At 40.7% G+C, this 64902-nt stretch overlaps 1 protein-coding gene across 9 annotated transcripts; it reads left to right on the top strand.

Moving 5' to 3' along the window:
- The first annotated feature begins 8602 nt into the window (after positions 1 to 8602).
- On the top strand, positions 8603 to 48029 carry Zkscan1 (zinc finger with KRAB and SCAN domains 1). Of its 9 annotated transcripts, none has more exons than XM_023565166.2 (8): positions 8603 to 8756; positions 18878 to 19394; positions 19672 to 19825; positions 22454 to 22545; positions 22829 to 22955; positions 42586 to 43019; positions 43282 to 43474; positions 46794 to 48029. In XM_023565166.2, the coding sequence occupies exons 2-8, from the start codon at positions 18972 to 18974 to the stop codon at positions 47633 to 47635; spliced, it is 2265 nt and encodes a 754-aa protein (XP_023420934.1). In that variant the 5' UTR covers positions 8603 to 8756; positions 18878 to 18971; the 3' UTR covers positions 47636 to 48029. The 9 variants fall into 9 exon arrangements, 8 of the variants coding, with proteins under 8 accessions (XP_023420934.1, XP_023420935.1, XP_063090260.1 ...); XM_023565167.2 differs by having other exon boundaries at positions 22457 to 22545; XR_001201311.3 differs by lacking the exons at positions 42586 to 43019; positions 43282 to 43474; positions 46794 to 48029 and adding exons at positions 25260 to 27573; positions 27671 to 32544.
- The last annotated feature ends 16873 nt before the right edge of the window (positions 48030 to 64902 follow it).

Here is a 64902-nt window from a genome sequence, read left to right on the forward strand (position 1 = left end):
GGTACCGATAAAAAGGAAAAAGAGAAAATAACTTCATCCAAAGCAACAACTCAGGCCACACCTGCTTTTACTTTAACTAGCACACTGTGAGTGATTTTGAGTTGACTTTTGGATGTCGTAGGAAATTTTGGATGTGTTATAAGGTTTGGGTTTTTTTGTTTTGGGGGGGGGTTAGATTTGAGTTTTTTGCATGTGAATGTCCAGTTGCTTCCATTTATTTATTGGAAGTACAATCCTTTCTCCATTTAACTGCTTTTGCATCTTTGCCAGAAATTGATTGTCTGTTATGTGGATATCTGTTTCGGGCCTTCATATTGGTACTTTGGTACTTCGGTGCCTGTCTTGGTATCAACGCCGTTTTGTCATGAGTGGTGTAACTTTGAAATAAGTCGTGGGATCGGGGAGGGTTGGAGCTCTAATTTTGTTCCTTTATCAAAGTTGTTTAGACTATTCTGAATCTTTTGTATTTCTACAGAAATGTAAGAATCAAAATGTTAATCTTCATGAAAAATGATGTTGGCATTTTGATAAGGGATTGTATTTTCTGATATTTATTATTTTCTTCTATTTGTTTTTAGTTTTATTCTGTCTTTTAATTTATAAGGAAAGGTATGGGGATATTTCATAACTTTCTCCTTTTCTAATAAATGTACTTGGTGTTAAAAAAGACCAAAAAAACCAAAACACTTGACACCAAGTTAATTTATAAAGAATAGGTGTTTGTCTTTCCATTCTGGAAGTACACCAACATCTGTTCAGCATGTAGGACCTTGTGCTACATCACAAGATGGTAAATGCATGCAGCAAGCAAACTTACCATGTTCTACGTAAAGCAGTATCTCCAGATATTTGTCCTTTGTACTGTGCTTAGGCTTCTTCATTCTAATGTTGTAAAATGTAATGATTAAGCCTGTTTTACTCCAGTCACATCATCTATAATTTATCAGACTTGGAAGTATTAGATACGTACTCCCTTGGACTTCTGTTTTTGCCTATGGCAGATAGAGAATGAGAGAGAAATTTTCCCAGTATAGGACAGTGGAAAAACAATGGGATCCATGCAAATGGTATCTTTCTGTAATTGATGAGTGAGCTGATGGGAAGGTAAGGGAATTCACATGCCAGTAATGATGAGAAATTCAGGGGGATAAGCATACCTAAGAGCCCTTTACTCTGGTTTTCCATCTCTGGCATCTGGTATCTGGATTTATGAGGGGTATAGAACACAAAGCCAGGAACCTGCATTGAGCTCTTTCCCTAAATACAGAAACTAGAAAGGTAAATAATCTTCAGGTGAATTAAAATAAAACCTATCCTGAAGAGAAAGAAGATGAGCATATATAGCTGTCTGGACCTTCCTGAGCCACAGTGCCACCCTTACAAAGGTTTGATTCCTGAAATCACATGATCTGTATATCTCAAAAGACATATAGCTAAATTTATTTCATAATGACCCTGATATGCATATCCCTGGGTGCATGATAGACTCAAATAAATTCTCTATGTGAGTCCCCACAGAGAGGACCCTAGGAAGCTCATGAGAGAAGTCACTTGATACATGAGGAAACAGGCCTCACAACTGCAGCCTCCCAGAGTACTGGGATTACAGGCCTGCACTCCCACACTTGGCTTGTCCACCAGCTGTTGCAAAATGAAGAAAAAGCTAAGAGCTCAGTGGGCAGGATGTCTTTTAGGAGCTTGAATTTGTTCAGGCAACTTTCCAGGGTTTAAGCACTGTATTTGTCTGTAATCATAAATCATTATGTTTTATGATTCTTTCAACACTTTTACCTTTGAGCTCTTTCAAAACTCTTGGATGGATGCCACCTGACCTCATTAGCTAAACTTGTTTGCCAACAGGTCTAGAACCTTGGGGTTACAACACTATCCCTTGTAATGACTCTTTGTGAGACCTGCCACCACATTTCTTCCAATCTACCCTGAGGAAACGGTCAGAAATGTCTAAGAATTATGTATAGACATGTTGCCTTTCTCATAGTACTGTTATGAAATTGTCTGATTTCATTACATATAGGATTATCCTGTTTTTCCTCATATGGATATAAACTCATTTCCTCTTCTAATTAATACAATGACAAAAATAGCAATAATGATCACATGATAGGCCATATGAGTGTTTACCATAAGCCAAGTGCTTTGCTATGTGCTTTATACACTAACTTATTTGACTCTCAAAAGGCCTTATGAGGCTGGTTTACTGATCACTATTAAAGATAATTGTCAATTATTAATCATCATGAATGTGCAGATGTATAAGAGGGAAGAGGGAATTAAAAGGCTTCCAGATGCATAACTAGTTAGTGGTAGAGCAGAGACTAGAATTCAGCTCCTTTTTTTTTTTTTGTACCAGAGATCGAACTCACAACTGCGTGCTTGCAAAGCAGGCACTTATGCCACTGAGCTAAATCCCCAGCCCTCGATTCTGACTTTTATGTTCTAAATAAGTGCACTATGTCTGCTATATAGTGAAGTTTACGGGAATCCAAGATAGTCCCTTAAATCATTCAAGGAATAGATAGTATCTCTGAGAAGAGATCCTAAATACTTACCTTGTGTGGCAGATATGTTGGTTAATCTACTTAAATTGATGCCTCTAGCATGACTGATCTCAGCTTTATGACTTTCTCCTACTGGCAGAGCCCTGATTCTGTGTAGGTTACCACTTTGTATATACAGGTACCCAATCCCAGGCATTCAGTTTTCATAAACCTCAGCCAATCGTGATTAATCTCATCCCCCTCTGTGGACTGAAGGCTCTTGACATGGTTATGTAATGCCATTCTAGCTGAAGAGATGGAGAACTCTACTACAGACAGGTGGTCAGCAGGGAATCACAAGATTTTTCTTTGCTCTTAAAAGGGAAACAAAGTCGGGTGTGGTAGCACACACTTGTAATCCCAGCACTTGGAAGGCTGAAGCAGGAGGATCATCATGAGTTTGAGGCCGCCTGGGCTACATAGTGAGTTCAAGGCCAGCCTGAGCTTCATAGCAAGACCCTGTCTCAAAAGACAAAAATGAAGTGTGTGTGGTGGGGGGACAAGAGGAAAGAGAGCTGAATCCTCTTATACTCCTAGGTATGACTGTATGAGGAGCAGCTGACTGGAACTACGGCAGCCTTCTTGGGATCATGAGAGTAGACAGCTAAAAAACATTTCTCATGTGAGTTGCACATTTTCCTCACCTGTCTTGCAATTTTATAATTTAATTTTTTTTTATTTTTTGTCTTTTTCATTTTTTATCGGTACCAGGGATGGAACTCACAACCGCCTGCTAGCAAGGAAGGTGCTTATGCCGCTGCACTAAATCCCCAGCCCCTATAATTTAATTCTTATATGTGGTACTTTTTCTTTCTTAAAATTGGTTTTAGAGGAATTTTAACTTTAATACCTCCTATTTTATGGCTTTTGTTTCTGGTATTGCTTGAACTGTAATTTTGTGTTCTGACAGAAACTGAACAAAATCAGGCAAAAATGAAAACTTTTAAATAATACAACCAAGAAGGAGAAGGATATCAAGTAAAGTTTTAGGAAGTGAAGATTAGACACCTCTGTGTTTCTCAACTTTCTTTCCTCTCCTTGTCACTTTTTTTTTTTTTTTAAATTGTTGACAGGATCTTGCTAGGTAGCTCAGATTGGCCTTGAAGTCACTATGTAGCCCCGACTGGCCTTGAACTCACAATGTACATCCTGCCTCAGCCTCCCATGTGCTGAGATCATGTCCCCGCCAGCGAGTAATTCCACCAAGACCCAAGAGGGGGAGTGGGGATGAAAGGGGACAAGAGACGCAAAGAATAGAGACAAGACAGAAGTCCAATCAAGTCTCATTTATTCAAGGAAAAAGTATCAAATATATAGGGTATTGGGGAGGAGGGAGTTGGGTTCTGAGATGTCAGCAGGTAACTTAGCAACAGTGGCAAGACTGAGGGTTATAGGTTAAATCAAATTTTCAAATTTCCCACATGTGGGCTCATAAGCATAATCCCTGAATGGGCCAAACAAGCTAGGCAAAGTGCTGCTTAACTACCAAACTTAACTCCTAAAGGGAGTTAATTACATGGCTTCCCACAGGATCACAGATGTGTGCTACCATGCCCGGCTCAGTCTTTGTCAGCCTTATTTTCTCACTGTGTCTATATCTAAAAGCAGGGTCAGAACACCCATATCTTCAGTTTCATGAACTTAAGAATCCAGGCACCTCAGACTGGTGACAAGAGGAGTGGTTAGCACATCTTGGATGAAAAATTCACCTCTAGGCCAGCCACTGTGGCCATGGGGCAGACTTACATGAGAAGACACCTGTTCAAGCCACATGTACATGATAGGAAGGGAGAGACAATCCTCAAGAGAATTTTTTCTGTACTAGGGACTGAACCCAAGGCCTTTGTACCAAGCTGCACTCCCCAACCCTTTTTATTTTGTACTTTAAGTCAGGGTCTTCCTAAGTCATTAAGTTGCCCTGGATGGGTTCAAACTTATGATCCTCCTACCTCATTCTCCCAGAATTCTGGGACTGCAGGTATGTGCCACTATGCCCAGGTAAAGAGGAGAATTTTAACTTAAAAATCTACCTAGCTGCTGTGCAGAGAAGTCAATGAATTCCCTCTTCAGGTATCATGTTTAAACACTCACACCATACCCCAATATATATAACTAGATATATACATACTAGATATAACAATGTATATCACATCTCTTCCTATTGCATGTTTTTAAAAATTTTTTTTTTATTTTAAAAGCAATATCACCAAACCAAACCAAACAAAACGATGCAAGTGACACATGACTTCAAAACAAGATAATAGGAAATTAACAATGGCTACTATAATGCCTCTTGTTATCTTCAAAATTGTTGTCTGGACCTACTCAAGTGGTTTTGCTTTACACACAGAAATGTTAATCTACCTGGAGTTTATTTCAGTGTAAGTATAAAGCATGCTTCTAGTTTTTTTGTCTTGTCAATTTGCAGCCAAGACAGAAATAAGACCTGAAGTATCATACATATTTTTGTCCTCATTTGTAGTATATACTTATATACTTCTTTGTGTTCACTAACAATTCCTTGTTCCTCTCTCTGTTTTCTCTATTATTTTATAGAAGAAATGCTGTTGACTTTACATCAGGAGCAGTTATTTTACAATTCAGGTTGCAACTGTAGGTGAGCCTGGAACCTGCCGAGGAGAGAATTAACAACATTCCATGGTAGACACAAGACTAAGGGGGACTTTCTGGAAAAGCACCAGTCACTTCGTCTCATATGGGGAACATCTGCAGCATCAGAAGGGAAAACGATAATAGTTTATGTCAGTCTCCAAACTAAAACACAGCCCAGCTAGGAGATGCAGATGTTATTCACATCTGTGGGAGCATGGCATTCAGCAGGAAGCTGGAGGCTTCCCCACACAGCTCAACTTGCAGAAAGAAGATTCCACCAAAACCCCCGAAGAGACATGCTATACTTGCCATCACTTGCTGTATCCAACACTGCCTTATCTATCACCTACCCCTAGATCCCTTACTCAGAGACCCAAAATTTTGCAACCTCCTCAGCAATGCCCCCTCCCCTACTTAAACTCCCCTATAAAACATGCTCTTGCCTTTTACTCAGATCCAGTGGTCTTTTTGTCCTTGGCCTGGCCACACTCAGTCTGCAATAACGCGTCAGATGTTGCTTAAATTCTGCCTGTCTCAGTGGTCTCAACTGTGCCTCCATTCACTCTAGTAGTTTAGATCTAAAATGTTCCCCAAGCATCTCATGTGTTCAGAGGCAGGGCTTTTGGAAGGTGATTGGATCATGTGGGTATTCTTGTCATTAGTGGATTCATCCGTTGATGAGTTCATAGCTGAATGTGCTGTTAAAAGGTGGGGCTTGGCTGAGGAGATGGGTCACTGGGGGTGTGATCTCAAAGAGTGTATTTTTGTCCTTGGCTCTTCACTTTTTTCTTTTTGTTCCTGGTTCCTATGAGGTAAGCAGCTGCCCATTGCTATGCCCTTCCACCAGGCCATTTCTACCCTGGAGCCAGTCAACCATGAACTGAACCCACTGAATCTGAGAGGCAAATAAATCTCTATACTGTTAAATTATAGGTGTAAGGTACTGTGTCTCAGTGATAACTGCAGATAACTAATACAGAAAGTATAATGCTGTGTTATTACTATGTGAAACATATGTGATGAAGGGTGAGAACGGATGCTGAGACGTTGGTGATAGGGATTGTTGGTCATTTGTCTGCTTTGGGCTCTCAGCTCACCTTCCTCTCTTTGAATTGGTTCTGTGTTGAACAAGTCTGAGACATTACACATTATACTTTCTGGACTTCTTCGCCAATGAGATGCTTGTGTCACTTACTGAGCAGGGGTGAGAGTTGGTGGCAAACCAGTGGTTGTGGTTGCAGCAGCAGTAACAGCAGCTCAGTGTTGCAAGTTTACAGGTGCCTGGGATCTGGGAACTGGACATGCAATGTACTGGCATGGATTTAAACTCTGGCAGTAGGAAGTAGCCCCATAAAGATATCTATGTCCTAATCCTGAATTTTTTGAATATGTTGATTCTCCTAGTTAAAATAAAAATTGCAGATTTGGTCAAAGATCTTAAGACAGAGGGATAATCTTGCATCATCTATATAAGCTCAATGTAATCACAAGGTTCCTCATTAGAAGGAAGCAGGAGATTTAGTCCCTGAGTAGATGCTGTGTGATTTTGTTCAAGGCCCACAAAAATTGTTGGGAGATTTTTTTCGAATTTAAAATGTAATGCTAAGAATTAAGAACAATCACCAACATCTGTCAATATCCTTCCCTGAGGACCTAGTGAGCTCACCTCTAGGTTACACAGAGAATTTCTTCATGCAATGTGAAGAAAGTTTTTTCTGGGAAAGAGAAGGAATTCTGGTCAACACACACCTTGCAGGCAACAATAGCTCGAAAATGACTGCCTGCCTCAGCCTGGGCTCTGCTCACCATATGAGCAGCTCACCAAAGCATCACTCACCCCTCGGGTAACAATTGAATTTATCCATTGGCTGGCTGGTCCCTATGGGCATTTAGGGAATGAGGTGGGGAGGACCGACAAATTTAAAAAGAGATTAACATTTAGCAGAATAAAAGCTCCAAAAGATTGTTAGGATGTAAGAAAGGGAGGAAGCCGGGCATAGTGGCTCAAGCCTGTAATCCCAGAACTCAGGAGGCTGAGGTGGGAAGATAGTTGCGAGTTCGAGACCAGCCTGGGCTACAAAGTGAGTACAAGGCCAGCCTAAACTGCATAGCAAGATCCCTCTCAAAAAAGACATTAAAAAAAAAAAAAAGGAGGAAGCAGAGGGCTGCAGGGGGAGGGGATGAGGGAATAAGCATTATATAGCTGTCTAGGAATATATTTCCTACGGTGGAGCTGAAAATAGCTGAAAATTTTGTAGATGTTGAATATTCACTTTGGGGTTGAATTGTTTTGTACCATTATAATATTCCTCATTCATTCAGAAAGCAAGGATAAAATCTAATGTGCACAACAAACTTCTATTAATGGATCTTTTGCTAAACTGAAAAAGTGGCTGTTTGAAGCCAGAGGAGACAAAGAAAATAGCAGAAGGCAACAGTATAAGCACCTCTATCACCCTAAACCTCTCAGGTTTTGAACAATGTTGTAAAATTACAAAAATACATAGGAAAAGGACAAATTTAAGCCATTGTAGTTGTGTTACAGGGAAGAAATTACAGGTGATTATGTGCCTTCATTTTGCAAATCTCCTTTAATGGTACTGTATTGGGTTTTAGTTTTGCAGTACTTTTTATAAAGTCCCCCCCTCCCCCCCAGGTATGGCAGCCACACAACCAAGTTATTCAGTTCAATCTCTCCCACAAATTGTCTTGGAAAAAGGGGACAGTCATAACCATTGAGGCCTGCTGTCACCCATGCACAAGGTGGAGCTTTATTCCTACTTTGTCTTAGAAGGTAAAAATGACGTCTATGACAATTGTAGGTTGGGAAAGCATCTTGAAGGCAAAAGTATCTGTGATCACTCTGAAAACTCCTTTTTAGATTGCTATAATAGCATATGCCACAGAGCAAAGCACAGAACCTTACAATTAGCTTGTTTGTGGAAAGATGTCCTTTGTCCACAGCCAACTATTTGAAAATACCACCCACTCAATTGGCATCTCTCTCTGCAGGACCTCGGGAGAAGCTCCCCAGGGCAGGTTTGAGAAACCAGCCACCCATAGTTTCACTCTGATCTTGGTCTACATCCTCGCTTAGGTTCCTCTGCCAGAGACATGTAATTCTAAGTATCACTGCTTGATAATAACTATAATTACTAAATAGTCGGCCCGCAACGGAAAAGAAAAAAGAAATCGAACTCTCACATGGACTGGTATCTTGAGTTGGAGAATCTGTTTGGGTCAGTCAGGAAAAGCCTGAATTCCCCTATCGTCTGTCCCCAAATTAATTTGGAGCGAACAAGCCAAGAACAGCTGGTCAAAGATTGAGCACCCTAAGGCAAAGGCTAAATCTAGATTCGGTAACCGAGATGCAAAGTCCTCCCGCGCTCCTAGAGAGTACACGGAAGCGCAGCGCAGTCCCGGAAGGCGAAATGGTGACATACTTCCGGCCTTTGTGACTCATTGTGTCTGTGTCGAGGCGTCGGGAGGGCCTAAGTCCGTTTTCGGTGCCCTTCGGCCGGCTTGAGCCCTACAGTCAGTTCTCTTTTCTCACCCAGCACCCCGAGGCCGCTCCAGGGGCTCACGGTGAGACTCGGGGCTGGCCTCAGGGGAGGGCAGGCGGGCGAGCTGGCTGACCGCAGGGCTGTGTGGGTGAGTGTGGGCTCCGCCGCTGCGGCCCCGGGGACCCCGCTGCAGGTGGCCCCGTTTGAGTGCAAAGAGAGTCCCTGCCTTTCTCTCCTCCCAAGGCCGGCAGAAGGAAACGCCGTCTCGCGGGGGAGAACTCTCCTCATCCTCACTCCCATGCCCGGGTCCAGGCGGGGAGCTGGGGAGGGTCTCAAAGGACACCCAGCGCTCCGAGACGTGGGGAGAAACTGTTTGCTGTCTCTTCGGCTTCATCATCTATAATGTTGTCATTATCAGTTAATGTTGCTGAGATGGAGTAGCTAGCAAACTGACCTTTGTCTCCTTTTTCTGCTCTCCCGTCGTCGCCATTTGCTTTGATTTCGGTGAGAGGTGTTTTTTATCCGCTTACCCCCTCCGGGTCTTTGAGAAGCTCGAGATACTAAAAAAAAAAAATGCGGAAGGCGAGAGATGGACACGTTTTGAGTTGCCTCCGCATGGTTCCAGATCTCTAGCTTTTCCTCTCCCCAATGTCGATCTGTGATTAAAGGAGTATTTGAAGCCTTGACATTAATGCCTACAGATGTGGTAGAGTTTCTAAACACTTAGTATCTTTTAGCTTTATGGAGTGTTTCGAAAGCTTTTTTAAAATGAGCGGTCCGTGAGATTAGATGGATTTTTTTGAGTTCATCCCACTTGACTTGGGAGTGGGTGAGAAGTGAACGAAGTTTGTAGAAATTGCAATGGGCCATTAAGACAGATATTAGCAAAGTGACCTTGGATAAGACACCAACTCTGAATTTCGTCATCTACAAAAGTAACGACACTTTTCTCAAAAGGTCCTCTCAAATTCTAAATGATTAGATTTGGTCAACATAATAGAAAAAACTAAGCTACAGTTTATCCTGACACTACCCCCTCCCTTTCCTGCAGTGCCTCTAAGTACACAAAAAGATACTTTCATTATAGAGAGTAGCTGTTACATGGCCTGGGACCAAAGAAAGCATTTATTGTACAAGGCCAGTGCTAGGCAGATTGAAGGCGGTCAATAAATACTTGTTGAATTGTGGAAAATTCATTGCAACTACATCAACAAAGCACCGTTACTAGATATGCTGACCAAATGTGGAGAAATAATTTTATTAGATAAGGAACCATAAAATTTGCCCCGGAATGTTTCTCCAGATTTGTAGCCTTTCTGAATTACTAGGTAAAATTCTTTTTATTATTTCAGGAATTTTTTTTTAACCGATCTTAAAATATGAACAGAGCAGCCAGCTACTTAATGTCATCATCATTTGGCGATTCTCTACTTGATTGAAGCATTTATATTTTTTTTCAGTGTTGTTATATTGGGTCGAAATACAAATAGATTAATAATGAGAAATCACACGTTTTTATTCTGTAGTAGTATCAATGGTCTTTTGGTAGCTAACTGTTTTAAGTGTAGCTTTTTTTTTTTTGGTACCTGGGATCGAACTCACAGCCTTGTGCTTGCCAGGCAGGCATTTAGGCCAAATGAGCTAAATCCCTGGCGGTGTAGCTTTTTCATACTTCTTAAAACGTGAGGGTGGAACAGCAATTTACTTAAACTGTCAAGAGTGGTCCTTGATACAGGGTCATCAAGAAAACAGCCCTTGAAATAAACTGAGCTTGTAATGTCAAAAAAAACCCAAAAAACCAATGTTTATTTTCATCCTTAGTGATGACTGTTCACTGGGGGTAATCTAAAATGGATGGTATGTTAAAATATTTTTCATCTTAGACTGCAACGGTAGTTTTTTGTTTGTTTTTCCACCCTTGCTCTTCCTGTATTTGATAAAAGATCCTAAATGACAGACAAGTTAAATAATTCACCCAGAAATGTGTAACTTCTTTGTGGGAGACTGCATTTCACTGACCCACCCTTTGCTGCATTTGCTGTAACACGATTTCTCCCATTGTTAATCTTTGAAGTGAACTGAAAGTTAGAATATACAGTTAGAGCTCATTTGTATTAACAGAAACTTGCCCAGTACCTGCTAGGTGGCACTCTTTTAAGTTCTTTATATATGTTAATTTATTTAATCCTTAAAACAACTCTGTGGGGTCAAAGACTGTTTCTGCATTTCTCTTATACAAATGAAACTGATAGCATAGAGAAATTAACTTGCCTAAGATCACCAGCTAGTGGATGGTGGAACAGCTTTAATGCTAAAGAAGACTATTGCAAGAATCTTTTAGAACAAATTTGAGGGCAAGATGGGATGCAAAATAAATGGGAAACAAAAGTAACATTGTAAATCTAACGAAGTACTTTTTAGGAAAAAAACCAATGAATGTTTGTAAGGAATCTTGGTAAGTGGCCTAAGTATGCTGAACCATACTCTTAACAATAGTCTAGTTGAGGGGGAAGACAGAGAAAAAAATTACAGAGAAAGCAACAGCTTAAAAAATTGTATGGCAGGGCTGGGGATTTAGCTCAGCGGCATAAGTGCCTCTGCCTTGCAAGCAGGCGGTCGTGAGTTTGATCCCCGGTACTGATTTAAAAAAAAAAAAAAATTGTATGGCAAATGTTTGGTACAGAATTAGGACTTTTTGAGACAAAAGAGAAGATTGTATATATAGATCATCTGGGGACCGTGAGATAAAACCTATCCTTTCTACTGTTCAGGCTGTTTGGCCCAGTGTAGGAGCATGGAAATGTTAGGACAGGGAAGGGGAATGTGTATATTCCCTTGTCTCTGTTCTTTTGATTCTCATTTCTTCCTCAAAACCTTCTTCGTGTTGATTCCCACTTAAGGAGTGTCCTATCTCATACCTGGTAGAATGTAAAACTTGCACCAAAGATTTCTGACGACTAGGGGCCCACAACACTAGTTCTGCTCAGTTATGCAGTTTGAACGTTCCACCTGGTAAGTTGTAGACAGCTGGGTCTCCTGTTGTGACACCCTTTCCCTGGAAGGGCTTTGGTCACTCAGTGCCTTGGATGAACATAGTAGTAGATGCTAGATGAGATCCATTCCTGAGTGATCATTGTTAGTCACCTTCCTTTTAGGAAGAATCTCTACCTGAAAGCCCTGCTTTACCTCATCTATATAAGAGTCACAGACTTAATTTCAAATCCTGACTACCATTTACTTGCTCAGTGGCCTCAGGTAGTCAGTTAATGGTAGTAAGCCTCAATGTTATCATTATGAAGTGAACTGGTAATTGTAGCTATCATCTAAGATTGTCATATGGTCAAGCAAAGTCCTTAATACAAGCCTAGTACCTAGAAATTGCTGAACAAATGTTGGCTCTGTTACACCTATTAAAGTGTTCTTGAACATGGATTTAGGGCAAATGTATTTAGCTTAGCTTTGAAAGTTAAGTAGGATTTGAAAAGACACGGGACTGGGGAGAAAATCTCAGCACTGAGTATGATTTGAAAAAAGGATGGGTATCAAAAATACAAAGCATCTTTGGGAAATACTGATTAGACTTTGGCTTGATAGAGTTCATGGAGTGAGATGAGTGGGAAGTGAAGGTTGAGGGAAACTTGGCAACACGTTCTGGAGCATACTGAGGCTGTGGGGTTTTAGGGAAAGTAAGGTAGCAGATGAATTGTAGGAAGGCATCAAAGGGGAAGCTGAACTGATGAGATCAGACCAAATAATAGGTAGGAATGAAGAATTATTTCTCCCTGGTACTTGGAGACTGAATACACTAAGAAGGAATCCAAGAAGGTAAGCTGTTCAGCATGAACAATTAAGAGATTCGTGGAATATCTGTAATATATACTGCCACACTAAAAGCAGAGAATGGAGCAGAACCTGGTAGTTCTTTCCATCTGTGCATATTAACAGTTAACCAAGTTCTCTGGTAGATAAGTACAAAGAAATATGAGTATCTGTCCTTGGGAGGTTGGAAGACAGAAACTGTGGCCCAAATATTAAAAATACGTTAAGTGCCATGAAATAGCACTAAGGCATGTTCAAAGGAAGAAAATACCTTCTTTAATTTGGGACTTTAGGAGTTCTTTATCCTTAAGGGTGAGTAAAAACTTAACCAGGGGAGTTGATACAGGGAGAGATGCCTCCTGCAAAGGAGTGAAGGTAAAAGGTCACTCTCCGTGTTTGGTAACATTGATGGGCTGGTAGACTGAAAAACAGGAGGGGTAAGATTAAAGAAGAGTAAGTATGTTGTGATGGTAAAACCTCTTGAACATTGAATTAGTTTATATCAGGCATTTGTTTATAGTAATTGAGGAGAAAGAGGAAATGACCACAAGCAAATAGGCAATACTACACTGACCTTGATATGTTTTATATGTTAGTGTGGAGAAATTGCAGCTGGAAAAATTATGTGGGGTTCAGACTCTTAATGCTGGTAAGAAGTGGGGAACCAGTTAAGGTTGTACAAAGTAATTGTGCCAGGTACAAGAAAAATAAGATACATAGTTTCTGATTTTCCCAATGAATTGAGGAAGAAACTAAGACTTCTTAGGAAAAAGCTAAGCTAGCTGAAGGTGTGATCTTGGGCTATTCCAGTCCCTGCTTGGTCATAGGAAGGCCTGTCCTGTATGCCGCAGCCCTCCTTGGTCATCCACGAGTCACTTCTCAAGGTTCTTCTAGCACTTGTGTTGAAACCTTCTTGGAATATTCTGCTTTGTACTGTTAATTATTTGCATAAAAGTCCAGTTCATGTTTAGCACCATTTTAATCCTGTCAGACTCACAGAACATCTTGCAGATCGAAGATACATTAAAAATGCTTAGAAAATGGAATGAGTAATTGTAGTTTTAAGAACATTAGAAATAAAACTGATCTAAAGTTGAAACCCAACTGTATTTACCCCAGCAAGAAAGGTGGGAGATGGAACAAGTCTGAAAGAATCTATGGGAATTTTTATTAGTACAGTTTATATATATAATGATTACATTCATTGTGGGAGTTGGTAGATGTACAGATACATCTTAATTCTCACAAATTTTTTTACCCCTCTTTTCTACCTCTCTTGGTCCCCTTCCCATTTGCAAAAGTTCTCTTGTTTCCTGCTTTTATTTTGTGCTTGCTTTATAGCTTGACTTTCTCATATAAGAAAAACCATACAATATTTAACCTTGTGTCTGATTTATTTCACTTAATATTACGGTCTCAAGGTACATCCATTTGCCTTCATAGATGTGGTTTACGGTAAAACATTTACCACTTTGAAATCAGGAAAGGAACAATTTAATTACAAGGTTTCCTTTATGAGGAAAGCTCTTTTTTATTGTACTGTTCATTATTTTTATTATAGAGCATTATTTTTAATAGGAATTTCTATTTTTCATTAAGGATACAAAAACAAACTAGAAACAGTAATCCTGCAATAAATTTTGGATTAAAATAATAATTTTTGTGATTAAAACCATACATACAGTGTCCCTCCTCTCTTCCCCTCATGCTCAGAGAATCTGTTTCAGGACATTCCAAAGATGCCTGAAACCACAGATAGAACTATGCCCTGTATTTTTTTTCCTTCGTTACATATACATAATATATGATAAAATTCAATTTGAGTATTAGGTACAGTAAGAAATTAACAATAACAAAATAAAATAGAAGTTATACTGTAATAAACATTTAAAACTTAGTAAGAAGTTGAGTGAGGTGGTACATGCATTAATCCCAGCACTCTGATAGCTGAGACAGAAGGATTGTGTTTGAAGTCATGCTGGGCTACATACTGAATTCAAGGCCAGCCTGGACTACATAGCAAGATCCTATCTCAAAAAAACAAGCAACAAGCTTAACGAATTATTTCTGGAATTTTCCATTTAGTATTTTCAGACTACACTTGACTGCAGGTATCCCGAACCACAGAAAATGAAACAACAGATAAAGAATCCTACTGTACATTCCTATTAGTAAAAAACAACTTTTCATAAATATTACAAGCATACTATTCTAATATTTGTACAATAAAAAATACAGTATTATACTACTGAATTTTGTATTGTTTAATTTACAAGATCCATTTTCCATTAAGTTACTAATTTTTTAAAAGGGAAACCATGTAATTAAAAATACTTTGCTTGAAAAAAAAATTTTGCTAGAGGACAGGGATGTCATTCAATAACAGAGTGCTGGCCTAGCAGGTTCAAAGCCTTGGGTTTGAGCCATAGCACTAGGGAAAAAAAAAGTAAAAAATACTTTGCTAGTCTAAAACTGCAATACAGGAATTGGATGGTTTGTTTCTAAAACATCAACTTGAGACTTAAAAGCTGTAAAGGTAAAACGAATGCATCACAAAGATTTAAAAATTCACATGGAATAATTGTGTTGTCAGTTCAATTCAGGAACTCGTGAGCCGCTTGCACGTGCAATATTTGTGACTGAAACTTTTATTTTTCCTGAATTTGAATCACCAGCTCTGACAAACAAACAAGACAGTTAATTTTTTTGTCTTGTTTTTAAACAGGCTTAAAATTCTTCATTTGGGTTTTTTTGTTTTTTGTTTTTTGTTTTGAGAGGAAAAAAATACAGAAAAAAAGCAATCAAACAAACATAACAAAAGCCAAACAGTGAGGACAACAGCAACAAAACAGTGGTACAGGATTTCAAAATAAGATGGTAGGAATTTAACAATTGTTATTATATTACATACTGTTATCTTCAGAACAGTTGTCCATGTTACCAGATACAAGCATGCAAAATTGGTGAAACTATGATTTCCCTTTGAGCAATTCCCTTTCACTGTATCTATTGTAACTTTTGTTTTGCCTTTTTGAGACAGGGTTTCACTGCACTTCTCCCTGGCCTTGAACTCACTTCTAGTCCAGGCAGGCCTCAGACTCTTGCAACAGTTCTGTCTTAGCCTCCTGAGTGCTGGGATTATGTGTGCTACCAGGCCCAGCTTCTGTTGTAACTTTTGGATCGATCTTACTTTCAGTCTCTTACTGCAGCAAGACAAAACTGTTGTGAGTCTGATTTAATTTTACTTATGAGATGATCTGTAGTTGTATCCATTTACTTACAAAAGCCTTGAGTTTATCCTTCTTTTGTAGGTGAGTAGTACCCCATTGTATAAAAACACCATATCTCTTTTATCCATCCCACAGTTGATGGGCATTTGTGTTCCAAGATTTAGCTATTATAAATTATGCTGATGGGGCTGGGGATTTAGCTCAGCGGCATAAGTACCTGCCTTGCAAGCAGGCAGTCGTGAGTTCGATCCCCAGTACCAATAAAAATGAAAAAGACAAAAAAAAAAAAAACCCCATAAATCATGCTGCTATAAACATGGGTGCACATATCTCACTGTGATAGGATGTTTTCAATTCTGAAAAAATAACCCAGAAGGGGAATGGCTGGGTGGAATGGAGCCTCTAATTCTAGTTTTTAAAGGAATCTCCAGTGATTTCCACAGTGGTTATACCAGTCAACACTCCCACCAACAATGGAGAACGGTTCCTTTTTTCCCCCACAGCCCCTCCAGTGTTTCTTATTCGTTGATTTCTTGATGATAACCATTCTTTCTGGACTGAAATGGTGTCTCAGTGTTTTAATTTGCATTTCTTGAATGACCAGTGATGTGGAACATTTTTGACAAATTTATTTGCCATTTATGTTTCTTCATCTGAGAATTGTGTATTCATCTCAGATGCCCGTTTTTGGATTGAGTCTTAGAATTGCGGGGGTGGGGGTAAGTTCTTCATACATTGTAGAAAGAAATCCTTTATCAGAGTGACAGTTGGCTAAAGTCTTTTCCCAATCTGTGAGTTTTCACTCTGTTGGTGATTTCTTTGGATGTGCAAAAACTTTTTAATAAGGTGAGAACCCATTTGTTTCTCATTTGGAAAATTTTTAATTGCTAGAAAACAGTTCCTGTTTAAAGACTGTACATATAAGGGTTTTTCTAAGGGAAATATTACAGTCCCTTTTTGGCAGTAAGAACTACATAATGATGAAAACTCTTGTATCATTTGTAATTGCTATTTCCTCACTATTTTTTAAGCCAGCAGCTTGCTCACTCTTTGGTGTCTTTTTTTTTTTTTGTCTTTTTCGTTTTTATCGGTACCAGGGATCCAACTCACGACCGCACACTTGCAAGGAAGGCGCTTATGCCACTGAGCTAAATCCCCAGCCCCTCTTTGGTGTCTTTTTGTTTGTTTTTTGAAGTGAAAAACACAGTGACACAGAATTTCATAACAATATAATAGGGAATTAACAGTGGTTAATATATTGCATATTGTTATCTTCAAAGTAGTTGCTCAGATTATGAGTTACAGGCAGACAAAATTGATCAAACGATATAAGCACAAAACATTCTCTGCACTGAACTAAAAAAAAAAAATCTAGTAGTATAATTATCTTAGCTATCTTTCCCTTCATTTCTCCTTTCTCCCATCCTACTAGTTCTTTCCTTTTGAGCAGTTTCTTTCTCTTACACGGTGTTCATTGTACAGTTTGGATCGATCTTACTCTGACTTTCTAACACTAGGGACACAATACATGCGACTCTGATTTATTTCACTTGTGAGTATGGTCTCAAGCTGCATCCATTTATCTATAAAAGCCTCAATTTTTAATCCTCCTTTATAGCTGAGTAGTACTCTGTTGTATAGCTGAGTAGTACTCTTTATAGCTGAGCAGTATCACACCATGGGGCCGAGAGTATAGCTCAGCAGCTCAGCACTTGCCTGGCAAGCATGAGATCCTGAGTTCAGTTCCCAGTTCTAGAAAAAAAGAAATACCGGGGCTGAAGATTTAGCTCAGCGGCATAAGTGCCTGCCTTGCAAGCAGGCAGTCATGAGTTAATCCCCGGTACCAATAAAAAGACAAAAAAAAAAAAAGAGAAAGAAATACCACATCATGTTTATCCTTCTTTGGTTGACGGGCATTTGGGTTGTTTCTAGGATAAATTATACTGCTACAAACATGGGTGTGCATATTGCCATAGGATTGATATTGTAGTTATTTTTGGAAAACACCCAGAAGGGGACTACCTGGGTCGAGTGGAACCTCTAATCATAGTTTCTGAGGAATCTTCACACTGATTGCACCAGTCTACACTCTAACCAGCAGTGGAGAAGTGTTCCCTTTTCCCCACAGCACCGCCAGCATTTGTTTCTGATTTCTTGATAGCCGTTCTTTCTGGGGTGCGATGGAATCTCAGTGTTGTTTTAATTTCTCAGATGACCTCTATGGCGACTTTGTAGAGGGACATTGGTTTTCACCTCCTAACCTGGCTAAGACCTTGTTCTCAAGAGAAACTCCTGCTCTGCCTTTTCATTGTTGTCTACTCATGTGCGTCATCTGTATTTCCTCTGATTATCTCTGCAAGAATCTTTTAGCTGCTGGCCTTGTTTATGAAGGCCGAGATTAGATAAAGCTAGGTAGAATAATCCACTATTTAACTTATCTGGGCACAGCTAAACCAGGGTACATCTCTGTCTGGAAGTGAATGTGGGGCATGCTTGCACTCTTCCCCCTGATAATAGCTGATATGACCTTACAGTTCAAGACACAGACCAGGTGAGGACTTAATTTCTTTCACTTTTAAAACACATTCAGCTGTATTGTTTCATTATCCCTGGAGCACTGCCTTGCACTTTGGAAACCACATCTTTAGACTGCCCAAGACACCCTAAAAATAAGAAAAGTAGGTAAATGACACATTAGCAAGTCCTTCAAATTTTGCTTGAGTGTTGGCTTCTACGGTAGTCATCTGCTCCTGAATGAATTGCTTAAGCCATCCATGGCTCACTTACATCATCTCTAATGTGGCACTAGCAGCTCTTCCCACTCACTAGGGTGGTTGTAGGAAAAAGAATGTACATGTACTGCACTCAGCCTGGTGCTTAATGCCCAGCAGATGAAGCTCTTACTAGGCTGAGCACTAAACACCATACACCATCTTGTAACCCTGCTGTACACCTGGAGGCAAGTTGCTGTGGCTCCAGCTAACACCCTGCGGCTGGAGGTTACCTGTTTGAGGTTTCTTTTAGCACATGAAGTGACGGGGAGACACTAGAGCACTGATTTTTATTCCAAGGCATTCTTGCTTCCTTGATGTGTAGCACTAGCACCACAAGTCACTTTTTGTAAAGCCACTAATAATTTTTTTTAATACTTCAGGAACAGTACAGAAACAGATCTAAAACCTCTAGCCAGAGAGGCCAGCACAGACCCAGACCCCATTTGGATCACGTCAGTTCCCTTAGCCTGAACGATGACTGCTGAGTCAAGGGAAGCCACGGGTCTGTCCCCGCAGGCTGCACAGGAGAAGGATGGCATCGTCATTGTGAAGGTAGAAGAGGAAGATGAGGAAGACCACATGTGGGGTCAGGATTCCACCCTGCAGGAGACGCCACCTCCCGACCCAGAGATTTTCCGCCAGCGTTTTAGGCGCTTCTGTTACCAGAACACTTTTGGGCCTCGAGAGGCACTGAGTCGACTGAAGGAACTCTGTCATCAGTGGCTACGACCAGAAATAAACACCAAGGAGCAGATCCTGGAGCTGCTGGTGCTGGAGCAGTTCCTTTCCATTCTGCCCAAACAGCTCCAAGTCTGGCTACAGGAGTACCGGCCCGATAGCGGAGAGGAGGCTGTGACTCTCCTGGAAGACTTAGAGCTTGATCTGTCAGGACAGCAGGTAAAAAGAGGCAAAGTTCATGTGTGAGAAGCCACAGACTTTGGGGATAGGAGAAAGGCACTGATTTAGAGCTAGTGTTAGGAATCCTTGTGGTACTCTCTTCTTCTGGGGGTGGGGGTAGCTCAGTATAGAGTGTGGACTTAGCATTTACAAGGCCTCAGGCTCAAGGTACTCCCCCCAAGTGTTCTGACTGCCTCCATCCACTGGCATATCTTTTAATATTTTAATTCCTGTTTTAAAAATGATTTATCTACAAGCCCAGCCTGATTGTCCTCAGGTCCCAGGTCAAGTTCATGGGCCTGAGATGCTTGCCAGGGGGATGGTACCTCTGGATCCAGTACAAGAGTCTTCAAGCTTTGACCTTCACCATGAGGCCACCCAGTCACATTTCAAGCATTCATCTCAGAAACCCCGCCTCTTGCAATCCCGAGGTAAGAAGTAGGTTTCATGTGGGAAAAAGAAGTGAAATACCCAGGATGGGAATGCCCTGTCCATGTTGCTCAATGCCTGAGATTTAAAGGCATGCTTATTTTTATTTTTCATAATGATCGTTGTTACTAATATTACCCAAATACAATTTAGTTCAGTCGCAGGAGTTAAATAATAATACTAAGAAGGTAAGTGTACTGTGAGTAATGAATTTGGTAAACATTATTGAACTATTAGTGTTTCAGATGTTTAGTAGACTTCTGACAGGAGAGTATAGGGAGCAGATGATATATTATTTCCAGCCTGTGTTTTAAAAGAGTATAATATGTCAGAATTATCTTTCAAAGGACCATAAATGTTTTTAAAGATTAATTTTATTTAAAATGTATAAAAAATACCATTTAACATTGCTGTTTTCTAAGTTACTGTCAAAAATATTAGAAGAAAGGAATGCAAAAATAGTGTTTGTTTTGAGGGGGCCATTTTTGAGGAAATGAGAAATGTATCAATGTAGGGGTATATAAATAAATATCCATTTCATTGGGTTTTTTCCCCTTGGGGGAAATATATATATTTTTGTGAGAATAAGTGGATAGAATATCAGTAAAAACCATGAAATGTCAAAAATACAGTTGTTCAGCTGAGTGTGGTGATACAAGCCTATAATCCCAGCAGTTGGAAGACTGAGGCAGGAGGATTGCCACAAGTTTGAGGCCAGCCTAGACTACATAGCAAGACACTATTTCAAAAAAAAAGAAATTATAGCTCAAGAAAAGTTGATCAAGGCAGGTTCCTTTACCAGGGTGTTTATTTGTGGTAACTTTTGTTAGGAATATTAGATCATAGCACCTATGGGAGCATTTTCATGAATTTTGGAGGACATCCTGGAGGTAGATGCCAGAGACATGCAGGGAAACCTACAGATGGTGATATTTAACCCCACCATGGTTGTTGTCCTTTGAAGGCTTACAAGGTCTCTCCATGCTGCACAAGCAGAAATCAGAGAGGATGGCATTAAGAAATAGGATATTTATGGTCTGTGCACCAGATTAGTGCTTTGGCTTGCCAGAGAAATAGTTTTAGAGACCCTATGTATGCATAGAGTTGTTCTCAATTTATTTGTTGTCCCCTTCATCCTCTAGTGTTGCCTCTCAGGTTTAAGGGCTAGCTACTTGATCTTTTTCTGCATTTTATTTTAGCCCATCTATTTGTTTTTGTTTTTCTTGGCTTGTTTGTTTGTTTTAACAGTAGCAAAATTTCACATTTGTTAAGGGTAGGGGAAAACAAAACCAGTGGACTTGCACAGTGAGCTTGGGCCAAGTAAAAAGGAGAGAAAAAGTGGTACCCTAAAGTAGTGGTGGCAAACTTATGGCACATGTGTTGTTTTTCTTTTAAGATGAAACATGTTAATGTATGAGCTACGTTTTCTAAACTAAAGTCTCAGTGTTGAGGTTTAACTGCAGTGTGGGCACTTTGCAGTGAATAAGTGGGTTTTGGGTTGCAGTTTGGGCACTTGTGTCTACAAGGTTTGCCATCGTGGCTCTAAAGCATAGAGTGGGCTGTCATGAAGGGACACGAGAATAACTGAGCTTATTGTACAGGTGGAGATAGCTACAAGTTTTGTAATTCAGTTTCAGAATCATTTCTCTAACACCATTGCGCTTTTATACCATTCTATACCATCATCTGTTTACCGTAACACTTCCACTCTAATAATCTTGGCAAGGGAAGAAAGTACTACTGTTAATTTTGCGGGTTAAAATTTTTCCAGTTCTTACATGCTACAATTGATGTGATCATATGATGTATTATGGAGGTCTTATATGTCTGTTCATATCTCTATATATTTGTAAATGTTTCATCAGTATTTCAATCATGTATACATTTTATCAAAAATGTTTACTGTAGCCAAGTAAGGGTGAAAAGTAGAGGAACAAAAATGGCAAAAACTAGCCCAGGTGTGTTATTCTAGCTCTCTGGGAGACTGAGGCAAGAGGTTTGCAAGTTTGAGCCCAGCCTGGGTAATTTACCAAGACCTGGTCTCAAAATGAAAAAGGATCAGGGTTGAAGCTCAGTGATAAAGCCCTGCGTTCAATCCTCAGTAACACCCCCCGCCCCCCGCCCTGCCATGGCAGATACTTATTTACAGGTAAAAAGATATCCTTCCTATCCAACTTTCTGATTTAGAACTGTGTGACATTTTTCACAGGTATAAGTGCAAATGCTTGACCTGGAGAACATAGGAGCCAGAAGTACAGGCTAATTTGCCCATTCTGTTGCTGAAAATAGGAACCTGGGTTCTAGACCTGGCTCTGCCATTTCTGAATGACATTAGACAAATCTTTTAGCTTCTCAGGGTTATAAGGTCCCTTTTTATGAAGTGAAGGGGTTGGACCCCTTGATTTTAAAGACCATTTTGTGGTTCCTTGGGGCTTTTGCTTATGAGTAGAGATTGTAGGGAAAGCGTGGAGGTCCTGCTATCTCCTCTGTGTCCTCTATAGCTCTCTCTCTCCAGTAGTTAAACATAGAACAGTGAATGAGCTGGTGCAGCAAGGAGAGTACCCCCGGCCCTTCTTTGAGGGAAGCTCAGAGCAGAGTGATTTACTCACAGCTCCTTTCTCCTCCATCAGCAGTCCCTGCCACCCACATTCCTGCCCCTCCTCATGATGGGAGTCCCAGAGACCAGGCGATGGCATCTGCCCTACTGACCGCAGATTCTCAGGTGAGCTGTGCACCCTGTGCCCTCCTGAGTGCCCATGTTTGTCCCCTCTGGAACTCCTGTCAAAGCCTCCACCAGGCCACTCACTTTCTGTGCCCCACTCCCAGAGGCCCATTTCCTCTCCCATAGATCTTCCTACCACAGACCTCTCCATTTACCAGATTCTGTCACATCATCCTCAGCATCCTGTGGCTGTGCAGCAACACTGTCCCTGACTCCAGGTTTGGATGAGGGACTGTCCCTGGGTCTAGGGGAACTAAGTGTGGGAACTCTCCTGTTATTTCAGGCAATGGTGAAGATCGAGGACATGGCTGTGTCCCTCATCCTGGAGGAATGGGGATGTCAGAACCTGGCTCGAAGGAATCTCAGCAGGGACAGCAGGCAGGAGAATTATGGGAACGTTTTTTCACAGGGTAAGAGAGATGCGGGATTGTGCAGTGGGACCTCTGATGTATTCAGTTGATAAGTATTAAAAGGCTACCATACCCCTTTCTTCAAAACAGAGGAAGAACATTTGTGTTCACTGAACTGTGACTCCTTGATTCTGTTTTTATTTTTTATTTTTTGATCCCGGGATTAAACTCACAATCTCATGCTTGCCAGGCAGGTACTTAGGCCACTGAGCTAAATCCCCAGCCCCCATGACTCCTTGATTCTTGATGGGGGTTTTTGTTACCACTGTGGATTGTTTTGTTTTGTTCTTATTTACTTTTAGGTAAAGGTAGTTTTTACCTTTGAAATCAGAAGTAAATTAGTGTGCTCTGAGAGTCACCTCTTCAGTTGCTTAGTTACCTGGGAGGACTCAGCTTCATTCCCCTTAGCATGTTCCACTGTGGATGCTGCAGTCAGGAGAAAATTCTTTTATTAGTAGAGATTTCCAGGAACTGACCATCAGTCTAATCCCACCCTGTTGTCCTGGCACCACATTCTCGAGCCTGCTCAGCATCATTTCTCGGAAGTCTGACTTCTCCCAGCTGCTGTCAACACTGCCCCGAGACTGCTTTGTGTGACCCCGTGAACTTGCATCTTGACCTCCCTTAGGATCAGGTTCCCAGTTCACAAAACGCACAATGATCTTCACAAAGAACTCTGGGACTTGATTGTATAGTAAAAACAAAGACATGCAAGAGACAGCAGCCAGATAAGACAAGGTGCCCCAGCTGGCAGCCATTTGCATGGGTCTGTGTTAGAGCTTACCCTCTAGGAGACAGTGCTGCCAAGAGGTCCACAGATATGTACAGTGCCAGGGAGTCCACAGGAAGACTGCATGTGGTGAGGGGAATGGTAGGTGTGCACAGAGTATTACCTAAGAAATTCAGGTTTATTTAGAACCAGATGTATAAGCCAATGTGGTGACACACTTGGGGGACTGAGGCAGGAGGATTGCACAGGTTCAAAGCCAGCCGGGGCTACATAGTGAGTTCAAAGCTAGCCTGAACTACATAGCAGGACCCTTTCTTGGGGGGGGGGGACCCATAGGTATAAATACAGCATGCAGTTTATAGATACTACTGCTAGAATCAATTAGGTCAAATAGCTAATCTTTATGAACTGATAATAGGAAAAAAACTGGAAACTGTACAGATAGTCAAGAGTCTTGAATTAGAATTCAAAACAAGTGAATCAGTTTTCCTTACAACTGATCAATATTTATGGTGATTTCATCACTAATAGAGGGTTGGATATTTTTCAGCTTTTAGGTCATTACATCCAGGAACCAGTTGGGATCACACAGACCTTCTTGGAAAGGTGTCTTCAGGCCAAGAAAATAAAGAACAGAGTAGAGATACTTCAGGTCTTTTTCATAGTCAAATGCAAATTGTGTACCTCAAGCAATTTTCAGTCCCACTTTAAAGTGACACACAGAATATAGCAATGTATAATAAAAACTAAACTCATGTATTTTACTATGTTGCTAAATCAAGGGATTAGCTCTCTATTTGCAGTCACTGTTCTCCTGTCTTTTGTGGACTGTCTCCAGAGTGGTTTAAGTTTCTCTTCTGTTATCTTCTGAGAATTCTCTTCTTGGTTAGTAGGCTTCATTCTGTGGCTAGTGAATTGCCCCACGGGCACCTTCACCCCATCTCTGTTACTTGAACACAGTTTCATGCTGCTCGCCCTGGTGGCGGGAAATTGTTTCCTGTGTCTGAAGGTCTCCCTAACTTACCACATTCAGAGCTGCTTGTTTCACCTGTTAATCATCACCTTGTTGAAAAAACACTAACAGAACTGGAGGAGTGTTTATCTTTCTGAAACTGCATTCCTGTTTTTCTAATACCACTATTTTCTAGCAAGGACCTGTCTGTTGCCTGTTCTCTTCTTTAAAAGTATTTAAATACTTGATGAAAATAGAACATGTCTTTTAAAATATATAATCTTTTAATGATCAAATAACAGAATTATGACCTCTGACATCCTTTTAAATCCCGTCCTTAACTAGTGTTTTCCCTCCTGATTTCCCACCATGCCCGATTATTCATACTTTCTCTCCACACATCCTCTGTTGTTCCTTCCTCTTTCCCACTCTACCCAATCTCTCTCACATTCCAACTCTGTTCCTTGTTTTTTCAGTTTTTCCTTTGTCTACTCCTCTTTTATTTTCAGTTAATACTGTGAGGATATTTTGCAAGCATAGCAAATCCCTGGAAAAATAATATCACTTGATTAACCCATATTTGCAAAAGGAAAAGGGTGCTATTTGTATTCTCTTATGTCAGGTCGTGAAAATAAGAGTGAGAACGAGGAGTCAACCTCAAAGGCTAAAGACACAGAGGACTCAGCATCCCATGGGAAAACAGCAGGAAGATTCCAGAAAGATTTAGGAGAGAAACGTGAACAGCCAGGCAGAAGAGTAGAAAGGCAACAAAGAAACCCTGAAGAGAAAACTGGAAAGGAGAAGAGAGAGTCAGGGCCAGCTACAGCCAAGGAGAAAAAAACCACCCCAGGAGAGAGAGCTCCAAGAGAGAAGGGCAAAGGCTTGGGAAGAAGCTTCAGTCTGAGTTCAAACTTTAATAATACCCCTGAAGAGGTTCCACCAGGAGCAAAGTCTCACAGATGTGATGAATGTGGTAAATGCTTTACAAGAAGCTCAAGCCTTATTCGCCATAAAATAATCCACACTGGAGAAAAGCCCTATGAATGTAATGAGTGTGGGAAAGCCTTCAGTCTCAACTCAAATCTCGTCCTACATCAGCGAATCCACACAGGGGAGAAACCTCATGAATGTAATGAGTGTGGCAAAGCCTTCAGTCATAGCTCAAATCTCATTCTGCACCAGCGCATCCACTCTGGAGAGAAGCCCTATGAATGTAATGAATGTGGGAAGGCCTTCAGCCAGAGCTCAGACCTCACCAAGCATCAGAGAATCCACACAGGGGAGAAACCCTATGAATGTAGTGAATGTGGAAAAGCATTCAACCGAAACTCATACCTTATTTTGCATCGGAGAATTCACACTCGAGAAAAACCTTACAAGTGTACTAAGTGTGGCAAGGCCTTCACCCGGAGCTCAACCCTCACACTGCATCACAGAATCCATGCTAGAGAGCGAGCCTCAGAGTATAGTCCAGCCTCCCTGGATGCATTTGGGGCATTCCTGAAAGGCTGTGTGTAAAATAGGAATTTGTTATCAACCCTTTTCCTGCTTTGTTCCTAAAATTATTTCAAAGATGTGTGCCCATGGAGGGAAAAAAAGGCCTCAATAGATTTTTTTTTTTTTTTTAAATCACACTCAAGGATCCTTAGAGTTACATCAGCAGTATTCTGCCTTTGGGCATGTGATTCTTCCATGCAGCCCCTGCAGGGAAAAGCTGGTCAGACAAATAATCCACATGCTGTTCCACACAAAATGAAAGCACATACATAGAAAGATAACAAGCTTTTCAGTAATGAGGATACCTTTAAGGCACTATTGGACTCATAGCAACCATGGCACGTAATTCAAAGATCACACTTGCTCTGTGAATGTGACAATTGAGGTTAAGAAGCCACTTGCTGCAAACGAGCCCTACTTGGCCAACATCTTGTTTATTTCTTGCAAGAAAGACAGTTAAAACAAATACTACATTGGGACATGCTCCTCCAGCTAGTTACATGTCCCGTACGTTACGTGTATCTGATTACTGGTAGCCTACCAAAGCTATAGAAATCTAGGACTATACTGATCAGTATCAAACCAAAGATTTCTATCTCTTTCTGAGAGGGTATGTGCACCAGTCTACAGTTCCAAAGGACTTCAACAAATGTAGATGGTTCTATCCTCATCACTGAGATCAGTTCTACTGAAATAGCAATGAGTCATAACACTTGTCCCCCTTTTTGAAGTTTCTGAAGCACTCTAGCACTCCTAAAGGCATTTCTCCACAAGTTAGCACTTAATTTTATACTATCTTTTAATCTTTGTTTTGTGTGTGAGATTTTTTATCGCGCCTGCCCCGCCAAAAGAGATGTTTCTGTTCTTGAGGGATGTAGTTTGATGTTCTACCAACACAGCACCACACATGGTGCTGGACACATAAGAGACACTCCTTGTGACTGACTTCTAGTAGAACTTTAATATTTATGAGAAAGCCTTGTGAATCACGGGTTTCTGAAATATAGTAGCCTGGCCCAATTGAAAGAGGACCTTCAGGTTCAGTAAGAGGAGGTATACTAAAACCTCTGGGTATTCATGTCCTAAATACAAACAAAAGGAACTGGCTAACCGCTTGCATAGATTTTTCTAAACATGGATCAGAAATAAACACAACAAAATGCTAGAAATGACTCTGTTGTCAGCATCTTAAGGAGGTTATAATACTGACTAGTTATTTTTTGACATCTCTCCGTGGCAGAGCTACTAGCCAGAATTCACTTCAGTCACTTCAGTGTGATGATGGTGGGCCCTTTTTGAATCATTTGTAACTTGGGTAATAATACAGCTCAGAAGCGGTGATTTTTATTGCTTTTCAGAAAAAGGAAAATGGAACATATTTTCCACACTTTCCAGAAACTGTTACAGCATTTGTTATCATTAGCTGGCAATTACTACAGGTATGTTGTTGCTCTGAGAAGTTCACCATTGTACTAAGATGTGGTTAATTGTTTCACAGTAACAGTGCACAATGTTTTTTGTTTCTCATTTCTCAAGACCAAGGTGAGGTTATGGAACCCTAACCTCTCCCATCATCTGCAGGAAGACACAGATGGCCCCATAGATGTTGATGAAGACAGTGTCACATGTATGGGAGACAAACCAAGTGTTGCAAGTTCTGTAGGTCTCAAGGGCTTGAGATGGAACTGGCTGTGTTCATGAGAGCATTCAAATGGCTGTGGTCAGCCCTGCAAAAACCTGGACTATAAAGCAAACCTGAACACTGACAGTATAATCACCATATAATGGGAAAATCCCACATACAGTTTGAGATTTTTCTCTAAAGAAACAGAGTAAAAACCATTGTTCATCAGTCCTTCTGACCAACAATTAAAGTCCATGAAATATCATGGCTGAACAAATGAGGCAGAGACATAAGGCCTCAGCCCCAGACTAAACTAAACTTCTATACAGCAATCAATTTTTGGCCTCATTGCTTGGACCAACCACAACTTCCCCTATGGCATTTTCTTCAGTTTTTCCTGGAAAAGCCACATAGCAGGTTAGTCAGTTACCAGAATACTTACCCAATTTAAGAAAAAAAGAAGAGGTATTCCAGAAGAGTATACCTCATTGACTTTCTGTAGTGAAATGGAGGTAGAAATGTTTTGAGAATTTTCCTCTAACAGTGAGCCACAGTGACAGTTGCGTAGAAAATTGCTGGTGCTTTGAGATCTTTGCCCGCTAGGAAAAAAGGCATAGAGGTGAAATATACAACTCTGGGCACTCATCCAAGCATTGACTTTGTTTATAAGAAGGAAAAGACAGTCAGTTCAACATTGGCTTTTTCTTTTCTTTTTTTAATGCCACAACTACATGCTGACATTGTAGGGTTTGGTTTTAAATGAAATTTAAATATGACCAATGCCCTGGCGTTAGGTTCCCGTTTTATTGGGATATCTAACTGACTTTGCTAGATAGCTGCTGGGGTTGCTTCAGATCTTCGGCAGATGCACTGCTGGAGGCAGCTATTTGAAGATGTGTTTTCTGAGGAAAACAGGCTGCAACTGGTTTTTAAAACCGTGGATGTATCAAATACTTGTTGTGAAGTGTCATTGGACCAGAAACACCGGCAACACCTCTAATTAGTGCTCAGGATAGTTCAAAAGTTGTGACTGGCTGACATCTGTTAACAGTTGAAGTACTCTTGTAGTTAACCATTAGCATGCTAGTTGACCTAATGGAACTTTTTGAAAAGTTTTTAAAACTAACACCTTCACCTTGCCAGGAAGAGAAATAAAATTCTTCAGTCTATAAGGTATTTGTTTCTAATCCAGCCTGGCAGGCAAGGCTAAACCTGAGACTATAGATGTATGAGACATGTTGGTGTGTACAGCACTTAATACTAAAGGCATAGAAGTGAAACTGCTAAATGTGTGTGGAGAGTGATGTGTTTGATGTGTGGGACAATTCACATCTTACATCAGAGAATTGATTTCCAAAAGGAACCTCTTGAATGTGATAAATATGGCAAAGCCTTTAATCACATTTCAGCCCTTAACAACAGAAAGCTTCCACTGTAAATAAAGCTTATTAATATTGTATGTGAAGAAAACTTTCGTGCATAGCACTCATTGCTTGGGACAGAGATGAATTCCTTCAGTATGTTCCAGTCATTGGATAATTTCAGAAACACTGCAGAGGGAGCTCAGTCTTAGCTACAAAGAACTCACAGGAGAACATGTGGGGAAATGCTAAAGAAATAGCAAAATGTACAACTTCATACAAAAATTGTTAATGTTGGATACTTCCATATATTTTGTATGACCATAATGTTGGTGTGTTTTGTACCTTGAAAACCCGTTATTCTGTATATTCCCCAAAAACAGATTATGTATTTTATTTTAATCTATTTGACAGAACACATCGCTCCAAGAAATGAAGTTTTGGAGTGAATAGTGAAGATAGTGATATGGTGATAGTTAATTCACAGAACTGAGGATAGGAAAAAATCCAAGGACAAAAAACTTCATTGGTTTGATGCTTCTTGAATTGAGAGATCAATAAACTTGTGGAGATTCACGTGTTAATAGGGCACTAAAGTGGAACAGCTAAGTTGACCTCTGAGCTGCCAGGTCACCATTGTGAACCAAAGGGATGCATGGACTCAGTGAGCTTGCCAGGGGAAGAGGGTTTTCTCCATGATTGGAGAGTTAGAAAGTGTACTGGGATGGCCAGTGGGACCACTTAACCCGACCAGGTCCTGTAAACTACAATCTTTACACTTGTAAAACTTCAGATAGAGTCAGGTGTGGTAGCTCACGCCTGTAATCCCAGCACTCAGGAGGCTGAGGCAGGAGGATCATTGAGAGGTCAAGACCAGCCTAAGCTATAAAATGAGCTCAAGGCCAGCCTGAACTACATAGAGAGATCCTGTCTCAAAAAGATTAAAACAAAAAAAGGAAAACACCAAGATGGGGGTTGTTTCCCAGGATATAGGGCTGGATGCATCCAGTATGATACTGTAAGACTTGTCATGAGGCTGGAGAAACAGATTGTATGGCTGTGCTCCTGTGTACCTTCCCTGCACCTGCTTGCTTTCTCTAGTGTATGATTATTAGTGGGGGAGAGTTTTTGAAGAGTCCTAGTTGTGGAAGACTTTATCCCTTTTAATCCTAGATCACCTTTGTTCCAGATAGGCTTGCTGGTCTACTTAAAAACCAACTCACCAGGTTCATCCTGCCATCCTCATGGGAGACTGATGGTGTGAACTGGAGTACCAGTGTTGAAATGTAATCAGTGACAGTAATGCTTGCCAGAGGAGCCCTGTTTGTGTTTTGTTGTTGTTTTGGTACCAGGAATTGAACTCAGGACCTCACGCTTGCTAGGTAGGTGCTGTGCTGCTGAGCTATATCCCTGGCCTAAGGAGCCCTGTTTTGTGCATCCCTCTTGAGCAATCTCAGAAATACTTGAGGGAGCTGAGGTTTTCATTCGGGAAACCAATTGAAGGTCTACAGAGTAAGTGAAATATAAAATCAGAAAAGAAATTAAATGGTATAAATAGGTCATTTCATAGGGGTAGAGTAGATGTTTATTTCAGCTACTACTGGAGAATTTAATAAAAAGCATTATTTGGAAAGTTTTCCTAATGTAGATTTAGGTTTTGTTTTAGGCACACTACTGTACATTTAAAAGCAGTTACTTATTTTGCTATCCAGATTTTTTATTATATCTGAAAATTATCTGTTTTTACTTTTCAAAACTTTGTAAAACAAACTTGAAGTTATAAGGAGGTAAGCCATCTCCAATTCTGCAGGTCAAACAAAAGTTGGGGAAATACTTTTGACATCCCATCAACAGAACATCTTAACATAAGAATTTAGTTTTGGGGCCCAGGATTTAGCTCAGCAGCATAAGCGCCTGCCTGGCAAGCATGAGGTCATGCGTTGGATCCCAGGTACCAAAAAAATAAAGAACTTAGTTTTGTACTGTGTGGTTCTGTTTACTAGGCGGTACCACCAATTCCCTGTCTTTCTCTGTCACCCTAAACAGTAGGAAGGAGAAAAGGGCATGAGGTGATTTCTAAGCCACAGTCTTCGCTGATTGTAACATTTTGTTTTTATTCTTGGAAATTTTCATGCCTCCATTTACTAAAAGAATCATGACTCATTTGAAGTTATACATAATCAGAAAAGTTAATCGGTCTTAAAAATTAAAATTTCTCCCTTTAGCAAGCACTCATTAAGCAGTGAGGCTCAGTGCTTGAAGATAACAAAGAATGAGATTTGTGTGAGTGAAAGGGGTGGGACTGAAACTTGAGTTTTGTTCCGGTTTCACATTTGGGTATTAAATTCCTTTGGTGTCCAGGAAAGGGGCCAGGCAGCTGCAGGTACCTTGAGTCAGCATCCTGTTGTCTCCTATCAGGTGCAACAGGAAGGAGAAAGGGGCAGAGTTAATGACACCATACACACACACCGTATCGTCGCCCAAGGAAGCACAATGAGGCTAGAACAGGGAGAAAAACTTATGGATGAGTTGGGTTAGTGATTGTTTGCCTGCCTTCCTCTTCACCTCAGCCAAGTGACAGCATTCAGCTGCAGCTTGAAGTTTCTAGCCTGCCCTCACAAGGACAAAGCATGTTAGACTTAGAGATGCTTCTGCTCATAGCAGGACTTATTTGGTCACATATATGAGGTGGGTGGGTGGGAGGAAACAGATTGTGCTTATGCAGAAAAATCATGTCCTAAAAATACATGAGTGGAGGGATAAGGGGTGGCTTATGCAAACAAAATCAGTAATTATTTTAAGATGAGCATATGTATTTTTATTAAACTTTTAGTTAAATATAGATTATTACAACCAGGTCAACATGATAAGCCTAAATCTATATATAGAGCTAACTCAGGCATTGTCTTGTTCAATTTTTAGACTAGTTAAAACAACCTGTCCTTTTTTTGTCAGTTCCCAGCTGTTTTTAGGATAAATCAGACCAAAAGAAGAATCTTAACTTGTCTTTATATACCTGCCCAATTGAGTTATTGCTGTTAACTTTTCATTTTACTAGTTTCTGAAGAGTCCAGATGCTTCGTAGATGGTCAGTAAATGATTTCTAGATTGAATTTGCTGAAAATCCTCAACATTTCTAGAAAAGCTTTCACTAAATTTTGGAATCTTAGACAAAAGTGTTTATTTTTAAAGCTAGAGAAACTGCACTAAAATTGAAACCTTGATCAAGAGCTAATGTTTCAATAGAGAGATGGCAGCACAACAAAATTTGTAGTCAGTGGTCCATTTTAGGAAGCCCGTGATGTCTGACAAACAATAGAATAGTGAAACTGGGGAAGGAAGTTGTGGAGATTGTAATAGTCTCTTTATGTTGTTTCTCTTCTGGGTCATGGTACAACAATAAATTATCATCTCTTAAGTGGCAATGTTTGTGTTTGGTTTTTGTCATCCTTGCCTACATAAATGCATAGGTTTTGAGAAAAGAAAAAAGTATACCTTGAAAGTTAAAAAGTGGAGCTGCAGCCCACAAAATTTTCACATACCACTCAATTGTATTTGTCTCATCTAAATGATGGGTTATTCACTCTTACTTCTAAACCTTGAAGTACAGGTGGAAGTGCTCTGGTTTCCTCTAGGCTTTGGTTTCAGTACCTTTAAGATTGGAGTATTGCTGCCTTGCCTTGTTTCAAGAAAGTGAAATAAAAGATAGCACATTGGTAGGGGAGAGTTTTATTTTATTACCTTGGTATCTTCACAACCAAGTGCTCGTTTGAGGGACGTGGGCCCTGTGTACGTTAGCTGAGGTCCCTAGAGAGTAGGAGGGGCTGATGGTTGATTTTAGGTAATGATTCCAGAGGACAGAAAATGAGAGATAAGGAAGAAATCAGTACATCTATCACTGAACTTAGTCACTTGTAAAAAATTGAGGCCCCAGTCCCTTCCTTGATAAAATGTTCAGTTTGCTCTGGGAACTGAAGTGGGGAGCATTTATTCTAGCGTTGCTGAACTGAGCACTAACTTCCTTGCCATTCTAGGCCTGCACACAGAGGCCATGAAGAATAGCTGGGTGCCACTGACCACGGCTGCTCACTAGTAGCTTGAGTGAACGGTGAGCGGAGGGGATGCAAGGCAGGGTCTGCTAGGGCCCAAAGCATATGTGTGGACTGTATTCACAGCAGTTCTGACACCAAGTGTGTGGGATTTCCCCCACACCCATCAGTTCTCCAAACTGTATCAACTGAATGTTCCATTAAGTTGTAACACCACATGTATTAGCACAACCCCACAGAAAGAGGCTCAGTTCCACAACACTCCCCATTTCAGAGGCCAGCTGCAAGTTTTCACTTGTCACTTACATAGTTTTTTGTTTTTGTTTTTGTTTTGTTTTGTTTTTTTAATCGGTACCAGTGATCGAACTCACAACTGCCTGGTTGCAAGGCAAGCGCTTATTCCACTGAGCTAAATCCCCAGCCCGCCACTTGTACTTGTGAGCAGCTGTAAATCAGGACTTTCCACAACTGCCCCCTACAGGTTGCACAACATGCTAGAATGGCTCACAAAACTTGAGAAAATGCTTTTCTTAGTACCCTACTCATGGTACTGCAGGGAAGGGCTGGGGTGAAGGTTCCTGAACCTTCTAGGCTCATCAATGTACTTCTTACAAAGTTCAGTTATAGCAATGAACCCCTCAGCACTTTAGCAAGACCTCCGCCCTCTACATATCTGATCACTAACTAATAATCTGATTTGGTTTCTCACCCTCCAAAACCCCTCAGGTGGTATCTGATCACCTTGGCCTGTCTTCATCAAGAATCCTACAAGGTTGATTTAACCAGAATCTTACCCCTGATGTTTCTTCTTAGTAATTTCCTACCTCCTGACCCACACCATGACCCTTATCTATAAATTCCTACTTGGCTGTGTTGTCTTTGGTGTTCAGCCCAATCTCTTTGCCCCCTACTGCAAATATCCCATTGCAGTGATTCCTACACTGATCAGATCTTTTTCTTTAACAGTTGTTTACCTTTGCCACTTCAGTTTTACTCTCTTCATTTTCTGTAGCAAATGTCTTTGCAGTTCTACAATGTATTGCACCAACAAACTCCATCTGGGAAGAAAAAGGGAAGTGTTTTTTTGTTATTTTTTTTTTTTGTAATGAGCAGCAGTAAGCTTCTTCCTGCAGTGCTCTGAGAAATCAAGCCTTGATCTCCCCCTACTGGCCAAACATGCTTATAGCAGCAAAAATAAATGAGCAAGGAGGCAGACCATTAGGAACCATTTTAGAGGAAAACCTATCTTGCTGGAAAAAGGATGGAGGAAGCTAGTGATGACAGTAAATCACTGATAACTTTTCCCCTTCTAGATTTCTGCTGAGAAAGTCACAGTAATTCTCCTTTTGTCAAGCTAAATAATCTCCCAAGGCAGGAGAGCATGGAAATAATGTAGAGAAAGTAGAAAAGCCCAGACATGATCATTTCAATAAATTCAAGTCTTACTGAGCTACAGCCCTTGCTCATTCCCACCCCCCCCCATTTTTTTTTTTTTCATTTTGAGACAGAGTCTAAGTGGCTACATTGCCTGAGCTGGACTTGAACTTGCAATCTTCCAAAAGTGGTAAAAAATTATGCTATGAAACCTCCAAGGCTGGGTCTTAGAACATGTACAAGTTCCACAGGTGTCATGGCACAAAGAAGCCCAGACAGCCATGCTGAAAGACTGATGTGAAGGAGATCTGAGGCTCCAGGCCAGCATCCTACTTGATCGGGATGGCTACAGGCCAGCACCACCTGGCAATCATCCCAGCTCTTCAGTTGACCCCATGGGAAGCAGAATAGCCCAGCCAACCCATAGCTTTGGGAGATGCTGTGAAAAGTGTTGAGCGATTGCCATATTAAGCCACTAAGTTTTTAGATAATTTTTACATCGCACTAAGGAACCATAACAAAATGTTTAACACAGAACCTGGCCCATGATAAAGTACTTAAAGAAGACATACTGAGGGAATGGCTGTGAACAGTTATAAAAAGGAGGATAAGGGGAAAAGCAGGAGTCTGGGGCAAGTTATAGGAGGGAGACACTGTCTAGGCCAACCATTCATTTTGCAAAACTCCAATCCTCCCTGTCTTCAGTGGTCTCCCAGTCTTCAAATAGTGTAAAATGATGCAGAGCAACTTTAACTTTGAGAAATTTTCCTTTTTTAAACGTCTCCATCATTTCTATTCACTGGTCTCATTCTATCTTCTGGCTTCCCACAAGACAAACTTCTCAAAAGACAACACTTGACACGCATTGAAAACTAACAGTGCTTTATCCCATGTTCTTTCCTTGTCTTCTGTTACCTAAGATAAGGAAAAAATCCTTAAGTTCTCACAGAGTAAATAGCAAGATGTTCAGGCCTCACATGTCTACATTTGCTCATTTCTGGAAGACCATTATCTTTAGAACACTCAGCCTTCCACAACAGACCCATTCTAGACATCTGAGCAATGTAGAAAGACTGGGCTTAATTTTAAAACCCTAGGAAAATAGCAATTATAGCTCAAGTTTCCTGCAAAATAATCCAGTGGGGACTGAGAAATATACGAAAAAAATTAAAGAAATGAGACTAACCAATTGTTGGCCGATTTCTAGGTTGGTACATGGAAATTCACTATGTTGTTCTCTACCTTTGTATGTCTCTGAAAATAAATTTTTAAAAAGACCATAGAAAATATCAAGGGAAAATGAAATCATTTTTATAGTTATAGTGCATTTAGAAGGAATTCTGCGTGCAGGCATCCTGCTGTCCCTCAACACGCGTTGACTTTGGCAGCATGTGACAAAAGCGAATTCATTAGAGGCCACAGGAGCAGGACTGAGCAGCTGAACGCCAGCAGCAAGAGAAAAAACAGGTGAACTCTCTTACTATGTCTTATGGCATTAGAGGGGAGCGCAGTTCCCAGGCTGCCCGGGAAGTTTAGGTTCCCCCAAAACACACAGCTATTTGAGACTGATGCCACTGTGAGTCAGGAATGCAAATGGCTAACTGTGGGGCTCCTTGGCCACTAATACAGGCCTGAGGGTGCACACGTGAATAGGACCCTGAAGTCCACTAGGTCACCACACACAGCTCTTGACTCCCCATGGGGAGCCAGGGGGGACTGCCGAAACATCCCCAGTCCTTAGTTAACTAGGATGTTAGTAAAGCAAGGGCCGTCCTTGATTTTAAAAAGCGTCCATGGTTTTAAAAAGCTGGGGTGCCGGGGGTTTAGCTTCAGCGGAGTAAGTGCCGGCTTGGCTAACGCGAGGTCGTGAGTTCAAACTCTGGCACCAAAACAGTAAAATAAAAAGCAGGGGTAAAAAAAAACCAAAAATTAAGTAAAATAAAAATCAGGGATAGCGGAAGAGGTTCGTGACTGTTCAGGTTCAGAAGCCATATCGCTTTTCTGGTATTGGCCTAAAACAGGATTCCAAGACCTCCCGAATTCCTAGAAGGGCCCATATGGCTCCAGAGCCACTCCTGTGGGCGGGGCTATGACGCACTTCCGATTGCGCCGTCCGGGGGCGAGCGTTGAGGCGTCGCGGCGCCTGCAGCTACTGGGACGGGCGGTGAGCTTGATGGTCGTGGATTGCTGTGACGACTGAAGAGGGAACCCTGGCTCGAAGGTTTTGGGGAGAGGAGTGGGTTTAGCAGCTTTGGTCTCCGGGAGTCCCCAGATTGATTCCTGGGAGGGATATGAAAAGGCGCCCCGTCTTTGCCCAGCTCCAGCTGGTGGAGGCGGTGACTCTGTGGAAAGGCTTTTTTATTCTCTAGAGCTTTAAGAAATGAAACTTTTGTCTGTATTGCGCCACAAAGAAGCTTTCCTGTGCGCTCCTGGAGCCGAATCGTCTGTTAGTCTGAGTGGGGCTGCTTTCTTCTTTATTTGCGGGCTCCTAAATTAGGTTTGAACTCAGGGTTCATGGTTGGGAACCTCCTGGGAAAAACAACCTCAGATGCCTTGGGTCGTGTCCAATCCAAGAGAAAGAATAGTCCCCTTGGGTTTTGACCGGACTAGAACATAAACATAACGGATCTACTCAAGTTTCGAAACATTTTTAGACGACCATTTGCAAGAGAAAGGTGGTGAGAAAGGAGAACGGTAAAATAGTAAATCCAAGTATCTTTTTAAAAAGTTAAAACAACTTGTTAACTGCAGAATTTGGTTTGGTTTAAAGGAGACGGTAAACCGGGCGTGGTGGTGCACGCCTATAATCCCAGCACTTGGGAAGCTGAGATAGAAGGATCGTGTGAGTTCGAGGCCAGCCTGAACTAGGGTGAGGCTTTGTCTCAAAAGGACCAAGAAAAAAAAAGTCCAACAGAGTTCTATACCTCAAGGATTATGCAATTTGCTTGCCTAGGAATTTACACAAAGGCTATTTTAAAGATATTCTAGCGTTAGGTGATAAATGCTTATGATAATTTGCTTTTTATGTATCATCGTGTTCAAGAATGGATTTGGGGCACTTTAATGGGGGCATATAAACTTGGGGAAATGGTATGGGAGGGAACAATGTGGACACAGAACAAAGATCTTTTTGTGTTGTTAGAACTGGAGATTGAATGCAAGGTCTTCATACGAACCTATAAGCCTCAGCCCTTTTTTAAAAAAAATTTTTGAGCCAAAGTCTTGCTAAGTTGCCCAGGCTGTGCTCAAACTTGTGATACATCTGACTCAGAGACCTTCTTAGTTGTGATGGACCACAAACTTTAGCTTGGTGGCCCTTTGGGCACAAAACTATCTTGTTACCTATAGAAAAGTAGTTTCCTGTGGTTGAAGATAATATGAAGTCTTTTATTTTATTAAAATTCACAAGCCAAGGCCTGGAGAGCATTCCTAAATGAACCCTTAGAAAAACTTAGCATGACCAAATGTGGAATTACTTTCTTCAGGGAGGGAAAAAGTGTTAAGATAGTTCATTATCAGATTTCTTTTTTTTTTTTTTCTTGCTAATTGCATAGGCGAAAATTTTTCATTGAAACTTCAATTTGCAATTCTTACTTAGTTTGCAGTGCTGGAGATTGAACACAGGCATTGCACTTAGTAGTAGACAAGTGCTCTGCCAGTGAAGTACATCACCCCACCCCCTGGCAGCACTCATATCTCAGCCTCCCGAGTAGCTATGACGTCAGGTAAAGCATAAGAATGAGGAGAGGAATGAGATGGAATGGATAAGCATAAGGCAGATCATGACTATCATCACGCAAATGCATGTGCCTTTATCCTAGGAGATTAGACGGCACTGCTCTCCCTGGTTGAGCTTTCCAGTAGTCCTGAACTCAATCCAGTAGTTACTGGGTGCAGAAGTCAGCATGAGGGTCCTGGTTCTGATCCACCCTGTCAGAATACCTGTTGGCATCTCTTAGGATGCTTTAGGACTAGACTGTAGTAGAGGGGAATTCAAGAGGTGGTATCCCTGCAATTCTGACCTACTTTGTAGTTGATAATTACTGGATTTCTTATAAAACTAAGGTTATAAATTGGGATTCCATACTAGAAACCTGTTTTAATAAATATTTATTAAATGTACGAAACTAGCAAGTAACAAGAGCCAGAACAAAAATACATATCTGTTAGAGGCAGGGACTTCACATGAGCTTATTGTTGAGTGTGGATTGTTTGTTTTAGAGCAACTATGAAATTTAGACTTTGGAATAACTTTGGAATATCAGAACTTCCTGTAGCCATCCTAGTTATTTTTCACTTTGCCAAGAAGCTCTGAAATATACACAAAAGTAGAATTGCTTAACTTAAAAGTTGTTTTGGGTTTTTTTGTTTGTTTGCTTGCTTTTTTTTTTTTTTTTTTTTGGCACCAGGGACCAAACTCACAACCTCTCACTTACCAGGTAGGTGCTTATGCCACTGAGCAAAATCCCAGGCCCCTTAACCTACAAGTTTTAAGAGCCAAATTTAAGTACATAAATGCCTGTGAAGATCTTTGAAAGCAGGGATGAATTATGGTGCTTCATGGGTATTTTAGTGTTCCCAAAGGGCCTATTTAATGTGGTCAGTAAATGTTAACATAATGCCTTATTAAGGATTTTAAAATTATAGAAATAGAGGTCATAAACAGGACTGGCATCTATATGTTCTGGTTTTCTGTCACACTAAACTAAGAAAAGCCAGTAAATGAGTTTTGTTCATGTAGCTCCATGTTGAGATGTGAATTCAGTTCCAGAATGAGGCTTCATTGGGACATATGCTGTTGTTTCTGATTTGTTAATACCAAGCAACTCACTGATGCATTGATTTTCTTTCTTTTTTTTTTTTTTTTTTGTACCAGGGATCGAACTCACAACTGCACACTTGCAAGGCAGGCACTTATGCCGCTGAGCTAAATCCCCAGTTCCCAGCATTGATTTTCTTGGTACCAGGTCTTTGTGAGAATGACCGAGAAATAAGTATTCTCTTAAAAGTTTGGGACTTGAATTGGCCACTTTAGAATGAGGGCAGTAATCAATAAATCAACTGTCCTCATGGATGAATGCGTTGAGGCAGGCTGCCCTGTTCAGTAACAAACTGCTTTATCCAGGGCTTACATAAAAAGAGACTGAATAAACCCTGATCTTTTTTCTAGATCTAGTGTGTTCTCAATAATTCCTACTTTCAAAACCTAGAGCCATCTTTTCTACCTTACTATAGAGGATGTTGGTTGTTGTTTTAAGTCTCACTCATTCTCTCATACATGCCATAATTATTTTTTCTTTTAAAGGCAAAGTCTTAGCCAGATGTAGTGGAGCATATATTCATACCATCACTGTAAGAGGCTGAGACAGGATGATTGCAAGTTCAGGCCCAGACTGGACAATTTAGGGACTTAGTGAGACCTTGTCTCAAAATTAAAAATAAAGGACTGGGATGTAGTGCAGTGGTGAAGCCCTGGGTTCAATCCCCAGTGCCCCACTGAATGAGTGAATGAATGGACAATCTTAAATGTTACTCAGGCTGGCCTGGGTTCATCTGGTTCTTCTGCCTCAGCCTCCCTTCCATCAAAAGTGATTATTGTGCACTTGTATACTAGGTGTGTCCCAAACTCCATTCTATTTACTTCAGATATGCATAGTAAACAAAGGACCCTGCTGTCCTTCCAGCTTAGGTTGTGTTTTGGTTTTTTTAGGTTGTCTTACATTCAATTCTGATTTACTGCCCAAACTTTGTGCTGCTCAGTGACCTCTTCAGAGTCTCCAGATGGCTCTTCTGAATTTTAACCATCCCAGCACTGTACCCTTTACTTATTCCCTACCACAAAGCCAAGATCCCTTATCTACAGACCCTAAGCATTCCTAATACTTCCATTATTTCAAAATAATTGATTGGTCAGACTGCTCTTAACTACATCAAAACAAATACTTAGTATTCTGTTTCTCACAAAAATTCAAGAAACCTGGCTGCTGTTTCCTGAAGTGTTCACTGGGGGCGCAATAACATTCAGAATCCCCTAACATCTTACAATTTAAGAAATGAAATAAGCAAACGTGTTTAGCATTGCTTATCCACTTGTTTCAGAGATTTATATGACCAAATGTTATTTGTTGTGATTACTGCATTAGTAACTGTGGACACATTTTGTTCCTGTGAACACATTTTGTGAAATATTTCTGTAAGGTTTTCTTTTTGTGCCATACTGTGCCTCTTCATGTTTTGAGTTGCTTGGTGATGTTTGTGATTCCATTGCTGAGTGCTTCAGCATTAATTTTATAAATACAAGCCATCTCTAAAAAAATCCTAGCAATGAAACCTGTTTTGCTTGTCAAAACTTATGATCCCCTTTAAGATCTTCTAGCTAAGTGTGATGTTGCATGCCTAAAATAATAGCACTCAGGTTGAGGCAAGAGGATCACGAGTTTGAGGCCAGCCTGAGCTACATTGTAAGTTCAAGGCAAGCCTAGACCACATACCAAAACCTTGTCTCACAAAAAGTTCTGATTACTAAAGTCATAATTAAAAAAAAAAAAAAGAAATTAGAAATCCAAAGAAGAATGATGTTTAAAACCAATCTATAATTCTATAATCTAGCAATGTCACTGTTAAGTTTTGGTCTTTCCTCATCTTGTATGTGCTGTGTATATATTTTATGACTTTTGATATCTTAAATGCTGGCAGGTCAGCGCCATAGAGATGAGTAGGTGTTCAGATGAGTTTAATTGGCTTTAAAATGCCTGCATGTGTAGATCTTTATGGTTTTAGTGTTGTCACCAGTATAAACTCATGCTGATACGTATGTAGTTCTCTTCATTGAGACTGTTGGAGTTTTTCTGCTCTTCATTATCCAAATCCAACATGGGATACCAGGTGGTGGAAAAGATGCTGCTTACAATTTGAAAGCTTGTTCAGAAAGACCAGTCATAAGCAAAAGGTTTCATTAACTTAAGTATTTTTCTTCCAGAATGTATTTAACAAATGTCACTAATGATACTCTGATTCCCGGGTCTATTTGCTTATTCATTTTCCGTTTCTTCAAACCTGGAACTCTTTGGTGTTGGGCTGTAGCCCCTCTCACTCCCACTGCAGCCCTGGCACTGCCCACATGCTGCTGTTAGTCAGTGCTTAATGAATGGACTTAACTATGTGACAAATAAAATGAAAAAGTGAAGTAATTATACTACTATATATGTTTCAATATTCTAATATATCACCTGACAAAGACTTAAGACTATTTAAAACGTTAAAGAAAAAAAATACTTTGTATCATCTACTTTGATTGAATTTCCCCTTCAGTTTCTTCTCACTATTACATAGTTTCTCAAGTTAAATACTACTGTAAAAATATTCATTACAAGCCAGAAATAGTGGCACATGCCTGAATCCCACAACTCGAAGTTGAGGCAGGAGGGTTGCCCCAAATTTGAGGACAGCACGACTCTGTCTCAAAAAGTCAAAACAAAAAAAGCTGAGTACTGTATACCCTAAAAATAAAGTGAAATTAAAAATTGTATTACTAATTACAGTTTATTGTTAAATATGTACTAGGTAATTCCAGTTTAATATTGTAACTGACAGATCTAGTCATTTGACTACCAAGTGTCTAATGTTCAAACTAAAAGTCTTAGGTTCAAGTTACGTATTTGGCCAATATATAACTTGTTGAATTCTCAAAAGATATCTATAGTTACAAGATTATAAAACCATCTATGGAGCAAAGTTAATCTAATTTTAAAATAATGCCTTATTTTACTTTTTTAGCCAAATGGGGATAACACAGTAAAATAGAGGCTTCCTAAGATGACTTCAGTAAAGTTTTAAAGAGAAATTTTTATATAGTAGTTTTATGGTGATTGTAATTTTCACAATTTCCTGTACTAAAATTATAGCTGTAAAGACACTGCCCCCACCCCCCCAAAAAAAAAAAGTTTTTGGTTTTGGTAATTTTATGGCAGCCATATTTTCTTAGGTTTAACATGTGGTCCTAAAGAGCCAGGAACTAAAAGAAACCCATTTCCTGCTCTACAGAACCTGACCTTGGAGAGACTGTTTTGGAGTCGTGTGTGATGACCAAGGTGGTGGGAATGGCTACAGTTCTGGGCTCCAGGCCACCTCAACAGCAGCTGGGTCCTGTGATTTTGAAAGTAGAGGAGGAGGAAGAGAAAGGGAAATGCCTCCCTAGCTTGGAGGTATTTCGCCAGCGCTTCAGGCAGTTTGGGTATCATGATACCCCGGGGCCCAGGGAGGCCCTGAGCCAGCTCCGGGTGCTCTGCTGTGAGTGGCTGCGGCCTGAGCTGCACACCAAGGAGCAGATCCTGGAGCTGCTGGTGCTGGAGCAGTTCCTCACCATCCTGCCCCCAGAGCTCCAAGCCTGGGTGCAGGAACACTGTCCTGAGAGCGCAGAAGAAGCTGTCACCCTCCTGGAAGACCTGGAGCAGGAACTGGATGAACCAGGACTACAGGTAGGCAGGGGAAGCCTTTTTTATTCCAGGAGATTGGGAGTTTAGCATTGTCTGCAGGCAAAAGAGTTTGTCTGTTCAACAAGATTACGAGAATGGAAGCGTCTAATGAGTTAGGCCATGTTTCCTCCTTTTTTTAATCCCCTAAAATTACCATTAGCCTTGGGAATTGAACAAAATGGTGTTTTTCTTTCTTTCCTAGAGGTTCTGCATATCTGTCCTGGGACTTTTTTTTTTTTTTTTTTTTTTTTTTAACTGTCTCTAGGTCTCAGCTCCTACAAATGAACAGAAACAGCAGAAACAGGTGTGGGAGATGTCATCATCAGGAGCAGCAAAGGAATCTCCAAGTAGTGTGCAGTCTCTGGAAGGCAGTCCCAAATACGAATCCTGGGGACCCCTGTACATCCAAGAGACTGGTGAGGAAGAGGATTTCACACGAGATCCAAGAAAGAGCCGAGGTGAGGACCTGGTCTCAGTATCACCAGCCTTTGCTGTTGAAGCAGCAGAATAATCTGTAATTCTGGTCTGTGGTGACCCCTAGATTGACTCACCGATTGGATAGGCTAGGTGAAGTAGTTCCCTTTGCTCCCCCAGATATAGCTGCCTCAGGCAGGGTCCAGCTTGAGAACACGTGGAATACTCTTTGAGGGGTTGATTGAACTGAGTTCAGTAAAGGGACTATTGTGGAGAGGTGGGCTGGTTGTGCTAAGTCAGTAAGAGATGGCACTGCATTGGGCAGAAGTGAAAAAATGTCCCTGCCTGTAAGCCTCAAGGATCAGCAAAGAGGAACTGTTAGGAGAGCTCTGGCCTTGACAGTGAAAGAGGACTTACAGCCCTGCCATCAGGAAGGGAGAAAACGAGATAAATAGCCCACATTTTACTTTGCTGCTGCCCGTGCATCTTCTGCTGGTTCCATGAGCAAATCCAGTGGCAGTCAGAGGACAGGAGAACCAAGGAGAAACCCTGAGGTCATCTGCCTGGGGCACAGAATAAGACAGCCTAGATGTATAAATGGTGTAGACCAGCATTCATGTACATGGTAAGCATTCATAAGTACAGACCATGGCCTTAAGAAAACCCCTCGTTATTTGTTGTCTCCTTGGAAACAAGGTTTTGAGCCTTGTTAAGAATCCCATTCTCATCCCAGTACATTGGAGGCTGAGGCATAACGATCATGAGTTTAAGGCCAGTCTGGTCTATACAGCAAGACCCTGTCTTAGAAAACCAAAACCAGCCAGGTGTGATGGCACACACCTGTGACCCCAGCTCTTGGGAGGCTAAGACGGGAGAATTGCCTCAAATTAAGGCCAGCATGAACTACATAGTGAGACCCTCTTTCAAAAAATTTTAAAAAGCACATTCTTTAGGAAAAAAACAAAACACTAAATTTTTCACTGTTTGTTCTTGTTAGTACCAGTCCTTGTTTCTAGTCAATTGGAGCCTTCCTGGAGTTGGCAGATTAATACAATGGTGTAACCATTTAACAGTGAAGGGGTGAATAGAGGGAAAGGATAATCAGAGCCAGGAAAAGGTGAACTAGAAAAGTACTGTGATCTGGGATACTGTATATATATATATATTGTGTGTGTATATATATATTTTTTTTCATTCTCAACAAAGAACAACTTGGAAAAAATATGTCTGATAAAAACAAAATAGAGCTTGTAAGTATGAAATCTGTGATCACTGATACTAAGCAGAATGGCTAGTGGTGGCGCCCTTCTGTAATCCCAGCACTCGGGAGGCTGAGGCAGGAGGATCATTGTGAGTTTGAGACCAGCCTGGGCTACAATGTGAGTTTAAGGCCAGCCTGAACTGCATAGTGAGACTGTGTGTCAAAAAAATAAATAAAAAATAAGAACAGAATGGCCACCTTAATTAAAGAGGTCATAGTGAACCAGAGGGTAGATCAGAGAACATCACATAAAATTTTGCCTAGGAGGGAAGTCTCTGAAGGCAATGTAGAACTGGATATCTGTTCAAGAGTTTTAGAAGAGGAAAGTACAATCAGGACAGACAAAATTCAAAAAGAAAGTGGCTGAGTGTTGTCCAGAAGTGATTCTGTAAACAGTGAATTTTTGCAGCCTAAACAAAGAATCTAAAGCCAGACCTGTAGCGCATGCCTGTAATTCCAGCACTCAGGAGGCTTGGGCAGGAGGATCGCCATGAGTTCAAGGCCAGCCTAGGCTACATAATGAGACCCTGTCTCTGAAGAAAAAAAAAATCTAAATATTGAAAATCTGCAGAACTAAAAATTTTATGGAATGCTTTAAAAGGAACTGAGATAGAAAAGATAGATGACCTTCAGGAAGAATGATATAGTAATAGCACATAAACTTCAGAATTGTAACACCACAACTAGGAAAACAGTTAAATAAATGTTTTTGTTTTTTTTGTCTTTTTTGAGACGGGGTCTCGCAATGCAGCTCAGGCTGTCCTTGAGCTCACTTTGTAGCCCAGGCTGGTCTTGAACTCACAACGATCCTCCCACCTCAGCCTCTCGAGTGCTGGGATTACAGGCCTGAGCCACCATGCCTGGCTTTTGCTTTTGTTTTTTTGGTACTCAGAATTGAACTGACAACTAATTTTTAAATGTAGACTGTTTCATGCTCTTCCTTCCCACACATGTGGTTCTTGTCTGTGCAGTAATTAGACATCCGTGTGTAGGCAGGTGGTTCATCATAGAAAGCGAAGAGGAGTTTAGGTGCTGCAGTTTGGCTCAGCAGCAGCCACTGTGTTAGGGATGGGGCGTGAAGTCACTAGTGCAGAGAAAGGAGAGGCAGTGTTAGTGCTTCTGGGGAAGACACAGGGCTGGGAGAGAAAGCTCCTTGTGATCAATGCTTCCTTAATTATAGAGGGATGAAATCTGCTTTTCAAAGTGAATTTCCATGCATGTGTTTAGAAGGACTTGTAGAAATTGTGACTGCCTAATGAGATATTTTTAAAAGGGTGAATTTGTTCACTTAGATTTCAGCAATCACTTTATAACTAAAAGAATGACAAGATAGCTAGGCATGGGGTGCACAGTTGTAATCACAATGTTCTGGGAGGCTGAGATGGGAGGAACCCAAATTTCGGCCCAGTCTGGGCAACTTCTCCACTTAGTAACATAGTATCTCAAAATTTAAAAAAGGCTGGAGATGTAGCTCAGTGAAAAGGGCCTGGGTTCAATTACTTTAAAAAAAAAAAAAAAAAAATATATATATATATATGTATGTAGATAGATAGATGTATCTGTATATATGACCAACAAAAGCTAAATGACAAGAGTTGAACTTCCGTAGTAGTCAGGTGTTTTCATTCAGATAGTAAGCCTCTGGTGCTGGAATGATTCCAGATGGACTAACTGTCCTCAGTAGCATTTGAGTTCATTTCTGTGGGGATATAGGTTGTGCAGATTTGCCACACAGCCTCTTCTACCTTACTTATCCTTCATGTTGTCCTTAGTTAGACTTTGGCCTTGTTTGCCTCTGCCAGAGCGCCATCATCTCCTTTGCTCGTGTTCACCTATGCTTGTTTTTGCCTGACATATATGAAGCTCTTGGTAATAAAGGCCATGATTTAGCATACTGTTATAGCTTCTGGTGAGGGGCTCAGGAAGTGCAGTGTAACTAGATTTAATGATATAATTGGCCTGCTCTGATATGACCTTCAAAGAGCTATATCTAATCACCCTTCAGAATTCATCGGTCTCATGTGCTGATTCTGTTTCTCCTGTAAGTTTCTTCCTCAGTCCAAGAAACAACTGATGTGGTCTTACTCTGCTTCTTGTTTCAGATTGTAAATCATATCTCCAGAATGAGGAATCAGCAGATGAACAGAACAGCTCTAAAGAAGAGTCTGGTGCAGATGGACTTGAGAGGGATATCATTCCTGTGATTATTGCCAATAAGTGTGAGGCCAGGTCAGAAAGGCAGTGGGTAAATCTTGAAAAGCAAAGAGGAGTAAAAACTACTCTTCAAGAAACCGGTTCCAAGAAAAGGGCAGAATCACTTCCTACTAAACCCAACCCAGGAGAGAGACGTTACATATGTGCTGAGTGTGGAAAAGCCTTTAGTAATAGCTCAAATCTTACCAAACACCGGCGAATACACACTGGGGAGAAACCTTACGTGTGCACCAAATGTGGGAAGGCTTTCAGCCATAGCTCCAACCTTACCCTCCATTACAGAACCCACTTGGTGGACAGGCCCTATGACTGTAAGTGTGGGAAAGCCTTTGGGCAGAGCTCAGACCTCCTCAAACATCAGAAAATGCACACAGAAGAGGCGCCATACCAATGTAAAGATTGTGGAAAGGCTTTCAGTGGCAAAGGTAGCCTCATTCGACACTATCGCATCCACACTGGGGAGAAGCCCTATCAGTGTAATGAGTGTGGGAAAAGCTTTAGTCAGCATGCAGGTCTCAGTTCACACCAGCGGCTCCACACTGGAGAGAAGCCCTATAAATGTAAGGAATGTGGGAAAGCCTTCAACCACAGCTCAAATTTTAATAAACATCATAGAATCCATACTGGGGAGAAGCCCTATTGGTGTAATCATTGTGGAAAAACCTTCTGTAGCAAGTCAAATCTTTCCAAACACCAGAGAGTGCATAGTGGAGAGGGAGAAGTGCTGTAATTATCAGATATGCCCTTCGGCTGGTTGTTTTTTTTTTTTTTTTTTTTTTTTTTTTGTAGGCATTAGAATGTGAATGTTAGGGAGAAGTCCTGTAATGAAGTAACAGCTAATAGATTTTGCTCCGCTCAGCATCAAAGTGTGCCCACGGGGTGGAGTAGGCAGGAGGTCCGCAGAAAGCAGCAGTAGGCTCTGCCCTGGCCACCTCCCAGGGCAGAGTCCCCTCCCTCTACTGCAGGACTCCACGAACCATGCCAGCATTGCCTTCTGCGTAGTTAAGTTGATGTGTATCCAGTATAATAAATCCATTTAGCTGTTGTATTCTAGAATTGTACTTTGTAAAGAATTGAGCCATACTGAATAGAAATTAATAAAATTCAGAACAAATTTAAAACAACATGTAATGCCTCAGAAATAATATTTTGATAAATGGTGTATTGCTTACTGAACAGTATTAGAGATAAAAATACTATTGGTTTAGCTTTTGATGCTTGGAAATTCTGTGTGTTATGTGTGTGAGGAAGTTGTAATGTGTCTGGTAGCTGCATATTGGTCTGTATTTTCCCTCCCTACATAATGAGCTTTTTTTCCCTTCCCATGATGGAGATCATTTTGTCAGCCTTGTGTGTTTTTCCTGTATGCTAAAGCCTATGAAAAAAGTGACTCCCTGAGCAGCTTCCTTCTTCTGAAACTTGTGAAGTCATCACAATGATTACCTTAAATCTGTCCTACCTTTCCCAGGGATCTCTTAAAGCACTTCCCCTCTCCAGCTTCTGTCTCTTGGCTGGTTTCTTCTGGTAACCGGGAACTCAACTGCTTCACTCACTCCTTTGAATCGCTTGCCTTCATATCATGACATATTTTTCACCTCTAATTAGTAGTCACTGAAATACCTTTTCCTGCTGCTGAGCCTGACATGCTAGGACATATTCAGTGCCAGATCTGATCTCTAGAAACTGCCCTCTCTATCTGGGAGCAGATTAGGTCACAGGTGAGTCTTCATGAACTACTGGCCAAAAACGGGTGGGTATGGGAGATGTCTTTATTGAAGTTGAAAATTTTCTTACAGTAACTTGCTAAATAAAGATAATGGATGTTCTGTCAACATGTTAACTCAGTATATTTTCCGGTGGCCTGACCTGTCACTAGAAGTTCTCTGCCCACAAAGCATTTCATCACCAGGCAGCAGCTTCATGACCTATGGTGAGGGTTAAGTTACTTTATCTCTGGCAGCTAAATGCCACCACCTCTGCTAATGCAGAATTCTGTTACTCCCACTGACACTAGTGAGTGGTTCAATGGCTGAATCATCATCTACTGCTAATCCTAGCCTCAGTGACAACAGCTGTTGACCTAGGCAATACTGATTGCTCCCATCCTGGTGCTCTCTAATGAGTGAATGAGTTCTTTGGGTCCTCCAGGGCAGTGGTTGCTGTCCCTGGAATCATAGACCAGTACCTGTCTAGGGCCTGTTAGGAGCTAGGCAGCACAGCAGAAAGTGAGCCAGGAGAGAGGAGTGAAGTTTCAGTATTGCAGCTGCTCCCCACTGCTAGCAGTGTGGCCTCAGCTCTGCCTCATCAGACCAGCAGTGGTACTAGATTTTCACAAGAGCATGTGAACCTGTGTGTGTGAACCCCACATGCAAAATTTGTTTTCCATAAAACTAGTCCCTGATGCCAAAAAGCTTGGGGACTGCTGCTCTAGGGTAACATAGTTTTGTGTTGGTTTACCGAGTCTTATGCAATCTGCTAATGGCAGCATCTCTAGTCATATATGGTAAAGTTTTAAACAGTTGGAATTTTGTTTTTTGTTTACTTGGGGTACATACCCAGCCCTTAACTTTATTTTGAGACAGGTCTCACTGAGTAAGTTGCAAAGATTCATTGCTGCTGCTGCAATAAAGTACCACAAATTTTGATGTTTTAAGGTAATACAGCTTTATTATGTTTCTGTTTCATGTGTATGTTGTGTGTGTGTGTGCGCGCACATGCGTGTTGGAATTGAACTCACTACTTTGCACTTGCCAGGCAGGTTCTGTGCCACTGAACTATATCCCCAGCCCTTTCTTACATTTCTGTAGGTTGGAATTTTGAAATGAATCTCACTTGGCTAAGGTGGCAGCAGGGATGTGTCCTTTTATGGAGACTCTTGGAGAGACTCTCCTGTTTCCCTTTCCAGCATCTAGAAGCCCCCACACTCTAATCTTATCCTTCCCATCTTCAAAGCCAGCCATGGAAGATCTCTGGCATTCTTCCATAGTCACATCTAACCTATGTCTTCTGCCACCTCCTTCATTTTAAAGAACCCTCTTCATTACAGTGGAGCCACCTGGGTAATCTCACTGTCTTCAGGGTTAGCAATTTTTGGGAGCCATTATCCTGCCTACCACACACTGTCTACAAATGTGTTTGCAGGACATTACGACCCCAGCTTATTCTGCACTCCAGCACTATAACTCCCTCTCCCAGTCCAGTGCTTCGAGAGCTACTTCCCCAATGCACTTCTCTGGTGAGGGTCCACAATACTCCAGGGGAAAAGCCATTTTCTGTTGCAACACAGAGAAGCTACTACACTGAGACCTAATTCTAGTTCCTTCATACACGTCAGGGAAGGGCTAGGGATATAGCACAGTGGCACAAACACTTGCCTGGCAAGTGGAAGGTCATTAGTTCAATCCCTAGTACAAAAGACAAAAATGGTCTCCAAAGGGAAAAAGAAAAATAAGTCTGTTCTAGTAAGAGGGTGAAGAATATTATTTTTTCTTTTTCTTTTTTCGGTACTGGGGATCAAACTCATGAGCTCACACTTGCCAGATCCAGGCACTTACACTGCTGAGCTAAATCCTCAGCCCAAGAATGTATCTTCTAAACCATGGGTTTCAGGAAAACTGGACATTAAATTATCTGTTGTTTGTTCAAATTCAAGCTTATTGGATACCCTGTATTTTTGTTAAATCTGGAAACTTCGCCAATAGATGGCCTGAATAGAAATTCAAGAAGATGGGTATTAACAGTAAGGGCAATGAGGTATGGTGCTCGGAGGTAGAGGCAGGAAGATCACAAGTTTGAGTCCAATCTAGGCAATTTAGCAAGGCCTTGTCTCAAAAGGGTTAGGGATGTAGTTCAGTACAAAGGCCTCGGGTTTAGTCCATAGTACCCACTGCACTGTCCCAAATAAAAACAACCCAATGAGGGCATTAAATTATAACTTTAGAATCACATGTGACTCAGGTTTTTTCTTGTGTTTGAAGACAGGCTACTAAGGAAATAATGTGAAAGACCACAGATGCTAGCATTATTACTATTTTGCTATTCAATAAATGGTTCTGGAATAACTGGATGTCTATGGAAAAAAACTGTAGACACAGACCTTATACCATTCACAAAATAACTCAAAACCTTCATAAAGTAACATAAAGATAAAACAAAATTGTACAGTGCTAGAAGATAACAGGAGAAAATCTAGATGACCTTGGATTTGGCAATGACTGGATACAGCACCAAAAGTGCAACCCATGAAATAATTGATAAACTGAATTTTTAAGTTTTTTTTTTTTTTTTTTAGCCAGGCACTGCAGCACATGCCTATAATCCCAGCTATTTGGAATGCTGAATGTGAAGCCTTGTCCACATAGCAAGACGCTATCTCTATTTTTTAAAAAAAAATTAAAAATGGTTTGTGTTCTGCGTACAGCCACTTTGGAAAGCAGTCTGATGGTTTCTTACAAAAACTGACAATACTCTCTCTGTACAATCCAGCAATCACATGCCAGTGTTTACCCCAAGGAGTTGAAAATTATGTCCACACAGATGTTTATAGCATCACTTAGAAACGCCCAAATATCCTCTGGTAGATGAACAGATAAACTGTAGTACAGCCAGACAATACTGTATTATCCATCTTTAAGAAGAAATGAGTACCTGGGTGTGGCCACATATACCTATAATGGTAGCACTCAAGAAGCTGAGGTAGAAGGTGCAACCGACCAGGCTGTTACTTAGGATCTACCCGGCTCCAGGGATCAGTTTTCTGCCATTTGTGCTTTTAGCAAAAACCCTGTGGCCACCTCTGACTCTAATACACAAACTTTGTTTTCGTTTATTTGAAGTTTCTCATGATCAGAACACAATAACCTAATTTGTAGTCCTCACTGGACCTAAACGCCAAAAATAGTTCACGGTTAAGAAAAATGCAAAAACTCTTCCATTACCAGTTTACAGACCTAGTACCGTGTGCTCTTCAAATCCCCGTTAGTTTCTAGACTGTACCACACCCCTGAAAAAATCCTGGCCAGAGCTAGTGAACTGGCCGCTGCCTCCCCTCCCCCTGCAGCCCCTTCTCTCCGTAACCTCTTCTCCCCGCACCCCGCCCCCATCCCAAAGTGAGGATCATCAAGTTGGTTAAACCTCCTAAATCCTAGAGGGACCGGAAGTCCGGGGGCTCTAGGGTCTCCTCGGGCCGGGTTTTCCCGGAAGTGGATAAAGAGCCCGAGATCCTGAGATTTGCTCCCAGCGGCTATACCTGGGCTCACCCTCAGGCCTTTTAGTTCTTGACCCTGCACCGGACCGGAAACAGTGTTGGCCTGTGGGGTCTGGAGAGTCAGCCGCAGCTTGTGAGCCAGAGACGACCAAGAGTAGCGGGGCTGGCCGCGTCCAGGTCGGGAGAGCCCAGAGCTCGGCTGCAGAAGGCATTTGTGTTCTGTTGCACTTCTGTTGGCCATGGCCTTGGTCCCTCTGTTACCTGAGTTTTAGTGCAAAAGCCCTAGGTCTAGGGGTTCCAAAAGAGTGGCCTTGGCCACCCGTCCCAAGGTGCCGGTCAAAGAAATGAACGGTGGTGAAGGGCATGGAGGATTTTTAATCATTGTAGCCACGACTGTAAAGGACAAATTCAAGATCTGTTTCCAAGTGATTGACAGAACCTTTGTTTTAGAAGAGGGGAACAAAGGCAAGGATTGGGGTTCCCATGGATGGTGGAAAAGGTAATCCCTGCCTGGTTGATAGCTATCTCACAACTGGCTCTGCAAGGTGGCTCCGGAGAAGTCCTTACTGCGTAAGCGAGAAACCTAGTTCCCAAGAGATGGTTTCCTGAGGGTGGAGGGGCGGTTGACCTGCTTTTGTAGGGCTGAGATTTGGCTTTTCCTGAATATGAGATGACTGAAGGTTTAGGCAGTGGAGACTTCTAGGCACCATTGCCAGGAGCCTAGGCTAGGACATTGTAAAACCGGACAGTTGAATGTGTCTGGGTTCTTCAGAATACCACACTTAGTTCCACTGATCTAAGTGTCTTCAATCAAAGGTAATTTAAGTAGATATTTGCATACAAGATCTGACCCAGTCTTTCCCGCAAAGGAGACAGCTACAGAATGAAAGAGATGCCAACCTTATCCTGCTTTTAGTTACCATGGGGCATCTGAAGGCCCATCTCTTAAGTCCATGTGATAAGAGAGAGAAAGTTGGTTGGGAGGTTGACAGCGTGTGTTTTTAATACTTCAAGTGGACACTGTGACGGATTAAGCCATTTAATCCAGTACTCAAGGTTCTGAGCACAGAATCAAATGTATGATACATAAAAAAATAAAATTTTAAAAAATGTATGATGCATAAAAACACAAAAGTCAAAGCCTGGCCAAGCTAGGACTGGATCCCAAGCCCTCAAAATTCTTGCATAGTTGAGTGCTTTTAATGGTTACAAAAATTGTTCCTTACTACAGAGTTCATCTGCTTATTTGATCTATATCCTAATTTTTTTCTAATAGCCTAAATTGATATATGCTATTTTTTAAAAATTTGACTAATGCAGATATTTACTTGCATAGTAAACATAATAAACATAGTTGCTTAATATTTGTTAACAGTGGTTCTTACTGACTTTGCCAAGCATAATTTAATATTATACATACATACACATATTTTTTAAAAAATGGTGTTATATATGCAATTCTAGACTCTGTCCTTGTCTGTCTTTCTCTCTTTCTCTCTTGGTACTGGTAATTGAACCTAGAACCTTCTCACTGAGGTATAGCCCCATCCCATTTCTATTATATTTTATCTTGAGCCAGCATCTTGCTAAGTCATCAGATTGCCCAGGCTGCACTCAAATTTACTATTAAGTTTGCTCCTGCCTCAACCTCCCAGGGGCCTGCAATTGTAAGTGTGTGTCACCACACCCATTTTGGACTCTGCATTTTAAAAATAAAACCATGTAGCTGGTGAGCTGGTTGCCTTTCCATGTTAATATGTGTGGATCAAATCCTGTTTTATTGATCACATAATTTAACCTGTTACCTCATAGGTAACACCTGGATGTTTGCTATTCCTTTGTGACTACAAAGGACTTTTTGTACATCTTTCTTTGCAGACTTACAGAAATATTTTAGTACAACGAATTCCTAGTAAAAGAATTGTATACTATACATTTACAATTTGTGTTTTCAGATTGCCTTCCAGCTTACATGCCCACTACCAGAATTATTTTTTTTCCTGCCTTTTTTGAGACAGGGTCTTGCCATGCAGTTACACTGGGTTTGAGCTCACTTTGTAGCTCAGGCTGGTCTTGAACTCACAATGATCCTCCTACCTCAGCCTCCCAAGTACTGGGATTATAGGTGTGTACCACCACACCCAGCCCACTACAAGAATTTTGTGTTTAGAAAAGCTTTTCCCATGCTAAAACAAACAAAACAAAAAATACCATTATTTTTATTGATTCTTTAGTGTTTGTAAGAGGAACTTAAGAGACTGGGCTTGCAGTAAATAAAAGCAGATTTATGTTTGGTATCTCTGCCTTCATTTTTTGTCTCCTTTATTACCTTGAAACTTGGGATCATTCTAAGTACCAGAAAACCCCCCCAAAAAAAACATTAAAAAAAACAACTTTGGATCAGCTGGGCATGCTTATCTCAGCAGTTGGGAGGCTGAAGCAGGATGATTTCACTAGTTCAAGGCCAGTCTAAACTACATAACAAGACCCTTTTTCAAACAAGCAAGCAAAAAACTTTGGATTATATTTCTACTTAGTTCCCTAGAAATCTCAGCCATTGTTCTAAACCTGCAGCTACCATGGATTCCAGGAAAAGCAGAGCCTTGCTGACCACCCCAGGATGAAGTCATCCCCCTGAAGCCAAAGGAATCATGCCATGTCTGAACTGAGGCTGCCCCATAACCAGAACCCAAATTGACCCCCAACAATGATGGTTCTTGCAGAACCAGTCTTGAGATAACCATCAACCAGACCACGACTTCCCAGGATTACCTACTCTGCCAACTATGCAAACCCCCAGCTATGCATACCTGCAACTCTTGCCTTTGTTCCCTTTTCTGTAAGACTCCAAGATTTCTGCCAGGCCCTGGAAGATAGGTCTTGAACCTCTCATCTCTCTTCCCAGCATGATCACACTGGTTAAATCTTTGTAGCCCTGCACTACTCTCCTTCTTGATTAGTGTCTTCAGATGAATGGTCAAACCTGGTCTGTTAGGACCCCTGGAATCAGGGCTTTTGCCCTAAAATGCCAGTAACTTTTTTTTTCATTGACTATTGAACTCAAACTTTTTGTTTGTTTGTTTTTTTGTTTTTTTCCTTTTTATTGGTACCGGGGATTGAACTCACGACTGCCTCCTTATAAGGCAGGCGCTTATGCCACTGAGCTAAATCCCCAGCCCCTGAACACAAACTCTTGCACATGCTAGATAAGCACTGTGCCACTGAGCTACATCCTAGACTTTATTTTTTCAGAGTCTTAGTTGACCCACCTGGACTTAAACTTTCTTTTCTTTTTTTCTTTCTTTCTCTCCTTCCTTTCTATTATCTGTTTGCCTATGTATCATCTGTCTGTCTTTCATTTTGAGACAGGATCTGGCTATGTAGTTCAGGCTTACCTTGACTTCACTATGTAGCCCTGGCTGGCCTTGAATTTATGGTGATCCTCCTGCCTCAGCCTCCTGAGTGCTGGGATTATAGGTATGCACCACTATGACTGGTTGGACTCAGAACTTGATCCTCCTGCCTCAGTCTCTTGAGTAGCTGAGTTTTCATGTGTGCACTACTATGCCTGGCCATGTGTCTTCATTTTTTAAAATAAGATATTATTGTCATTATTTTAAGAGTACATGTTCACAATATATCATGATTACATTTTCATGGAAAGTGGATACATCTTAGTTTTTCTTTTCTTTCCTTTTTTTTTTTCATCTCCTACCCCTTACCTCCCATCCTGCTCCCTCCAACTGTTAGTCCTCTTTTCATTTGAAAAAGCTCTATTTTCCATCTTCATTTTCCCACTTATATTCTTTTTTTCCAACTCCTTTCCCTCCCCTTCCTTCCTCCTCACTTCTTGTTCCCCAATCCAGAGAGATCAAAGACAGACAGAACCAGAGAAAGAAACAAATGCTTACATTTAAAAAGCCATTGATATTTAAGCTTGTCAGTAGAACTTAAATCACTTAACATTGTGTTGTTGAGTTGCATCCATCTGCCTGTTATCTGCTATTACAAATTCTGCAGCTGTAAATATGGGACTTCAAATATCCCTGTAATATATCTTTAACTCTTTTAGGAAGATATCTACAAGGGGGATAGCTGGGTCAAATGAAGTTTCTATTTTTAGTTTTTTGTGGAATCTGCACACTGATTTCCATAGTGGTTGTACAGTTTACCTTCCCACGAACAATGTGGACAAGTTCCTTTTCCCCAATACCCTTGTCAGCATTTGTTATTGATTTCCTGATGGAGTGTAGCACTCATTCTTTCTGGAGTAAGATGATTTTCGGTGTTGTTTTAATTTTCATTTCTCAAATGGCAGTGATGTTGAACTTTTTTTCTTACTTATTGGCCATTTGTACTTCTGAGAAGTGTCTATTCATGTTGGTTACCCATTTTTTGATTGGGTCTTTTGTGTAGGAGGACTCTATAATTTGTTCAGTCTAGATGTTGTATAGTTTAGATGTTAGTCCTCTGAGGAATAGCTGGGAAAAATCCTGCAGGTTGTCACTTCACTTGTTGGTGATTTCTTTTACTGTGCAGAAGCTTTTTAATTTGGTATGATCTTATCTGTTGATTCTCAGTATTATTACTTGTGCCACTGGGATTCTCCTCAATAAAATAGGATATTGTTGGGCGTGGCAGCGCACACCTGTAATCCCAGCACTCTGGAAGCTGAAGCAGGAGGATCCTTGTGAGTTGGAGACCACCCTGGGCTACAAAGTGAGCTAAAGGCCAGTCTGAACTGCATAATAAGACCTGGTCTCAAAAGACAAAAACAAACAAACAAACAAACAAACAAACAAACACCCTAGATGTTATTCTCTTTATCCTATGTGCTTAACATAAATGTGCCTATCATGTTTTTTATCAAATATTGTAAAATTATGGACTCTTTGCTTTAAGTTCTATTTCTACATCTCCCCATCTTTTTAGAATTGAAACTAAAAGAGCCAGGAATTTAGCTCAGTGGCATAAGTCCCTGCCTGGCAAGCATGAGGTCATGAGTTCAATCCCCAGTACCAAAAAAAATTGAACCTAAAAGTTTAGCATCCTTGTCCCTGTATAACCTTGAACTTGTTCCTATCTCCAGTGCCACAAATTCTGTTTGTCATTTCTATGCATTATTTTACACTTTTGCTAAATGTATATGCACAATTTAGCTAAATGTATATCACTTTCCTATAAAGGTGGGGTTTTTTTGTTGTTTCTTGTCTATTTGGTTTTTTGGTACCAGGAATCGAACTCGGGACTTTATGCTTGCCAGGCAGATCCTTGTGCTGCTGAGCTATATTCCTGGCCCCTGTGAAGGTTTTTTTTTTTTTTTGTCTTTTTCCTTTTTATCGGTACCCGGATCAAACTCACAACCGCCTGCTTGCAAGGCAGGTGCTTATGCCGCTGAGCTAAATCCCTAGCCCCTCCCTGTGAAGGTTTTTAAACTTGGAATAAATATACTTTTTCCACAACTTGTTTTTTCATTTATTACTAAAGATTTTAACCATGCTAATAAACTCGGGCTCCTTGGATAGCACTCCACAGTTAACTCATTCTTTTATTGACATTTAGATTGCCCCCCCCCCACAGTGCTGCAGTGAAGTGGCTGTGTCTCCACGTGTCCTTCCAGTTTCTGTCGTACTGAAATACAGTTGCTGGACGCGTGAGCACATGAATAGCTCCAGTTTTCTCAGATAAGCACCCAGCTTGTTTAGAGGGATAGTGGAACTGAGGCAGTAAAATGGATGTTTAAAAATTAGATTTTTTTTTTAAAGAGATAAACTGTTTCTTCAAAGTTACTCATCCGAGAGTGTAAATTGCCACCAATTTACACTCCTCCTCTCTGGCTCAACTGTATGGACAGAAAGTGATGCCTCTGTTAGAAAACTAGCAGTGTAGCTGTCTGAGTGCAATATGCAGATGCTGCCCCGGAGGTCGTCTGAGTGCAATATGCAGATGCTGCCCCGGAGGTCAGGTCCAGTTTTGTTTCCACAAGGAAGGGGAAGGGGGAATAAAGCAAGAGCAGGAGTTTCCTTGTCTCACTGTATCCCTCCTGTCTCCCTCGCAATAAAAGCCTTTGCACACCTCAACACACAGAGGAGGAGGTCTGAGAAGGGAGGAGGAGATTTAAAAGGCCCCTTCTCTCTGGTTGTGAGCTAGCTTTGAATAACCCTTTTCCTTTCCCACCAAAGCTGTCTCCCATGTCTCTTGGGAATCAAAAAAGTAGCACAGACCTGCGTGGCCATGGCTGCAGTTCCAGGTTACCCTTCCTCCCACTGCTGCCAGACTTTGGAGTTTGTGCTCCAGATGACTTAAGGGACTGCCCTTTCGGTGTTCCTACTTGCTTTTGAGACTGAGTAGTTTTTTGATACATTTTTGAGGAGTCATTCAGAGTCCTTTAAATTGCCTATCTATACATTTGCCTATTTTCCCTTTAGTATGTCTATTATGTAGAAATTCTTTATATTTGGGGGGAAATCACTTAGAAAACCACAAAAACCTAACATTTTAGGCATATTGCTGAGGAGATTATAAAGAACTCCATAAAGAGAAAGTGAATCTTTAATTTTTTTTGTATATCAGAGCCAATGTTTACTATTTACCATAGAGGTGTAAAAAACAGAAAATATAAATTTTGACCATGTAGCAGTTGACACATAAGTTCTCAGTGATCCTCCTTTCAAGGTTCTTTCTCTTAAAAAATATTAGATGGGGGCTGGGAATTTAGGTCAGCGGCATAAGCACCTGCCATGCAAGCATGTGGTCGTGAGTTCGATTCTCGGTAAAAATAAAGAAAAAAAAAAGACGAAAAAAAATACTAGATGGAACATTAGTGAAAAAATGTCACAGAGTTCATTTATACATTTAATGGAAAAGTCCTTTTTCATTATAATAATTATGACGACATGAAAATGGCATCTTTTGAGCTATTAGGTGCCAGGCAATGTGCTAAACAGTTTATCTACATGATTGGATTTATTATTATCTTTCTGTGTGTGTGTGTGTGTGTGTGTGTGTTTGTGTGTGTGTGGTACTAAGGGTTTAACCAGAGCTTTTATCATTGAGTTACATCCCCAGTTCTTTTTTTGTGAGACAGGGCCTTGCTAAATTGCCTAGATCGACCTTGAATTTGCAGTCATCCTGCCTCAGCCTCCCAGAGTGCTGGGATCATAGGTGTGTATCACCATGCCCTGCTTGATATCATCCTTATTTTTTTGATCCTATCCTTATTTTATAATGAAAAAATAGTCATGAGGAAATTAAGTATCTTCCATACAAGACTCTCACCAATAAATAAAAATAAATAAGTACACCCAGATAGTAAGCAGCAGAATAAAGATTTGATCCCCTGCAATATGACCCATTAGAGCCTCCACTATCCGTAGTACACAGGAACGGTACTCTTATAAATATGTGCATTTCACAATTAGACAATAATTACAGCTTCAGGATAGCCCTTTGACATTGCTGTTACCCAACCCCCTTATTTTGTAAAGCTTAGAACCAAATAGGAGGCCAAAGCTGTAGTAAGAAGCTGGGCTGAGCCTGGACTTCCAGTCCAGATTTATTTTTGCAGTTCAGTTCTGTGGTGATGCAAGCCCCAGTCCTTTGTCAGTTGTGGGTACGGCAAACATCTCTTGATATTTGCTTTTTATTCTCACTGTGCTTTCACCCCTTGAGCAAACATTAGTGTCTGTTCTGAAGATGATCCTGACTTCCTCTTATTTCAAATGTACATCTGAATCTTGTTTTGTTATATATCGTGCGTTGTTTACTATGGTTCTCCTTGATTTCAAGTGACACTTTTTCTTCCCTAGAGCTAAAGTCTTACTGTGTAGTTCAGAGTGGCTTTAAACTCATTATGTAGTTAAATTGGCCTGAAACTCTGCAATCCTTCTGCCTCAGCCTTCCAAATGTTAAGATTAGAGGCATGCATCACTACAAGCAGCTCAAATGACACTTGTGATACAGAGGTTAAATATGGGTACTAAATTTTATAAGGATTTTCCTTCTTCTTGCACTGTTTTTTAATACCGCCAACTATGAAATTGCTTCTTAGTTTCCTAAACTTTAAATTTTTAATGTTTCTCAGGTATTAATTGTAGGATCAGCTTATCAAATTATCCTTCCAAATCAACAAAAAATTTTTGACTTTTTGAGCACATAATAAATAGATTGATCTAGATTTTATTTTCCCATTACTGACGATTAAAGCTAAGGCCACACACATGAGGTAAGTGTTCTACTACTGAACTAAATCCCCAGCCCCCTTTTTATTTATTTATTTATTTATTTATTTATAGGTAGAAATAATACATACATTCAGAGAAAAAATAAACAGTAAGAAATCACTAGTTGATGTTTACATATTGTCATTTTACAAATAGTTGTTCAAGATACAAAAATGGAACATATAAAGTGGGAATTCAAACAGTGAGACCGCAAACAGTTCTGTTCAACTGTCCAACAAAAACTTAGTAACATGGTTGTCAGTCCTATACACTTAAACATACACAGTTATCCATATCTTCATTTATGTTTAAACAAACTAAAGCAGTTAAAATCATTTTGAATAAAGAATAGTAGTATTGCTGGATTTCACATCATGACACTCCATGATCAGCACTAGGTACTGTAGTGTCTTTTTTTAAAAATTTAATTTAAAGAAAGACTAAACAAAACAGAAAACAGGTAGAAATAATACATAATTTCAAAGAAAAAAATAAACAGTAAGAAATCACTAGTTGATGATTATAGATTATCTTCTTACAAATAGTTATTCAAGATACTAAAGTGGAGCATATAAAGTGGGGATTCAAACAGTGACATTGCAACCAGTTCTGTTCAACTATCCAACAGAAACTTAGAAATATGGTTATCAATCCTATACACTTAAACATACATGCAGTTATCCATATCTTCAATTATGTTGAGATTGAACAAACCCAAGCAGGCTAATATCACTCTGAACAAAGAATAATACTATTGCTGGGTTTCACATTATGACACTCCAGGATCAGTACTGGGTATTTTAGTGTCTCTTTTTCTTTAAAGTATCTGTTCATTTCGTCATGTGTCATAAGATCAGTTCTCATAAACTGTTTATAGATTCTACACATGCATGAGTCTTAACATGTATTTCTATCCTTTCTATATTAGAGGGAGAAACAAAACAAAGCATGGCAAAACAAAACATATTCCTATAAATACATGAAACAAAATAAACATATAAGACCATTGTACAAAGAGTTCCACCACGGTTCCTGTGTTGTGTCTTGTTATCTCCAATAGAATTGGCTCAGGCTGCCTTAGGCTTTTGATCTCATGCTTCAGCCTCCTACGTAGCTAGGACTACAGGTGTGTGTCACCATCCTTGGCCCTGACTAGATTTCCGGTGTTAGGCTACTGATAGCCTTTAAGTCCTCTTCCTAAGCCTGATGCCCCCTCTCTGGTGGCAGCCAGAGATTAAACCATGAGGGGCTTGCCTGAGTGTCTGTGCAATCACCTCAGTTTGACTCCCTAACAACCCAAAACCAGGCCCATCAACTTTGCTTGCTCCCTCAAGCAGTCTCAGACTAGAGAGAACTGCTTCCTCTCCTAGAAACACACATTCTTTACATAGCAAACCTTTGCATTCCCTTCGTGTGTGTGTCACTGTCAGTCTCAAAATTAGAACTAAATGTTTGTATCCACAGGGAAACAGGAGGGAGATCCACTTACCTCTGCCCAAGCTGTAACACACTGGATTGACTAGGGATTTTAAGAGATTCTCTGCCACATCATATCTTTCCATTTGCTTTCGTTTTTAATTTTACTGGTACACTTTGGATATACATAATAGAAACATTCATCATAGGTAATTTATACCTGTACTTGATATGTCTTGCTTCTTTTTTCCCATTCCTCACCCCTTCCTTTAACCCTCTTCCCCCATCCCCTTATTTGCAAAAGCTTTGTTTCCATTTTCTCCTTCTAATCCCTCTTTCTGTCCTTGTCCTTTCTTTACTCTGCCTCCCCCGCCCCTTTTTTTTTGTCTTTTTGAAACAGTGTCCTGCTATGCATTTAGGCTGGCCTTCAATTCACTTTGTAACCCAGGCTGGTCTCGAACTCAAGGCAATCCTCCTGCATCAAGCTCCTGACTGCTGGGATTATAGGCATGTGTCACTATGCCTGGCTAGTTGGTTATTATTATAGAAAGGATTGTAATTCATATATTTATTTTGTATCTAGCAACTCGCTGAACTTTTATTATGTCTAGTAACTTTTTTGAAGGTTTAGAAGTGTATGCAGTCTACCTTGTCATTTTACAAGAATGTTTTACATTTTCTTTTCCAATTCTTGTGCCTTATGCTTTAATGTATTGGTTAAGGCCTTCTGTCAAACAGAAATCATCTTAGCATGGACTTTTGTCTTGTTTGTAATTTTTAGGGAATTGTTCCTCACAAGTAAGTACTTATATTTGATTTTGATAGCTACAGGATTTTTGAGAATTTTTATCATGAGTGTTTATTTGTTGTTTTTAAATTTTTTGAGACAGGATCTTGCTGTGCAGCCCAGGCTGAGCTCAAACTCGAGGCAATGCTCCTGTCTCAGCTTACTGATGCTGAAATTACCAGTGTGTGCCAACATCATGGTGTTGAGTTACCTAATGCTTTTCTGTCTTTTGAAATGATTGCAGGGTTTTTCTCATTTAATCTGATATACATTACATGTATAGATTTTTAAATGTTTAACTATCACATCCCAGAAATAAAATATATTCTGTTATATTTTAATATGCCGTGAAAAATTATTTTAGCATTCATATTCATAAGACTGATTAATTTCTCATTTGATTAAACTATCCTTGTAAATTGGTTTAGATAGCTTTCCCTTCTTTGAGTATTGATGAGGATAGAGATTCCATTGACATTTGGTAAAACTTTTTAAAACCATCCAGGCTTGGCTAGGCATGTAGCTCAGTGGCAGAGCCTTTTTTGCAAGGCTCTGGCTTCAATCCCTAGCATCACCACCAAAATCAATTAATCAACCAATCTGTCAGTCAGTCAGTCTAGGCTTGCTGTGTAGTACATAGGAGATTATGGGCTTCACATACAATTTATTTTCGTTCATTCTACAAGTGTTTATACCGTCTACAAGGTATGTGTAAGGTACTATTCTCAGAGTTAAGGGAATAAGAGTGAACAAAACAGACAATCCTTTGAGTTCAAGGTTTTGGTGCCAAAAAAAAAAAAAACCCAGACAATCCTGCTCTCAGGAAGGTTATAGTCTAGTGCAGGAAGGCAGGCAATAAACAAAACAATGAGTAAAACTAATCATATGTGTATGCTAACAAGTTGTATCCTATCTGAGAAAAAGTAGAATATTTAGCACCATGACCCTACAACTCCCCTCTTGCCTCTGTGTGTGTGTGTGTGTGTGTGTGTGTGTGTGTGTGTGTGTGTGTGAGAGAGAGAGAGAGAGAGAGAGAGACAGAGAGAGACAGAGAGAGAGAGAGAGAGAGAGACTGGGGATTGAACTCCGGGCCCTTGTACTTAGCTATATCCCCAACCCTTTTAATTTTGAGACAGGGTCTTGCTAAACTGCTGAATTTCCCAGAATGGCCTCAAACTTGCAATCCTTCTCTCTCACCTCCCAGAGTACTAGGATTACAGAGGTGCATCACCCCACCCAGGTTTAACTCTGTTCTAAAGCTCTCATCAAGTCAAGGGGCTATGATAAGCATGCCTGGACTGGACTGTCCAGATAAGTTTTATCTAAAGGACACTGAGAACCGGGCAAACTAGTGTTATCTGTAGAAACTGCCTTCCTGCCCATATGCTAAGTCAGCCGTTCCTTGGAATTCTGGTCACACAGTAGAACAAAAGAAAGCTCATGATGTCAGTGCTTATGCAGTTTTAACCTACAAACCCCACTTTCCTACAATATTTTTTAGGGAATATTTTGCAGGAGACTGGTGAAGGCAGTAAGTGCTAGCAGTCCAGCTGGCCATCTCCGAAGGCTCCAAGTACTTTTTGGCAAATACTTGCCCAAGCCTTCACCACTGAACATTCTGAGTGGTGCTGCTGTTGAGTAGGTGTTGCTTGTGGCCTTGTTGAGCAATGTTATTGCAGATTATGCTTCTTTCATGGGTTTTGCCCAGTGGTCCTGATGATGGGTATGCGACTCTTAAGCTTTTGCCAAGGTGATGTTGAATAGTATGCACCCCTTGGGAACCTTACAGGCAGTGCTGCTGGGCTTGTACAGTTTCTCTTGGACACTTCTCTGTTAGTATCAGTTAACCCTCTGCCCTCATTAATGTTACCTATCAGTGGAGAGTTATGTTACTCCATTGAGATAGAAATCATGAACTGGCAAAGTGTAGTTCTGCTATGGACTCGGTAGTCCCTGCTGGTTATTGCTTTTTTTTTTTTTTTGGCTTATCTTTGTCAGCAGCTGACCTCTCAAATTCTTTAGCCTGAAGAAGAAAAATGACATACATAATTTTTTTAAAGCCACTACTCTGTCCACACAGCATAAGAACTCTGAGTAGCTTTACTGGATATCCTGACCCAAAACTAACAAAGAAGTAAATCCAGGCTTTATTTGAATAGGACCTGTGCTGCAGCCCAGGGCAGTCCCTGTGTAAGAGGGAGCCCACTTAGACCAACCCAGGAAGTCTGAGGCCAGTGCTGCTTGTACAGCCATTGAAGGCCAATGCTTGGTCCAAATGCAAGTCTGCTTAATGATCTGACTTCAAGCCGGTGAGTGATCCAGATTTGAGCCTGCCAATTGGCCCAAATTGGTCTAAACTTAAACCT

The sequence above is a fragment of the Cavia porcellus genome, unplaced genomic scaffold (assembly GCF_034190915.1).
Source record: "Cavia porcellus strain 051 isolate PalLab524CR breed Dunkin Hartley unplaced genomic scaffold, mCavPor4.1 scaffold_23, whole genome shotgun sequence".
Lineage (NCBI taxonomy): Eukaryota > Metazoa > Chordata > Mammalia > Rodentia > Caviidae > Cavia > Cavia porcellus.

Bases quoted from the DNA above. Each gene is read 5' to 3' on its own strand.
- Zkscan1 (XM_023565166.2), top strand. From the start codon at position 18,972: ATGACTGCTGAGTCAAGGGAAGCCACGGGTCTGTCCCCGCAGGCTGCA. The intron at 19,395-19,671 runs GTAAAAAGAGGC...GATTGTCCTCAG, and splicing joins TTGATCTGTCAGGACAGCAG to GTCCCAGGTCAAGTTCATGG. The intron at 22,956-42,585 runs GTAAGAGAGATG...CCTGCTCTACAG, and splicing joins TGGGAACGTTTTTTCACAGG to AACCTGACCTTGGAGAGACT.